The sequence below is a fragment of the Misgurnus anguillicaudatus genome, chromosome 23, assembly GCF_027580225.2.
Source record: "Misgurnus anguillicaudatus chromosome 23, ASM2758022v2, whole genome shotgun sequence".
Classification (NCBI taxonomy): domain Eukaryota; kingdom Metazoa; phylum Chordata; class Actinopteri; order Cypriniformes; family Cobitidae; genus Misgurnus; species Misgurnus anguillicaudatus.
In genome coordinates this window covers 2,642,067-2,714,155 of record NC_073359.2, presented here as the reverse complement: position 1 = coordinate 2,714,155, position 72,089 = coordinate 2,642,067, and the positions used below count along the sequence as shown (strand labels likewise).

Sequence of the window (72,089 nt, the reverse complement as noted above, 5' to 3'; positions counted from 1 at the left end):
GTGCAGATGCATTTCTGTCACTGAAGTTAGCCTTTTTATTAGCCATCATAGTTCAACAGGTGCCCGCAAGTCGGCTTCATCTGTTTTAACTGTGAGGGCTGTGAATTACTCTAGTTCTGAGGATCTAGATGTAATTAATGTTTATACATAAAACACAAATGAGCTCCACACGAAATTAAAACTATTTTAAATGGAGACTATTCACTACTCGGTTTAGTGACAAACATTTATTTCCAAACTGCCCAGTGGCTTCAGTTCTGGAATTTTTACAAAATCGGTTTTCATCCGGTTTATATCCATTTACTACCAGAGTATAGGCTGCGGCTATCTCTGTTTTTATGCTCTTATTACTAAGGGCTCTATCTGTAGTTGTTTCGAAAGCCCTTCTCATGGCCTCTTTCGAACACATTTGACGCATGTACAGATACATTTCTGTCACTGAAGTTAGCCTTTTTATTATCCATCATTTCTCTGAGGAGAGTGAGTGACTTCTTATTCATGCCTGGAGTTCGCTTCAGACAAATTAAGGCTATTCTAAATTATTCACTACTTGGTGTGTTGAAAAATTTTTTAGTTCCAAACTGCCCAGTGGCTTCAGTCTGGAATTTTTACAATACCGGTCTTTTATCCGGTTTATACCCAGAGTATATGCTGAGGCTATCTCTGGTTTCACACTCATATCCCTGAGGGCTCTAGGGGTAGTAGTAGTCTCAAAAGGGCACCTTATGGCCTCTTTCGAATCCATTGACTCATGTACAGATTAATATCTGTCACTGAGGTTAGCCTTTTTATTAGCCATCACTTCTTTGAGGAGAGTGAGTGTCTTACAGGCTTATCAGCTTATTATTATTCATGCTTGGAGTTCGTTCCAGATGAATAAAGGCTATTTTAAATTATTCATTACTTGGTGTAGTGACGACATATTTAGTTCCAAACTGCCCAGTGGCTTCAGTTCTGGAATTTTTACAATACCGGTTTTTTATCTGGTTTATACCCAGAGTATATGCTGAGGCTATCTCTGGTTTCACACTCATATCCCTGAGGGCTCTATGGGTAGTAGCATCACTTCTCTGAGGAGAGTGAGTGACTAACAAGCTTATCAGCTGCTTCTTCATGCCTGGAGTTTCGCTCCAGGCGACATTTAAGGCTGTTTTAAATGGAGATTATTCACTACTCTGTGTAGTGACAAACATTTACTTCCAAACTGCCCATTGGCTTCAGTTCTGGAATTTTTACAATACCGGTTTTCATCCGGTTTATATCCATTTACTATCAGAGTATATGCTGCGGCTATCTCTGCCTTCACGCCTTGTTGCGTGGTATATTTAGGATGAGGCCTCCGGCTCAAATCAGAGTTCCAGTATGGGACCTGGCAGTAGTTCTGAAAGGGTTCTTTATGGCACCTTTCGAACCCATTGACTTGTGTACAGTTAAGTTTCTGTCACTGGAGTTAGCCTTTTTGTTAGCCATCACTTCTCCGAGGAGGGTGGGCAACTTCCAAGCTTATCAGCTTCTTCTCTACCCTGGAGTTTATGGCGTCTTATCTGGCCCCTTTGTCAGGGACCTCCATGCTTTGTGGTGTGCTGGGATAATCTCCCCCACACATTTTTATGAGGTATTATGTTTTTAGACCTCCCTTTTCTACCGGGATCTCAGGTCTTTATGTCTTAAGTTGTGCGTAGACACCTTCACACTTACAGACAGTCACAATTAATTATGGCGTAGTGGGTATCTCGTTCCCCATAATGTCATTACATGACACAGCGTCAAGTATCCCTTAAAAGGGAACGTCAGGTTACGACTGTAACCGTGGTTCCCTGAGATAGGGAACGAGACGCTGTGTCCCTTTGCCATAACTCCTTGTGCCTGTAGCATTCGCTTCAATTTTAACAGAAGCTGTTTGACCTATATTATTTCCGCCTATTTATAGCCTCGCGTTGCCACGTCACTCTTGACGTCATCCGCCGGCGTCTATATATAGACCTAGTTGACACAATATTCACGCGCGTCACGCTGCATAGCGTTCCCCATAATGTCATTACATGACACAGCGTCTCGTTCCCTATCTCAGGGAACCACGGTTACAGTCGTAACCTGACGTTTTCTACCATAGTAAACTCGAATGGTGTCTAAATATCACAGTGGCTAAACGCATACACGGTGCGCACATCACCTACGCTGAGCATAGCTGCGTCTGGTCGTAGTTTCAGGTGGTGCAACAGGCGTACATATTTTTCACAATGTCGGATGTAGCTAAGCCCGACGTAGGACTTTACACCCAACTTCTTAACGTCTGGCTGGTGCAACCGGCCCCTGGTTATATGCGCATGATTAAACACGAGTCTTTATGGTGAGAAAACAAAGTTTTTTTGCGTTTTTTTTTTTAAGTGGGATTGGGGGTGCCCCTACCCGATTGGAATATGGAAGGGGGTGCGTTTGGGAACCCCTGAGTTAAGCCAATACAGCCGAGTCAACTGCCTCTAGTGGACAAAAACAACACTGCACCAAATATACAAGAGTCTCTCTGTGGTGTACAGATCAAAAGGATTTCCAAAGTGAATTCACTAAATAACACAAAACAAAGTCATGTTTAATTTAAAGGGGTCACATCAACTTGAAAATTCTACATAGTTGAACTTTCAGAGTTTATTAAAATAATGTTCCCAAAACTGTCACTGGGCCAGTAGGCTACCCTTTGTAAAGACCCCATTTAGGTACAGATATGTGATGTCAGTATGTACCTCGAGGTATTAATACGAACTCTTTATGTGCACACGTGTACTTTTTAAAAGGGTACCGCCCCAGTGACAGCTAGAGATCATTTATAACATTTGTTTCTGACAGTGTATGGATTATATTATTACTGGGAAACATGAAGACATGATGCACTGCTGTAAATCTACCACATAAAGACTTCAAGTTTATCCCAGGAGAGGGCGACACACAACAGAGTCTAATGTACTACAACATACACAAAACAATGAGTCTATAAGAAGCTTTTACAATATTTGTGTGTTCTCCTTTAATAGCGTTCAGTCTACCTCTGTGTCCCGCCCACTTCTGTGATTGACAGCTTACACGCTGCTGTTATTACTGCAGTTTCACTACAGATACAGCTTGTCAAACTGTCTTTTAAGCACATTGTGTATTTATTTATGTCAAACAATCTCACAGACACAACGTTAACCACTAAATGAAGCATATAAATGAATCACAGGTGAACACAGACATATTATTCTCAGCTAGTCTGTACAAACACTGCAATAGCTTAATGTAAAACACTTCAGTACATGTGCTTGATGGTTTAAAAAGTGATAAACCAAACTCCTGGACTTGCTGACCAAAGGCAATGAAGCTTTGCAACTGATAAGTATTCTAACTTTGCCATCTCATCGTGTTTAAAATGTTAGGTTTCTTCAACCCATCTAAAGGTAATGAAGCTGTTGAGACTCACTTCTGAGTCTTCATCAACAGAAACACCAGCAACACAAACACTGCCATGTCAACCAAAGATATGACCCTCTACAATACTGGCCAACATTTACCCATTACACATTTATGTTTTCAAGGTTCATCTGTCCATGTAAGGTTCATCTGTCCTTGGGTCTTTTCCTTGCATTATTCCCTCACATCATAGGGAGGTGGAGTTAAGACACAAGGACAGGAAACAATGATACACAAATAAGAACGTCTCGGTTACGGATGTAACCCTCGTTCCCTGAAGGAGGGAACGGAGACGTCACGTCGTGACCGACGAATTGGGAACTCGCTTAGAGAGACCAATCTGCTTCGTATACTACTAAAACGCCAATGAACTTGGCATTGAGATATTTGCATAATGCTGGCGCCGCCCCGCCAGGTGCGTATATAAGGCGCACGTGCAAATAGGGAAATCAGCTTCTGTTCGCTGAGAAAGCTGGAAGGTGACCGGCCTAAACAGCAGGTGGCAGCACCTGTGGCGACGGGACGTGACGTCTCCGTTCCCTCCTTCAGGGAACGAGGGTTACATCCGTAACCGAGACGTTCCCTTTCAGTCGGTCACTACGACGTCACGTCGTGACCGACGAATTGGGAAACCCTACTAAAACGCCACTAGGGGCTGACCTCTTCCAGTGTCTGCAAAAAGCCCTCCGGTTCCACTTAAGGATAGGAGAATTAGGTTTTAAGGCAGAAGGCCGGGCACTAGATGTTCCTTTAACCCACAGTAGTGCCAGCGACTGGGAAGCGCCCTATCTGAGCGGTATAGGGACGCTGCGGAAGCCACCGCCCCGTTAAGGGCTATTGGTGGGCGAAAGTCAACCGTAGTTGAGGTAAAAATAACAGCCGTGGCTGTGTAAGCAAAGCAGTGCTCTGCTAAGGGAAACGTGGGCTGGTAGGATTAACCCCACGGAATAATACTCACAAAGGAACCCGTTGGGACACAATGTGGGGCCCTGGCCAAACACGTAGGTTCGTAAGAATACAGCTAGTGAAAGGCTGACAGCCAATGCTCCGCAACAAAGGCTGTCAAGGCAGTGGAGAGAGCAAATCAAACCATTACGCATTTTTGCTCTGTTAGCCTTCCATACTGAAACTCAATTTGGAGCCTCAGTCGGAGGCTGCAAGCCGACTTGCGAGTCTGCCCTCCGTGTCCTCCCTGGTGAGGACAGAACACGAGAGGATACAGGCTCGATACGAACATTGTAAAATCTAATGAACGTATTAGGTGTCGCCCAACCAGCAGCTCTACAGATGTCTGTTAGCAAGGAACCACGAGCTAATGCCCAAGATGAGGCAACACTCCGAGTGGAGTGCGCTCTCAAATTAAAGGGCAAGGAATGCCCTGCAAATTATAAACCAGGGCGATAGTATCAACTATCCAATGAGACATCCTCTGCTTAGTGACAGCTTTCCCTTTCTGCTGGCCACCATAACAAACAAAGAGCTGGTCTGAGGTCCTGAAGCTTTGCGTGCGGACCACGTAGAATCGCAGTGCGCGTACGGGGCACAACAAAGCCTCGGTTGGGTTTGCCTGCTCCAAAGGCAACGCTTGCAAGCTCACCACCTTATCTCTGAAGGGAGTGGTGGGAACTTTGGGCACGTAGCCTGGTCTGGGTCTTCAGTGAGACAGCAGGACCAAACTAAAGGCACGAATCGTCAACAGAGAATGTATGTAAATCTCCTACTCTCTTCATGGAGGCCAATGCTAGCAGGGTCAGAGTTTTCATTGATAAAAACTTCAGACTCTCAAACTGCAAAGGCTAAATCGGAGACCTGAAGGCTTCAGCACCATGGACAGGTCTCAGGAAAAAAGAGGGAGGGCGCGAGGGGTTTAGCCTGCGAGCGCCTCTTTAAAATGTAATAATTAAATATGCTGGCCAACTGATCTGCCGTAGATAAGTGAGTGATGAGCAGAAATAGCGGCGATATCAATTTTAATGGCGGAGGGACAGCCTACCATCTAACCCATGTTAAAGATATAAAGCATAATGTTAAAGGGCATTCTCTGGGTCCTCGCGTTGCGAAGAGCACCGGGTGACGAAAAGGTTTCATTAAGCGCGTAAGCCCGTCCTGTGGACGGTGCTCGAACCGCGTCGATGGTGTTAGATACCGCTTGCGATAAATCACCTAAACCTTGCGCGCGCTCAACGACCGTACATGGATATCCACAGGTCGGGGCGCAAGTGCCAAATGTGCCCCTTCCTAAGAAAGAAAGTCCTTCCTCAGGGGAATCCGCCAGGGAGGGCTGTCGCGAGGAGCATTAACTATGAAAACCAATTCTTGGTCGTCCAGTATGGACGATTAATAAAAGGCTCTCCTCGTCCTGCCTGACTTTGCACAGTGTCTGCGCAATAAAGCTCACTGGAAGGAATGCGTATTTACGCACCCCCCGCGGTCAGCTGTGTGCCAACGCATCCACGCCGAGGCTGCCCTCGGTTAGTGAATAAAATAGGCGACCGTGGGTATCGTCCGGCGACGCAAACAGATCTATCTACGCACAACCGAACTTCTTCCAAATTAGCTGGACCGTCTGGGGGTGGAGTCGCCATTCGCCGGGGGCGCAGCATGGAAGCGCGTACCGCTGTATTGAGCGATCCCGGGATGTAAATGGCACGAAGGGACCTCAGATGCTTCTGACTCCAAAGGAGGAGATGACGAGCGAGATGCGACAGGTGACGAGAGCGCAAAACCGCCTTAACGGTAAATAACGCAACAGTCGCAAAGTTATCGGTGTCGACAAATACATCCTTCCCTCGCATCTCCATAGCGGAGCGTACAAGTCCCAGATATACAGCGCACCGCTCGCGGCAGTTGGGGTGCTATGCACACCCCAGACTGCAGGCCCGTCATACGTGGCTGAAAATCCCGTGCTTAGGGCATCGCATGCTACAGAATGCCAGGAGACCCCTCAGAGGCATATCTTGCTATCTGAAATGCTGGGTCTACTACGGGGAAATTTAAATGACACGCAGGTGTAGTGTTTACACAATGTATGCCGGTGCACCACGCTCTCCTCGAGACTCGATCGTAAAGCCAACGCTGAAGCGGTCTCATATGACGCAGCTCGAGCAGTGTCACGGCTGCAGCATGCTGTCATATGTCCAGGAGCTTCTGAAATTGTATCAGAGGGACCGCGTACTTCCCTCGAATTAAACCGAGGCAAGTCAGAACTGACTAGTTGCGCGCTCTTGTAAAACACGCCAATTAGTTGATCGAGTCTAATTCCATACTGAGAAAAAGGATCCTCTGCACGGGGCAAAGTTGCTCTTTCCCAGTCGACCTGATGACTTAAACGAGCGAGATGCCGAAGCATTAACTCTTTGTGTTCGCGCACGTCTGCCAAGAACGGGCTATTATAAGTCAACGTAAATAAAGCAGAATGCGAACAACGCTCTCTCTCTGATATTTTAATGCCGTGACTAGCACTTTCATGGAGACACGGAGAGAGAGAGACAGCTCGAATGGTGTACTTAATATTAATATGCCCACCCCATGACGCAGAGCGAAAAAACGCTCTAAGGCGAGGGGAGATGGACACAAAAGTACACGTCTTACAGGTCTAAAGCTGCAACCGATCTGAATATTGAAATACGAGCCTCGGCGTTATCATCCAAAAAAAGACCACCTTCGTAGAGCCGGGCGTAAATCAAATCGATCGTAACCCACCGCATATTTTGGGTACTATGAGATAAAGGCTGGAAAACCCTATCATCATATCAACATCTCGGTAAGAGGGACCGGCTCGATAATCCTTCGCCAGCAGGACATCGACTTATGCACGCAGTACATGTGCATCGGATACTTTCACTATAGTGAAACGAAAGCCCGAGAATTTTGGGGTTGTGCCGGTAATTGTATTTCGTAACCGAGGCGGATCGTGCGTAAAACCCAACAAAACGGGCTGGGAACTGAAGCCAAGCACCCAGGCACCGTACGAGGAGAATTAACGACACTACCGGTGTACCCGCGGCGGGGCAGCGAGGCGGGACAGGCGGGACTGCCGGTGCGTCTGCCGTGACAGCATAAGCATCTACAGTATGTGTGTGTGTGTGACACTGACCTGAGCCCGCTGAGGGAAACGGTCGTCCGGTCTCCTCAGCTGAGGACGCAGACTCCGACGGGTTTGCTGGTGGTCCGGTCTCCTGAGTGGAGGGCTCGGACTCCTCAGAACACCCGCTGGCGATAGAGGAGAGGTAGGGTGAGCTGGTGTGTGCCCGCTCACGGCTCTCTCGATCCTCTGGAGACCTGAAGAGGGAAGAGGAATGCACTCTGTGTGTGGTTAGTGGGCACCGGCTAAACAGCCGGTGGAACATATGCAAACCAAGAATTTTCCACCCGACCCTCTATCGGGGGAAGGAGCGAATCACCGTCTCCTGAAGAGTGATCCTCTGCCAATCCAGGTCGCCCGCTTACTGGCCACTTAAACTCCCGATCTCACGGGAAGCGGCTAAGCGGGCGGGGCGAGCTGCTGACGACCGGTTCCCCCGCGCTGCCGAGATGGGGTCCGAAGAGGGGAACGGAGGTGGTCGCCGCAGGACGCCGACGGCGAGAGGCAGACTGAGGAACCGGCGTGGTGGTTTTTACCAGGGGCAGCTCTCCTTCGCCGGGGCATGACCACAGAGATCGCCTCAGTCTGCGCAGCGGAGCTGTACGACTCCACGGCCTCGCCGAAGAGGCCGGTCTGTGAGACAGGAGCATTCAAGAAGTTGTTCTCGCCTGCGTCCGTCAGCCAGACACAGCCAAAGGTGGCGATCTTGAACCACTGTCGTGAACATCGCACGACTGAAGGTCGCGGCCTCCCTCGTAAATCCTTGGTGAACCCGTAGCAACGTTATTGCGTGCAGGGCTGAAGCCGCCTCTCCGCATGCCTGACGGACAGCGCCCGTAACCGGACGACTATCTACAAACACGGGAGGGAAGGGTGGGGTGGTCCCTCCTGGAACGCCGCTGCATCGCAACCCCCCGCTCCACTGGTGGGTCCCGGCCCTTTGCGGCTCCTTGGGTGTGGGTGGTGTGGGGTGAAAGCTGACGCTGAACGACCGGATGGCCGCAAACCACGTCAGCTCTTCGTGCCGTCGGGAAGAAAGGCACAGGAGCAGAGGACCGAGAGGCCCGAGCAGCTCCGAAATACCAATCACGTGGGCGGTACGGTTCGGGCGGAGAGGGGTTAACACCTCCAACTCTACCGTTACCGCCGCTCGAGCGGGCACGGCCGCCATCTCCGGAACGACTCCACTTCGGAGGAAAATTGGACACCCCTCTGATGCTGCAGAAGTGAACGGGACCAGAAGGAGGTCCAATGGATTCGGCAGACATCGTAGAACACTTCAGCAACCGTTCCCAGAAGAGCAGATAGTAGCTTCTCAGTCAGATAAAGCCGGCTTTCGAAGCGAAAAAGCTGATTTCCCTATTTGCACGTGCGCCTTATATACGCACCTGGCGGGGCGGCGCCAGCATTATGCAAATATCTCAATGCCAAGTTCATTGGCGTTTTAGTAGTATACGAAGCAGATTGGTCTCTCTAAGCGAGTTCCCAATTCGTCGGTCACGACGTGACGTCGTAGTGACCGACTGAAAGGGAACTGAGAGACTGTGAGGAGCGAGCAGTAAATGAAAACCCAAATTGAATCTCTAGTGGACTGATAACAGAATGATTTCAGTGAATTGGGAATCAAATCCACTCATACATACTGAGTTTTTTTGTGCCCTAAAGGGGAGCCCGTGAGGACCTGTGCACGTCCCTTGCATTTAACAAAGTTATTGTAAGAGATTTATAAATAATATTTTCTCTGTAATTTAAAGAAAACATCAATTCAAAACTAACTTCATAAGCTGGCTATAACCTCTACTAAGGTAAACATGAAGTAAATGAAGTCAAAATCTGTTGTTAAACAGCAATATAATGTTTAGTTTGACAAGCTGAAGTCAACAATTATCATTTCCTGAAAGTTTAACTCACTCACATTTACTAAAAAACAAGAAATAGACACACTATTCTCAGAAGGGTGCTGGCAGGAACTGAGATTTTTCTTCACAATGACAGGAACTGAGATCAGCAGATCATTTAATAAGTGTGAAAACATACAACTAAAAACCACTAATGCATGGACAGAGAACTGCACAACAACGTGTTTTTATGCATGTTTTTATTGTTTTATTATATGCAACTTGAAAATAAAATATTTTAATTTTAATTATTGTTAGTTAAAAACAGTTGTGTTACTGATTTTACTGTAAAGAGGCAGATCTGAATAAGAGATGAATGAATTTTGTGTCACAGTCAAACTAACATTGTGTTTTTATCAGCAATAAGAAAAGTTCTTGTTTAATGTTTTGTAGCTGGTATATGTGAGTTTCTACAAAGAGAAATCATGAACTTCAGACTCTCATCACTGATCCTGCTCTTACACATTCAAGGTATGAAACACAGTTTTGTGTTATACTGAAATACTTCAATTCATTATATATTTGTTAAAAGTATGTCAGATTTTAAACTAGTTTAGTCTAATTTAATTTACATCGCTGTACTCCAAAGGCTGGATTCTCCGTTTGGATCAGTCTCTAAAATGTTAAAGTGAGTTTGTATATTTAAAACTGAACATAGAGATTTGTGTTTGAGAACAAAATTGATGAATCTGAGTTAATATCCTTACAGGACTGTCTGAATCTCTCATCTCGCTCTGTCATTTTAATGAAGTTAAATACAGATAAGCTAGAAATATTATTAACATTACGGTTTCTTCTTCAAGGGTTCCTAACATTGGATAACTTTAATGTAACCTGTAATAAACAGAATATTTGTGCTGTGATGGGGGCATGGGTGACAGTGAGGTGCTCTTACTCAAACATCAACATCAAAACTGGGTTCTGGTTCAGTCAGAAACAGAGAACAAACTGGAGAAACAAAGATGAACCTGAAGATTTGACTTTAGATTCAGATTACTCGGGACGAGTGAATCAAGAGATCACTAAAGATTACTCGTATGTCATGATAACAGATCTGATAGAGGGAGACAGTGGAGAATATCAGCTCATGGTCATTATGAAGGATGGAGTTAAACATCTCAGCTCAGTCACAGTCAATCTAACAGTTTCAGGTACATTTACATTCTCATCAGTCCAGTTAAACTCTTTTCATTTCTCATCTAATGTAAGGTTTTCATTATTTAGTTTTACAGGTGAAGATGAATCCTGGACCTAGAGGACTGCGAGTAAAACTGAGCTGTGATTCCTCCTGCCCTTTAATATCTGAAAACAGATACCGCTGGTTCAAGAATGGACAATATTTAACAATTGGCAAAAGCATATTTGTGTCATCCAGAGGAAACACTGACAGTTATTTCTGCTCTGTGTCTTTTTCATCACCCTCTTCATCTTTGTGTGAGTCTGACATTTATAAAATATTTAAATTAAAATGGAAGAACAAACTTTGCAGTTATCTTGTTGATTCATATACAGTATGAGTGTGTTTGTAATTGATTGTGAATGTTACAGCAGTTTTTTGTGACTCTTTCAGGTCTTTCTAACAGTAGCTGTTGGGGTGTGACTTACACCTCTACAGAAGTTTGTGCTTTAGTGGGATCAACAGTAGATATTCACTCTTCATACTCACATCCCACTGGATATACAGTAAATAAAACATACTGGCATTTGGAATACAGTCATTTGGATCTGCATGAGAATCATCGGTTTTCTGGTCGTGTGGAGTATCTGGGAAACACACTGAGAATAAAAAATGCCAGCATGAGTGACACTGGAAGATATCAGTTCAGGGTCATCACTAACACATCAGATGTAGTTTCTGGTTCTCCTGGAGTCTATCTTACTGTTACAGGTAACTGCTCATAATAAACTCTTTGTAGTCCAGCACTCATTATACTGAAGCATTATAGCTCGAGTAGGAGTCTGAAATTAACATGACTGATTTGAGGTTTAGACCATGTTTTATCAATTGAGCTTAATCAAAAATATGAGGCCCAACTTGGAAAATTAGTTGATGTGAACTCTGTCATATGAAATTTCAGATACACGGGTGAGAAGCAGTCCAGACCCTGTGATAGATGGAGAAAAAGTGATATTAAGCTGTTCAACCAAATGCCCTCTGGATAGGAAATATACTTACATCTGGTATAAGAATGGACAACAGGTAACAGATGGATTGACATTATTAAACAAGCTGTACCTGGACTCAATCAACAGTGAGGAGCTACAAGAGTATTCCTGTACTGTAAGAGGTAACACAACATCTCATCATACTGTCACGGCCGGGGGCGGACCCGAATAAACTAAAGGTCACACCCCTCTCAGTTCTTCCACCTCGAGGAGGTTCCCAAGACCACCCCAATGACCAGACAGACCAGTGTACTATAATTAAAATAAACTTTATTAAATATTTAAAAAGGGAAAAGGGGGAAGGGAAAAAGGGAAATTTAAAACTAATGTGGCTCTTCTTTGCCTCCCGGGCCACTTGGGGAAAAGACTGGGGACCGGGGCTCTGGCCCAGCAATCCGTGGCGCGCTCCGCTTCTCCTGGAGGCAGAATCAAACACCGTCAGACCAGGGTAAGTACTCCTTTGCTACTCACAGTACTGGGGGATCCTCGTTCCCACACAGAGCTTCACTGATGCAGGTAGGTAGTTGCTATAAGCACAGCACAGGTTTATTTCACAGGTTGCATTACTCACAGTGCCGGGGGATCCTCGTTCCCACACAGAGCTTCACTGGTTCAGGTAGGTAGTTGCTATGAGCACAGAACAGGTTTATTTCACAGGTTACGTTACTCACAGTGCCGGGGGATCCTCGTTCCCACACAAAGCTTCACTGGTTTCAGGTAGGTAGTTGCTATAAGCACAGAACAGGTTTATTTCACAGGTTACGCTACTCACAGTGCCGGGGGATCCTCGTTCCCACACAGAGCTTCACTGGTTCAGGTAGGTAGTTGCTATATACAGTGGATTTCGCTACAGTGTCAGTGTACCGTATTCCTTCACCCCTCCAGTTTGGCTGTCCGGGCGTCGTAGGGACTAGTGGGTCCGATGACCGGAGCCGAACGCTTCCCAAACTCCCCCTCCTTCTTCCACGACCGGGGTCACGAGCTGGGGCGAACTTTCGTCGGGGCTCCGTTCACCACACGCTTCTGTTGAAGAGGTCAGTACACACACCGTTACGACCCACAATCCGCACGGTACACACTTGATACTACTCACTGTGTTTTACCACTGTCTGTTCTGTGTACAAACGAAGCTCTCGTTGTCACACCCCGGGCACAGGGCTTGGTTTTCTCTCTCTCTGTAGGACTCAGGCCACAACGGATGTCGTCATCTCGTGACTCGTCGGAGGCTCGGCAGTTTGAACGCTACACGCACAGCATACACACAGCAAGTAAAGCGTAAACACCATCAATCAGTGAAACTCACCCACAGCACTCTTATACAATTTCACGTGAATTTTAGATCGTCCTTGCCACCTGACTACGGCGACCTCGAGCGGATGGTTGGGCAACAACTGGATCACAAATGAGGGAGAGATGTGTGATATTCACAGGCCCAGGGTGTTGGTTATCACTCCCCTGGCTCACCTGCACTTCCTTTTTCCCACAGGGCCACTGGCTTACTGGTGAAACGGTGCTTCGTCCGTGCTTCCGGTCAACCCGCGGCTCACCCACGCTTTCCTCTCCAGTGGGGCCAGGGACCTCAAGAAACACAAAAAGCACACACCAGGACAACTCTTCATACAAGTTATGTACAGATAAGTACCGCAGCGGTTACTCACGCTTTGTTGCCAATAACCTCTGTTCACTGCGCTCTTGATGGCTCTGTGTCCACTCTTTCTCACTGAAACTCCACAATATTCCTTCGTCAGCTGATTGTCTCTTCCTCTCTTCCCCAGGAGAGCGATCCGACCAGCGTGGTCCGTCTGCAAAGCAGCAACACAGCGTACACAAAGTATACCACCAGCACCCGGTGTAGTGTCCCTTTAATTCCACAGCCCCGTCCTTTTCGCCTCTTCTGGCAGCCGCACTCTTCCCTTACACCATAAGTGAATCGCGGGTCAACGGCGTCCTTTCGGCTCCTCCAGGGACGGGGCGTGTGGTTGCGTTGCCTAAGGCATAAAGGGACTCCCACCCGAAAACAACCCCTCTTTGTGCTTCCTTGGCCCTTTTTATGTGGCTTGCCTTCACCCTCACCTCCAATCACAGGTTGCTCCATTTAATTTGCCACACCTGCTGCTCATTCCCTTGTAATCAGCGTTGGCAGGGAAACCAGGAAGCAAAACTGATTAAGAATCGGGCCCGGGCGGAAACCATCTCCAGGCGGAACCTTTCTCCGCCACTTTTGGTTCCGCCCAAGTATAGTCACCCGGTGACAATACATCTGACTTTACTGTTACACTGTAAAAAGTTACCTGTTGGATCTTTTTAAAAAATAACTTCTGTTGGTAATACCTAAAACATTAAGTTGTTTCTTATTGTGAAATTCAAGTGAAATTTTAAGTAGTTTTAGTTACCAACTGAAGTAACTCTTTAAAGCTACAGTCGGAAACTCTGGAGGATTGAGATGATTTTGAATGTTTTCAATTTTTATGCCCCTTCCACACTACCACCGAGCAACCTCATATCGAGCTCGTCCTCATCAGTGCGTGTTTAAGCATACTTAGATTACTTACATAACACTCAGAAATACAATAAATGGTTTATAAAGCACAATTACCTGTCAAGAAGAAATATGGCAAGCTCTGCATCCAGCTTGAACCCTTTAAAAGCTCATAGATCCCTTCACCCTTCAAATGCTGGTCCGATATTGATCCTAGTTTTATTTCTGGCACGGTCGCTGTCTATCTTAATTTCCTTCTTTTCCTTGGTTGTTTTCTTTTAATTGGTTGTTCTCCTAGCTCTGGTTGTTAGCCAAGGAATCGGAAGTTTGTTAGTGAATGTTCTCTCCGCCATCATGCTGCGTTCAATCCAACACACCTGTGAACTTCAGGCATATTCATGTGATATTAGACTTGTTCAACTTCAAGCAGCGCCACAAGAACCGACAGCCAGATGACGTCAAAGTACCGCGAGAGCGAGACGAAATTAGACTGTATGATTTCTCTAATCATTTTCGTGGTACTTTTGCGTCATCCGGCTGTCGGTTCTTGTGGCGCTTCATGAAGTCAAACAAGCCTAATGTAACACATGCAAGGGGGGAGGGGGGATCTGTGGTCGTGTGCAGGAACCGTGATTGACAGGCAGATTTTACACAGCCCTGCACTGATTGGACCAGATGAATCAAGAGCTGTGGATTTTTGCCAACCAAATAACAGGCTCTAGGTGGAGGTAGAAGCGTGTTTTTTTTTTATGAATATGAATATGATCAAAAAAATCTTGCCGACTGCAGCTTTAAGTTGATCTCACTTTTCACTTGTCACAGTGTAAATGATAAAATAGATAGTTTCAGTCCTTGATGCTGATTGGTTTATTCTCAGCTATGACATCATCACTGAGCTACTTTCAGTCTCACTGTGCAGCACTTATAGCTGATCATTAATATTGAAGTGAGATGCTACAAAATTACAGACATGTTCAAGTACAAACACAAATCTTGGTTAGTTATTGCCTAATAAGTCAAATAAGTCACTGGCGCAGCTTCTGCAGGTTTCAAAGTCAGGTGCAGATATGCCGCGTTGTTTTGTGTATCATCATTACTGGGGAAACCCCTTAAAAAGAAGATAAAGAAACCCAATCAAGGTGGAATTATTATTTTTGAATGCAGGCTGTACTTTAAATGTACTAACACAACCAAAAGTGAAAGTGTTTTAGCGCTGCCAGTGGCACTGAACGTCATAGCGCATCACTCAGAAGTTTTGTGTTATTTTGAAAATATGCACACAGCTGTCATGATGGTTATTTGTTGAGTAGCGCTGTGATAACGACTGCAGTGAGACTGAAATCTGAGAATCACAGAAAAGTCAAATTCTGAATCTTCTGCCTTTTCTGAATATAACTGAGTTTGTGTCTTTTTTTCTGATCCAATGGACAAAACAAATACTTAAATACATAAAACTGTATGATACTGATTAAAACAAGGCTATGCTTTCTGAAGGTTTGCTACTGTAAATGTTTTAATAAAGCTTTTTGGTACCTGCCTTTTTGAGATATTTTTTCACATATTATATTTGTATTAAGACATTCATAATCATCAGATAAATGTTATCTTTTGAATATATTTCTCTGTTTTCTGTTTTGACTGCAGTATGTGGTAACACTTTCTATGAAGTCTGTGTTTATAATGCATTATTGCAGGTGTATTCCCTTATAATAAACATTATTATACTGTATGTTGTATTCTCTAATAAATAATCAGTATAACAGTTACAATACATTATTTGTGGTTGTACCATTTATGAGTATGATGATTTATAACACATGACGAACTCCATATTGTTATCTTGTATTATAAGTACACGTTGTCATGTATTTTAAATGTCATATATTTACATTGTATAATTGTCACTTGACCTAAAGCAGGAAATAAACCATAAGTCTTCTCATAAACATCCACAATGTGTTACACACAAATAACTGAAACAAACAGAAAGCTACAGATTGGGCTTTAATGTTCTTTAAAAGGAAAACCTCTCAGAAATGTCCAACATATGTTTGTTACCAGCCTTACTCCTCTATAGTGGGTCAATATTTATTAAAATGGCACTCATAATACTGGCAAAGGCTTTAGTGGAGCTTTTGTAGAGCATCAATGATCAGTGTACTGGTAATGTCTTGTAAACTCAACTATATCTTTAGTCAAACCTGGCCAGAAAAAAATGTTTACTAATTCTGTGACACATTTTGAGTCGTCCCAGATGACCTGCCCAAAGTTTAGTTTGTCCCATTTTAAACCTGTCCTCCATACACTAAAAGAAAGAACTATTTGCTGATTTCGATACAGAAGATTATTATGACAAAAAGTATCTAAAATAAAAGCCTATAATATTAATATATACTCTTCTATAAATTATATAAAATTTTATAAATGATATAAATTATAGACTATAATACAATACACTAATGGTCAGATTTCATTTTTTTATCTCTTTCTATGTGTTTGTCACTGTAAGACTCTAGTGCTGCAAATGTTTGTGTGCAGATCAGCAGAATTGCTGGAGTGATGTCACAACTCTCTTTATGACATCATCACCTAGCAACAGTCTCTCAGCAGTGACATCAGTGATGCAGTGATGTCATATACAGTGACATATTAATGACAGTTCAGTGTAAATAATCTAATGTTCAAATAGATGAATTATTCATTGAAGTATTGAGTTTATCATTCAACAGTCTTGTGTCAGTGTCAGATCAACTGTAACATCACAATGTATAAATCCTGTAAAAACTTTGCTATAGTGCATCTTTATGTAGATGATACTGTGATCTACTTTCATCTTCACTATAAGTCAGGCTGTTATTCAACTCAATGCTGTTTTTAGTTAGGTTAGGATTTTATTACAGGTCCGTGCTTTAATCTTGCAGTTAGGAAAGCATTTGTTCAGTTTATTTTAAATGTTTTGGCTGCAGCAGTGTGGACTTCGGAGCGTAAAAATGACAGATGGGACACCCTACGGACTCGTAGACTGAGCGAGCGTGCACAATTTAAGGCCACGAGACCGAAAGCCCACATAAGGTGCGCTATTAGGGACAGGACCTTAGTGGAGTAATGTTGAAGTTTTATGTGTTGTAGCTGTTGGGGTGTGACTTACACCTCTACAGAAGTTTGTGCTTTAGTGGGATCAACAGTAGATATACACTCTTCATACTCTTCATACTTTGCTGGTCGTGTGGAGTATGAAACATATGCAGATTATTGGCTCAGTTAATAAGGAAATAAAGGAACAGGTTTATAAAAATATGAAACATAATCTGTCCTGTGAATGGAGTTGAGACTGTTGCTCAAGAATAAGAGCACTAGCAGTAAAAAGATGAAGATTAATGATTAGATTTTTTTCTGCTGAAAACATAAAAGATGAAGTAAAGATAAGAGACATCTTTTACAGGCAGTGGCGTCTATATGCTTGTTGTATCTCACAGTAAGTTTGTTTCTGCAATATGAAAATGAGAGTTATGTGATTCCCATTACAAATCCAGACAATAACCAACTTACAACGTTCACTGCTTGTGTTTGTCTGAATCGTAATCTAACATTTTTTTCTTATTTAGTTTTTTTAGTAAGATCACAGACTGAAGTTGCAGTAGTGTATAAATTACATTGTTTTAAATCCCTCCTGTCAGCACTCTGCCATAAGAGTCTTGTTTTATATTTATGTTTTATAGTGATGGCAGGCAGGGGCGCAATGAACAGTTTCAAGGGGGGTATGCAAGACAGAATTTTGGGCCCCTTCCTTTAGATGATTGTTTGATCTTCAAACCATAATGTGTAGCTATATAAAATTACTCGAGTGCGTTTATTTAATTTTACAGGTCGCATTTGCAACTAAAAGTAAATCCATGAAGCAAAAAATAAATACATTTATTCGAAAAACGAATAGCCTACCATTTTAATCTGGAAAGGCAGAAAACATCCACGTAGCTGATTTTAAATAGATCACTAAAAGAATAATAGTGCATGGAGATGCATTTCTGAACCTATGGAAATCTATGGAAGGCGCTTTGAAAGTCGCGGCAGTCGAGTTTTCTGCGCAGTTTTAGAAGCGGAATGTGTACAATTAGGTTTAGCCTAAAATAGTTCATTCTTCAGGGTTCATATTGATGATCTTATAGTCCATTTAAAAATTTTCTTAGGAACTGACTGTATTCGTCAGAAAAACACTATCTTTATGTCGCTGTTCTCTCTGTGTGTGGTATGTGTTCCGTCCTCCGCTCATGACAAAAAGGGCGGCTGGCAAAAGTATTAAAAAATATTACGTTGATCTTTAGTGTGCGCTTCTCCCGCACACGCCCTTCACCAGTAACACAGAAATTGCAGAAAGCACAATCGGCTAAAGTTTTAAATATTACGTTGATTTTTAAAAGTCAAAAGCATGCGGCAATCAAATGTGCTGCTGATGAACATGGACATGCAAATTTAATTTCTGTGCACTGAAGGCTGTTTTTTGAAAAGCGATTAAAGTGATATACTTCATAATAAGATTTTGCACATCCAACAACAGCTATATCATTACAAAGATAATACTGCATGTTTTGGCATTTGGTAGCATATTGCAGTAGTTTATATTTGTTACGTAATGAGATGCACGGTGTTCTTTTTTAATGTTCTTTTTCTTTAATATTCACAACACTTATCAACAAAACATTGATTAAAATTAAGACACAAATTATATTAAACGAAATTCAATTTAAGCAAATATTTGAAGCCAACAAAACTTAATTTAAACTCGAAAATTATGTCTTATGACTCACTCCATCTGTACCGTCATATTAGCCTTCAATCCATTACAATATATGGCGTTTAAAATTACAGTCTAATCTAATTAAATTGAAACAATTAAGAACATTACAACAATATTTAAGCACAACAATACTCAAACATAAATATAAAACAGACATTCTCTATTAGGATACATGTTAAAAACAATCTGATATAGCGTTTATAATAGCTGCACTAAGTTTACTATTTTGGGCGAAACCTCCGTTGCAAACCTGAATAAAAATAAATCACTTTCACTTTGAAAATGATGCGCTGTCACATTAAATTCAGCTCTTACTGATTTAAAATTTAACTCAATGATGGCTTAGATTATTCTCCTATTTCATGTTTAGGGTTGTTTATTTAGAAAATAATATTTTTAACTACGCCTATTAAGTTATTGTCCGTCTTAGAAATGCAATAGTTGTTAGCGGTCGCTATGCTAATATTTCCTTAAATAAAGCCCGTGCTGTCCTTTTGTATTAACACAAATATTTTTCATTTTTCATAAAACATACAGTTTGAGGATCAACATGAACGCTTTTTAGTGGCATGTGAGATCTTACCTTGAAATGGCAAACTGTAGGGCTGTCGATTATTTGTGGTAACTTTGCATAGCAAACCCACCAAACTGATCCCAAACCAAAATGTTGCCTACCCACCCAAATCCATACCCGCACAATCAAATGAAAAACCACCAGAACCGCCAAATATGTAATTGCATCTACTAGGTCATGTTTGCACGCTGTTTTTTAAAAGTGTCTCAATTGTACTTAACACAAAGTCATTTACAGTAATTTTATATTAATTTACTTTACATTTTACTACAGTGTTAATAACTAAACATGTACAATTAAAAAAACGGAAAAGTGCTGACGGTGGGGCCCCCTAGCGTACTCATGGGCCCATATGCCTGGCATACTCTGAACCCCCCCTAACGGCGCCCCTGATGGCAGGGTTCTGACAGTCTCTTGTTCCATGTGGAGGCTCATGGCCTTGTATATTGGGTCATGTTCCTCTGGTGTCTTGTCCTAGTCCCCGCCCCCTTGTTCTCCTTGTTAATTATTCATTATCAGTTCATCCCATTCACCTGTGTTGCCCTCATTATCTTGTTTAGTTTTCCCCAATTTAATCTCCTCTTGTCTCTTATCTTGTGCTGGTTCATTGTGTACAGATGTGTTGTACTTTGTTGAGTTCATGTTTGATTTCAGTCTTGTTTTATATCAAAGTCTAGTCGGTATGTCATGTTAGTAGTTTTGAGTGAGGTATATGAGGTAGAAAATGGTACTCCTCAAGGGAGTATTATTAGTCCATTGTTGTTTTCAGTAATGATAAATGACATATTTAAAAATGTAGAAAGAAATATTGGAGTAGCTTTATTTGCAGATGATGGAGCAATGTGGAAAAGGGGGAGAAATGTCTATCACAGTGTGAGTAAGATGCAACAAGCAGTGGATATAGTGCATAAATGGGCAATTGAGTGGGGATTTAGGATATCAGTTGAAAAAAACTAAGGTTATTTTCTTTACTAGGAAGAAAATAAATCAGGAGCTTAAGATTCAAATAGCTGGTAAGGAATTGGAAAGAGTAGAGGTTTTTAAATATCTTGGAATGTGGTTTGATAAAAGAATGACATGGGCAATACATATTCAGAAGATGGTAGAAAAATGTAAAAAGGTATTGAATGTAATGAGGTGTTTGAGTGGGGTGGAATGGGGTGCAACTAGGAGTGCTATGCAAACAATATATATTGGACTTATTAGGTCAGTTTTTGACTATGGGTGTATTGTATATGGATCTGCTGCGAAGACTATTTTAAATAAACTAAATAGAATACAGAATCAAGGTCTAAGATTATGTTGTGGAGCTTTGAAAACTACTCCAGTGACAGCCATCCAAGTAGAGATGGGGGAGATGCCATTAGACCTTAGAAGGGACCAACTCAGTCTGGTGTTCTGGGCAAATCTTAGAGGTCATAGGGAAGACCATTTAAGTCAAGCTACACTGGTAGAGAGTCAAGAGAGACAGAATGGTATGAAAAGCAGTTTTGGATGGACTGTTAAACAGAAAGCATATGAGATGGAAATAGCCTCATTGGATATAAGTCCTACAGTGGTAATTTCGAGAACTCCTATATAGACTCTTGAAGATCTTTCCATTGATCTTAATCTTTTGGAAGAAGCTCAGAAGGAGGATATAGATAGTAATGTGGTTCAGAGGTATTTAAGAGAAAGATATGGAGATAGAATAATAATTTACACAGATGGGTCAAAAAGGGAGTCAAGAGTGGGGGTGGCGTTTGTTATTCCAAAGTTAAAAATTGCATCCCAAAAAAGAATTAATGATAATTTAGCAGTCTATACAGCAGAGTTAGTTGCTATTGTATTGGCGCTTTCTTGGGCTGAAAGCAATAAGCCAAGAAGTTTGGTAATTGCTTCTGACTCAGCTTCAGCTTTGATAAGTATTCAGAACATTAATTCACAATCTAGGCAAGACATTGTTATAAAAATTGTCCAAATGGCAAGTAAATTAATAAAAGGTGGAGTCAAAGTTGGATGTGTATGGATCCCTGCACATAAAGGAGTAGTAGGGAACGAGTTGGCTGATAAGAATGCCAAAGACGCAACTGAATTGGAGAATATAAATGTAAGTATTAATTACAGTAAAGCTGAAGTTAAATCAATCATAAAATGAAAGATAAAGGAGAAGTGGCAAGTCCTGTGGGATAATGGTCATTCCGGTAGGAAATTATATAGTATCCAAAAAAGAGTGGGGGTGAGTAGAAGTACTTGCAGAAATATAAGTGAAGAAAATATAATTTCAAGAATGAGATTTGGGCACACAGGATTAAATAGTACATTAGTTTTAATGAAAAAACATGATAATGGGAGGTGTATTGTATGTAACACACAGGATACCATAGGACATGCTATTGAGGTATGTACTAAATATAGTAATGAGAGGCAGCATTTAATCCATCAGCTAGAAGATGAAGAGATACCGTTGAAAATAAATGAAATATTGCAAAGGAAATCTAGTGATTTATGTTTTAAGTTTTTATTTTTTAGGAAAACTGGTTTAATAAGGATAATTTAAGTGTAGGAACAATAGTATTCAGACCCACACTCCATTTCAGAAGGTGGCAGTAATGCAACCAGACGTTGTTTGCCAACTGCCATAAAATAAGAAGAAGAAGAAGAAGAATGTCATGTTAGTATTTTGTATATCATGTTTAGTGTTGAGTTTCCCCCTCGTGGGTTTTTGTTTTCTGTGTTTCATGTTAATAAATGTTCACTTTCCCCGACATCGTCTGCGCTTGGGTTCTCTTGTTCATTGTCAAATCCTCACACATCCTATAAGGAATTTGCAAGCAAAGGATAGATCTGAGAGGGGCTTGAAAATATTTTTCTGTACAAAGGGAGGCTGGTGGAACAAGTTTTTTTGTCTTATACCATGTTATGTTAAGCAGTTCAAAATAAAATAAATCATTTTTTATATGTCCAACTTAATTCTATATACTTAATATTACTGTCGTGCAATTCAAATGAAACCTTTCAGGCAATGTTGGGGCATGTGGGGCTCCAGTTTCTTGGACTTTTTTTAGGGCCCCCAAAATGGTAAACATGTCACTGTTTACAGGACTCTCCAACAAATAACAGCTACACGTAAAGATAAGAATAGTTGTCAGATTATGTAAAATTCAAGCATGTTATAAAATTATTTCCTTCTTCTTATGCTATGAAAAGTGTCAAAAAGTGAAGGAGAGTCTTTCTTTAACATCCGCTTGAGTACGATAATCAGATCATTAAATGATCTACCACAACTTCAGATATTGACACAACTTTACAAACCGATTAAAGTCAGAGATCTCCACGAGCACGTATGTATACACATTTATTTGTATTGAATCTTTGAAATATTACAAAAAACAAGCATTTTAGTTGTGTTTTATTCTACTGTAATAACTGTCTGATGAATTGAGCGTCACAATGATGTTTTGTTTTTTCTCAGGAATAAGAAAAGAGTTTTGGGTCTTATGTGACTTTCTACAAAACTACATCATGAACTTCAGACTCTCATCATTGATCCTGCTGTTACACATTCAAGGTATGAACACTTTTGAGTAAACATCAGTTTTGTGGTTATTGGACATTTGGGAAAAACATTAGTGTTGTTTACTGCATTAAAACAGTGATATAAGTCAAGAGTCAGTACAAACCTTAATTATTCAAACAAGAAAATGTAGAAGCTGCCACTTGGGCGATACCCTTTCAAAAGTAAACTGTATCTCTACATAAACAGTGCGTATCTCAAAGGTACATATTGATACATCTGATGTATGTAAATAGTTCATATTAGGACATGATGTTTTATAAACAAGGTTTGGGAGGAGCTGATCAGTCAATGAACACAGCTGGCTCTCGATTATTGAGCAATGAACACGGCTGGTTATCAATCACTAATCAACACAACAACTTAGTACCAGCTCTATAAATAATCAAGACCCCTCATTTATTTCGCGCTTGTAAGGGTAAAGACAAAGAGAACAACAACTCGCTGGCTGTTGTTAATGTTGGCGAAGTAGTGCAGGCTGGACCCTCAAACGTTGATCCACCTATGGCGGATGATAGTATAGCGGAGGAAAGAGCAGTAGAAAACCTGCCCGTGAATGAAAGTGTGGCGATTCGGATAAGTGAGAGCGTAACTAATGAAAGTTGCTCGAATATCGAAGCCTCCAAAACTATTAACTGGTGTTAATACAGATACAGTGATAGTGACTTTACTGTTTCACAGCCTAATTTGCATTGGAATAACCCTGAAATGGTGACAGAGACGGAACAAACTATGTTTAAAGTTCCTTCTAAAAGGAAAAAATCTGGAGATTCCCAAAATGTCAGAGCTAAAAAAGCGGATGTAGAGGATGTGTTTGATGAAGATGAAATGGAAAGTGGCAATGAATCTTCTGATTCTAGCATCAGTTTGTCTCAGATTAGTTTTTCTAACTACACTTATGAAGTTGATGAGATCAAACTCTTTCTTAGGGCTACCAAAAACAAGAGAGGTGTGTGTGTAAAGCAGTTTTTTCCTGACTTAAAACAGTTTGTGGATAAGACTAGACACTTTATGTCAGAAGGGTTGTTTACAAACAGAGAGATTTATAGACTCAAGAAAATAGTGACGAAGCTCACTTCTGACAATGTTAATAAAGGTAGTGATAAAGCCTAATAGAGCATTTTTAGATGTGATGTTTGTGTACAGAGTGTTGCTTTTTTCTTCCTGTTTTTTTCTTTTTCTTTAACTATCGGGGAAGTAAATATTGCAACAGTAAATGTTAATGGAGCAAGGGAAATGGAAAAGATGGCAGAACTGTTTCAAGTGATTAAGCAAAGAAAAATTGATGTTGCCATGTTGCAAGAGACACACAGTGATTCAAGTCACAACACCACACATAAGTGAAGGAGGAGCTCTTCTTTTTACTAAGAGTTTTACTCCACACTCGAATCAGATTTATGAGATAATCAAGGGTAGGCTTTTAAGTTAACAAGCAACTTTTGGAAAGAATTTTTACCCAAACTTAATATTGGGTGGTGATTTTAACTGCACAATGTCAGATTTGGGTAGAAATCATGTCGAACGGTTTTATGTTTTTAAACATCACTGTAGTATTATAAAAAAGTGTATAATTACTCCATTAAGTTTTTCGGATCACAGCATGGTACAGTGTGTTGTTTTTTTAAACTACATTAAGCCAAGGAGTGCATACTGGCAACTTAATACTAATTTGTTGGGAGATAAATATTTTCCAGGACACCTCAGGAAACCTCTGCCGCCATCCTGCTCAAGAGTTTTGCACAGCTCCCCAAGCATAACAAAAATGTGTTTAAATGTTAGGTTTTCTGTTACTAGCCATTTTACATGCTTTTTGTGATTTTGCCTTTCATTTCCCCTTTTAAGGAAATGTTCAACCTTCAATGGATATTTTCTGAATCTTTTCTTTCATTACATTAATACTAAAAGGTTTTGAAATATGGACACAATTTCTAAAAGCCATAGATATCTAATGGTTTATAGGTTGTCATGATTTTTGTGGATTTATAATAGGATATTATTGTTATGAATATATAAATATTAATATGCATTATTATGGGTTCAGTGACAAAATTACTGTCACTACATCATTTCTACAATCAGATGGCCTTGAAATATGATAACTGAGCTTACCAACAATATATAGTTTGTTAAGATGTTTTTTTTAAAATAGGATATTTGCTATTTGCTGACATCTGCTGCTCAAACACGTGTTAACACTTCCATGACATAATGTTATGAAAATAACCATCATATTATATATATACAGTACTTTATGTAGCAAACTTACATTGATTTCAGCACTGTGTTTTATTTCTTACCTGACAGAGCTCTTATTTGTGTGTTAAATGTTTATTGATATTCATATTTGCCATGTAGGCCTTGTTCTTGACATTTCAGTTAAATTTTCATGTTAATCTGTTTTATCTTGTATAAAGTGTACACTAAAATTACTAAAGTTAAATGATGTGTTATCAGCAGTGTTGGGAGTAACGCATTACAAAATATAATATATTACAGTAATATATTAGTTTTTGCAGTAACGCAGTAATATAACGCATTACTCGTAAAATTTTGGTAATATTTTACTCGTTACAGTCTTAGTAACGAGCGCGTTACAACAATGCATTTCAAAATTAGACCGTGTTATTTTAAATTTTTATTTTTGACCAATGCGCGCGACCAGCATCCACACATGAAAAAGCTGTGTAAATGTCTGCGTCCCAAACCGCATACTTCCATACTATATAGTGGGCGAAAAGCACTGCTTCTCGTACTCTTTGCCTACTATATAGTATGGAAGTAGGCGGTTTGAGACGCAGCGTATGTCTATTTCCACGTGCTGTATGCAACAAGTTCTTTAACTTTGTATTTGAAATGCGATTTGGACGCGGTGCGCGTCAAATATAGAGATGTTTCTTAAAGAGCCGAATCTGGGAAGTCCGCGGCTGTATTATAAGCATTGACTAAAGTGGTCGCAATCAGGTCCGGTAGCGCCGCACACGCATAATTTTGCGAATAAGAGCACTAAGTAAGAGCAACAGAAAGTTTCTATCGGTCTCCTGTGCTGCTTGAACCTCAGAAGTAAAGAGACTTTTACATGTTGCCAGTAAAATCCATATCACACCAGCAATGACAAGGTAAGCTTTGCTATGATTACAGTCCATATACATAATAGATTGCTAGGCTATTCCTATGCTATCTACAGTTTTATTACAAACAGCAACCTAAACTACAACATAACATTAGTGAAGACTTAAACATGGTTATCTAAATAGTACATTTAAACATCACTGTTTAAAGTTTTTACCAGCCTTTGTATGGGAACCTATAGGCTATTCATTGTTTGTCAAAAAGCAGTGCTCCTCTGTTTGTCTGTTTTATTAAGCAATGATATGTTAGCCTACATGTAATCCTATTGGACTGAAATGAGCTGTATTCCTTGAGGCCTGATCCTCCAATAGGACTTTTTGATAAGTTGTGTCAACCCAGTGCATGCCAGGTTTGTGCTGTGAATCTGAATTAAAAGTGATCAAAAGAATAGAAATGAAAAGAGGTTGCGTGTCTTGCCATGTTATTAGGCTATAGGTTGCATTATAGTGGGCTCTTTTACCAGATCATTTGTCTATGTTTATGATTATGACAGTAATTGTTACTGTATTTTGCCATAAGTCTTCACTTTGCCTATTCAAAGCTCGAGGGCCAACACATAACTTCTAGATTTATAAGCAGCAACAAACTACATTTTAACATTTTATAATGCCACGTCATACTTCTGTTCTTTTGATGAAAGTAACGCAAAAGTAGTGTAACTCATTACAGTTCAGAGACAGTAATATTGTAATGTAACTAATTACTTTCAAATGACAGTAATTTGTAATATATAATGTATTACACTTTGGAAGTAACTTGCCCAACACTGGTTATCAGTCTTGGAACAAGACTTTCTGTAAATATGACTAAAGTACTACCGCATGTGAATTTGCACATTTATTTCTTCACAATGGAGGATGACGGCTCCACTGAGGCCCTTTCCCAAATGGCACACCCTGGACTTGTGGACTTCCTCAGAGTGCACACTTTGATGACATCATGTAGTGCAGACTTTAGGGACCCTTGTAAACAACGGTGCACTAGAGTTGTATTTCAGGACAGACTCGAGCATCACGTTGAAAATAAGAAGAGAAGTTGCCCATCACTCTTCCCATCCGTCGTCTGATTGGTCTGATTGCTCTTTCGCAAGGACTTCTGGGTAGGTAAAGTGTGTGAAGCCTGCAGCAGTGTGGACTTTGGAGCATAAAATTGACAGATGGTACACCCGACGGATTCGTAGACTATAAGGGAGCATGCACAATTTAAGGCCACGAGACCGAAAGTCCACAAGAAGTGCGTTATTTGGGACAGGACCTTACTGGAGTAATATTAAAGTTTTATGTCTTGTAGCTGTTGGGGTGTGAATTATACCTCTAGAAGAGTTTGATCTTTAGTGAGATCAACAGTAGATATTCACTCTTCATACTCACATCCCACTGGATATACAGTAGAGAAAACATACTGGCATTTGTCAAATATTAATGCTTGGAAACTAAAGAATCTGCATGAGGTTCATCAGTTTGCTGGTCGTGTGGAGTATAAAACATATGCAGATTATTTGCTCAGTTTATTAGTAATGAAAGGAACAGGTTTATAAGAATATAAAACATAATCTGTCGTGTCAATCGAGTTGAGACTGTTTCTCAAGAATAAGAGCACTAGCAGTAAAAAGATGAAGATTAATGATTAGATTTATTTCTGCTGAAAACATAAAAGATGAAGTAAAGATAAGAGACATCTTTTACAGGACTCAGCAATAATTAACAGCTATAAATTAACTTTTAATATAATAATATGTAATAGTTGTCAAAATATGTAAAGTCCAAGCATGTTATGAAATGCTTTCCTTCTTCTTATGCTATAAAAACTGTCAAAAAGAGTTTCTTTAACATCCGCTTGAGTACGAGAAAATGAGATAATATCATTAAATGATCTACTACAACTTCAACTGCTCATAATAATGCTGTATTTATACATTTATAAGGACTAAAGTGATGCTATTGATCATAAGAACTTTTACCATTTGTGTTTTATTTATCTTTTGTTAAACAATAATTGGATATTTTGAAATGAACTGATGTTGATGTTGTGAATTTTACACTTGTTTTTGAGGTTGTCTCTGATATGATGTGTTTTGCTTACAAGTCTAATCTAGCATTAAACTGAAGCTGGTATAAACTGGTTTTCTGGGCAGAGATGTCTATCACGGAGTCTCATCCTGTTTAAGTGGGTGGTTTGTGGCAAAGCCGATCAAGTTTTTATGCACGACACTCATTTTTAATCTGTCTTTAGAATTTAAAAAAATATATTTGTGTTATGTATCCATCGTCTGATTGGTCTGACTGCTCTTTCGCAAGGGCTTCTGGGTTGGTAAAGTGCGCAAAGCCTGCTGCAGACAGCATCAAGGGGGCGCTGATGAGCACACTTCGAATTCTAAAAATTACAGATGTGACACCCTACGAACTCGTAGACTAAGTGAGCGCACACAATTTGCTAAATATGTTAATCAATTTAACATTTTTGTTAACAAGTTTTACAATTTCAGAGAAACAATTACATTCAGTTTCCCTAAAAGTTCAATGTAAATATAAAAATGTGCAGATTATTTCTGTCTCAGTTTATTAGTAATGAAAGGAACAGGTTTATAAAAATATAAAACATAATCTGTCCTGTGAATGGAGTTGAGACTGTTTCTCAAGAATAAGAGCGCTAGCAGTAAAAAGATGAAGATTAATGATTAGATTTTTTTTTGCTGGAGACATAAAAGATGAAGTAAAGATAAGAGACATCTTTTACAGGCAGTGGCGTCTATATGCTTGTTGTGTCTCACAGTAAGTTTAAATCGTAATCTAATGCTTTACCTTTTTTTCTTATTAAGTTTCTTTAGTAAGATCAGACTGAAGTTGCAGTAGTGTATAAATTACATCGTTTTAAATACATCCTATAAGGAATTTGCAAGCAAAGGATAGATCTGAGAGGGGCTTGAAAATAGTTTTCTGTACAAAAGGAGGCCGATGGAAAAACTTTGGGAACCACTTGCTTAAGATTAAACCAAGACCTTTATTTTTAAAGGGAATAATTCTGTATCGGCACTATTTTTTTAAACCAAGACTTTCTGTCTTATACTGTACCAAACTGTAAAAAAATTGTGTTATGTTAGGAAGTTCAAAATAAAATAAATGTTTTTATATGTCCAACTTAATTCTATATACTCAATATTACTGTCGTGCAATTCAAATGAAACCCTTCAGGCAATGTTGGGTCATGGGGGGGCTCCAGTTTCTTGGACTTTCTTTAGCGCCCCCAAAATGGTAAACATGTCACTGTTTACAGGACTCTCCAACAAATACCAGCTACACGTAAAGATAAGAATATTTGTCAGATTATGTAAAATTCAGGCATGTTATGAAATGCTTTCCTTCTTCTTATGCTATGAAAAGTGTTTAAAAGTGAAGGAGAGTCTTTCTTTAACATCCGCTTGAGTACGATAATCAGATCATTAAATGATCTACCACAACTTCAGATATTGACACAACTTTACAAACCGGTTAAAGTCAGAGATCTCCACGAGCACGTATGTATACACGTGTATATGTATTGAATCTTTGAAATGTTACGAAAAACAAGCATGTTAGTTTTATTTTACTGTAATAACTGTCTGATGAATTGAGCGTCACAATGATGTTTTGTTTTCTTTCAGGAATAAGAAAAGAGTTTTGGGTCTTATGTGACTTTCTACAAAACTGCATCATGAACTTCAGACTTTCATCATTGATCCTGCTGTTACACATTCAAGGTATGAACACTTTTGAGTAGATGACAGTTTTGTGCTTGTTGAACATTTGGGAAAAGCATCAGTGTTGTTTACTGCATTAAGACAGTGATATAAGACAAGAGTCAGTACAAACCTTAATTATTCAAACAAGAAAATGTACAGCTGTCACCGGGGCAGTGCCCTTTCAAAAGTAAACTTTTTTTCCGTGAACAGTCCATATAAGTATCTCAAAGGTACATATTAATACATCTGAGGTATGTAAATACTTATTAGGACATAATATTTCTGACAGTGTAAGTAGAGATAACAACACTGAAATAAAAGTTGAATTGGTTAAACTATAAATGCATGAAATGGTAATTAATACAACTAACTGTTTCAAACATGTATGAGATATTACCTGATAGTATAGAGAACAGAGTAAGAAAGAGAGACACCACTAGATACGTCTGTTTGTAATCGTATTGAAAAGCCTTCATGTAGTCGGAGCTGATGGTGTAGTGGGCAGCGCTCCAACATGTGGTGCTTTTGCACTTTTGGTGACCCGAGTTTGATTCTTAGCTCGTGGTCATTTGCTGATCTCATACCCTTCTATCATCCCTGTACTTTCCTGCCCTCCCCTAACCTCACTATTGAAAAAAGACAAAACTGGCCAAAAAATCTAACAAATAAAAGCCTTCATGTAAACACCTAAATCAATACGATTGAGGTTGATCGGATGCAAATTTGTATCGTATTGAAGGGGTTGGTGTTCTTACACATGTGTACTCTGCTAGTCTAGTAAGTTATTGTCAAGTTTACTGTTAAGCATTCAAGTAGTTCCTGTCATAGTTTTGTGTAGTCTTATTCTGTTTATCATCTGTCTTTGTTGGTGCCTTTAGGTGTTTTAGGAGCAAATTGTGTTTTCTTTTGTACCCAATAAACCTTGTACTGTATCTGTACATGCAAAGCCTGCATCTGAGTTCTCTCTCTCTCTCTCTCTCTCTCTCTCTCTCTCTCTCTCTCTCTCTCTCTCTCTCTCTCTCTTTCTCTCTCTCTCTCTAGAACAGAGTAATACATTCCTATATTTTCTCTTCTATCAGGGATTCCCAGCCCAGTCTCCTGAAAATGCGTATAAATAGCACGAAGTGTAAAACTCGTGCAATAAATACGCCAAATTCCACTTTGGCGTGCATATGATACGCAAGTCCTTCCCATTCACTTAAACGGGGCATCTTTTTTTGTCGTTTTATTTATTGGTTTCTCAATTTTTTTTGCTATCTTTCTACCATTTTCGCTTGGGTTTAGGGTTAGAACAACTTTTTGTTATTTAAAAATGACATCCTAACCCAAACCCCAACTCTAACCCCAACTCCAAGCGACCATGGCTTAAATATGGACAAAAACATAGAGAAACCTGTATATTAAATAACCTTATTAAGCAAATCTGAAATCTAACCCTAAACCCAAGCGAAAATGGTTTAAAAAACAGAAAAAAATTGAGAAACCAATAAATAAAACGACAAAAAAAGATGCCCCGTTTAAGTGAATGGGAAGGACTTGCATATCATATGCACGCCAAAGTGGAATTTGGCGTATGTATTGCATGAGTTTTACACTTCGTGCTATTTATACGCAACCTCAGGAGACTGGGTAGGGATTCCTGGTTGTGATTTATATCAGCAACTCATTTGGAGAGTAATGTAATTACTTAGTTAATGCTGTTGGGTCAGTTTCCCAGACAGGATTTAGGTTAATTCAGGACTAGGCTTTAGTTATATTAAGACATTTAAGTAACTTTTACAAACATACCTTACACAAAAAAAATACTGGTGTGCATCTTGAAATAAAACATTGGCACTGATAAGTTGATAGATAGTTAGTAACATTTTACAATAAAGTTGAATTTGTTAATATTATATATACATCAGCTAACTTCAGTAGCCTCTGCGAAGTCGGAGCACCTAGGGATCTCGCGGTTGTCGCAGTCCCCACACTCAGGAGAGTGTGCCTCATCGCGGTGCAGGGGTGTACCCAGGGAAACGCGAAGTACATCTGCAATCCCTGGGGCCAATAGGTGCACGTGAAGCCCCTGGGTTAATCACCCATAGGTGGATAACTATGATTACCAAAACCTCAGTGAAAAGGTCTCAACCTGCTAGAGGACTAACTCAGGGCGGGAAGAGGCGTGTAAATAGTTTTGATGACACTTCTGTGGGAGGACAACCTATGACGTGTCAGCGACCAAAGCTTTTGTCCCCCAAATACCGTACTAACATTGCAACATGGAATGTTAGAACCCTTTTCCAAGTTGGAAGAATTCATCAAGTAGCTGCAGAAATGAAGAGACTAAAGATAGAAATTGTTGGGTTAAGCGAAACTAGGTGGCTTGGAAGCGGTAAAACAACCCTGCAGAGTGGAGAAACCATCATTTACTCTGGCCTCCCAGAAGATCACCCAACACATGTAAGAGGAGTAGGAATCATCATGTCAAAGACAAGTGCACAGAGTCTGAAGCAATGGGAACCCATCTCAGAGAGAATCATCATGGCAAGGTTTACATCCTTCTGTCAAGACACAACCATCATACAGGCATATGCCCCTACCAATGATGCAAGTGAAGCAGATAAGGAACTGTTCTATGAACAACTGCAAGCAACCATGGCCAAACGCAAGAAGAGGGACACCACCATCCTCATGGGTGACATGAATGCTAAAGTGGGATCAGCAGATAGTGGTAATGAGAGAGTGATGGGGAGGCATGGTGTTGGAACAATGAACCACAACGGAGAGCTCTTTGTCGACTTCTGTGCCATTAACGACCTGGTAATAGGCGGCACCTTGTTTCCACACAAAGAGAGCCACAAAGTGACCTGGCGATCACCTGATGGATCTGTTGGGAACCAGATAGACCACATAGCCATTTCTAGAAGATGGCGTGGAACCCTACAAGACTGCAGAATAAAGAGAAGCGCTGATGTTGGCTCAGACCACCATCTACTCTTGGCCACCTGCAGGATACGCCTCGCAGCCTGTAGGAAGAAAATATGGAAGACAACAAAGTTTAATGTAGAGAAGCTGAAAAACCCGGATACAAAACAAGAGTTCTTATTCACCTTGGCAAACCGCTATGATGCTCTACGTTACAACTCAGATGAAGAAGAGGAGAAAGGTGATGATGAAGGAATTGAAACGGAATGGTCTATCATCAAAAAAGCATACACAAGTACATGTGAAGATGTTCTGGGAAAGATTAAGAGAGAGAAGAAGAAGTGGATGAGTCAAGACACATGGGAGAAAGTGGAGGAAAGACGCAACCTGAAAGCAAATATAGACAACAGCAGAACCAGGAATCAGAAGGCTATTACCATGAAGCTCTATAATGAAGCATGACATGAAAACCCTTTACAAAATTACAAAAACCTTGCGTGGCAGAAGGAGACAAATAAACAAGCCGGTAAAAGACAAAGAGGGCAAATTGCTTGCAACAAAGGAACAACAAATGGAACGCTGGAGAGAACACTTCAAAGAAATCCTCAACCGTTTACCGCCATAAAGCTATTAGATCACTCAAGAACGGTAAAGCTGCAGGACCTGATGGGATACCCCCAGAAGCTTGGAAAGAGGCAGGCAGTCTGTCTGTTGAAGCCCTCCACCCTCTCCTAAATAGAATATGGAAAGAAGAAAAGATACCGATAGACTGGAGGAAAGGTACCATCATAAAATTACCAAAGAAAGGAGACCTGAGCCAGTGTAAGAACTGGCGTGGCATAATGCTCCTCTCAGTTGCCAGCAAGGTACTCTGCAAAATAATCCTTAACCGGATAACAAACGCCATGGAATCCAAATTTAGAGACAACCAAGCAGGCTTCCACCCAAACAGATCATGTAGTGACCAGATTGGAACCCTGAGAATTATAGTGGAACAATCTACAGAACTTAACTCGCAATTGTATGTTATTTTTGTTGACTATGAGAAAGCTTTCGATTCAGTCGACAGGACCATACTGTGGAAATCCTGGCCCACTACGGAATCCACATAAAGATTATCAACATGATTCAAGTTTTCTATACTAACTTTCAAGCACAAGTATCCCATGAAGGAGACTTGAGAGAGCCCTTCAACATGTCCACTGGAGTGCGACAGGGGTGCCTTCTAAGCCCGTTGCTGTTCATAACCGCACTCGACTGGGTGATGAGGGAGACCACTAAAGAAGGAAGGACAGGGATACAGTGGACATTGAGGGACATGTTAGATGACCTAGATTTCGCAGACGATCTCGCCCTCCTGAGCCATAGCATCAGCCAGATGAAAGAGAAAATGCAGAAATTAAAGCGCATCTCGAGCCAAGTGGGGCTGGTAATAAATGCAACAAAAACAAAAGAGATAAGGGTCAAAACAACTGGGAAGGCCAAACCTGTGTGCTGCAGAGGAATAGAGCTGGAGACAGTGAAGGAATTTACGTACCTGGGGAGTGTCATTAGCAATGATGGAGGGGCAACCAAGGACGTCGAGGCTCGAATAGGAAAAGCAAAGGCTGCCTTTGCCCAGCTAAAACCAGTCTGGAGGGCCAGGAGCATCTCCCTCAAAACCAAGCTGCGGATACTTGAATCAAGTGTGAAATCCATCCTACTGTACGGATGTGAAACATGGGGCCTGACACAACTTAATATCAAGAAACTCCAAACTTTCATTAACTCAAGACTATGCTTCATCCTTGGAATCTGGTGGCCCAGGAAGATTAGTAACCAAGACCTACTGGAGAAAGTAGGCCAGGAACCAGTGGAAATCACCATCAGAAGAAGAAAGTGGCGATGGATAGGCCACAATTTAAGGAAGCCGCCTGCATCCATTACGAGAGCCGCTCTGGAGTGGAACCCTCAAGGGAAGAGAAGGAGGGGAAGACCGCGGCTGTCTTGGAGGAGAGGGGTCATCAAAGACCTGACTAGAGCCAACACCTCATGGCAGGAGGTGAAGAAGACCACACATGACCGGAAACGTTGGAGACACTTCACAGAGGCCCTATGCTCCCGAAGGGGCGAAGAGGATTAACCGTAACTTCAGTAGGTCAGATTAAAAAGAAAAATGTATAAATAAACTCAGGTTATTTCAGATTAATTTACATCATTGTTCTCTAGTCCAGGATTTTACATTAAATTTACATTTACATTATACTGTGTTACGAATGTCAATAATATTTTATATTTATTTTCAGTGTCCCTAACATTGGATAACTTTAATGTAACCTGTGATGAACAGAATATTTGTGCTGTGAGGGGGAGACGGGAGACAGTGAGGTGCTTTTACTCAAACATCAACATCAAAACTGGGTTCTGGTTCAGTCAGAAACAGAGAACAAACTGGAGAAACAAAGATGAACCTGAAGATTTGACTTTAGATTCAGATTACTCAGGACGAGTGAATCAAGAGATCACTAAAGATTACTCACAACTCATAATATATGATCCAAGAGAGAGAGACAGTGGAGAATATCAGCTCATGTTCATTACGAAGGATGGAGTTAAACATCTCAGCTCAGTCACAGTCAATCTAACAGTTTCAGGTACATTTACATTCTCATCAGTCCAGTTAAACTCTTTGCATTTCTCATCTAATGTAAGGTTTTCATTATTTAGTTTTACAGGTGAAGATGAATCCTGAATCTACAGGACAGCAAGTAAAACTGATCTGTGATTCCTCCTGCCCTTTAACATATGAATATAATTACTACTGGTCCAAGAATGGACAACCTTTAACAATTTACCAAAACATATCTGTATCATCCAGTGAAAACACTGACAGTTATTCCTGCTTTGAGTATTTTTCAGATCCTTCTTCATCTGTGTGTGAGTCTGACATTTATAAAATATTTAAATTAAAATGGAAGAACAAACTTTGCAGTTTTCTTGTTGATTCATATACAGTATGAGTGTGTTTGTAATTGATTGTGAATGTTACAGCAGTATTTTGTGACTCTTTCAGGTCTTTCTAACAGTAGCTGTTGGGGTGTAACTTACACCTCTAGAAGTGTTTGTGCTTTAATGGGATCAACAGTAAATATTCCCTCTTCATACTCACATCCCACTGGATATACAGTAAAGGAAACATACTGGGATTACCGTGATTATTGGGAATTCAGAGATCTGCGTGATGTTCAGTTTTCTGGTCGTGTGGAGTATCTGGGAAACACACTGAGAATTAAAGACGTCAGCATGAGAGACACTGGATTATATCAGTTCAGCATCATCACTAACACATCAGATAAAGTTTCTGGTTATCCTGGAGTCACTCTTACTGTTACAGGTAACTGCTCATAATAAACTCTCTGTAAAGCTGCTTTCACTGATCAGATTTCTGAATATATTTATGCTACAGATTTAGGGTCCTTACAATTGTTCTAATCTTTGGTTAAACACTGAGTACATTACATGTTAAAGATTAAAATATCAATGCTATCAAACATTTGAGTTAAACATCTAAAATTGTATCTCGTCTGAACACTGTATGATGTTTATGTTGTGAATGTTACACTTGTTTTTGAGGTTGTTCATCTTGAAAATAATATGATGTGTTTTGGTCATCTGCTGTATCTCAATGGCTTCATTGCTGTGGAATCTTAACTCACTTAACCAGCATTACCAGTTGAACTATGCAGTTTACCAGCTTGTAAGCATGGTTGACCAGATGCTGGTAAATAGTGTAAATGTGTTGGTCAAGCAGCCAGGCAAGCAGCAAACCAGCACTTACCAGTCTAATCCAGTATTAAAACTGAAGCTGGTATAAACTGGTTTTATGACTTAAGACACATTCTGTCTAAGTGTGCGATTTATGACAAACTTGCAAAGTTGATCAAGACTTTATGTTGATATTGAGGACACTCATCACAGAAGTCTTCAGATTTAAAACAAATACACTAATCAACATTTGACGTTGATCAAAAAAGTTAATAAAAGATGCTCTTAGATAAAAATGTTTTTAATCACTTCAAATGTTGACTGTATATTTATGTTGAACTTGTGTGTTTGACAGATGCTTTTATTCAAAGCATTTTAAGCTGTGTTCACTTTATATATTTTATCTGTATGTGTGTGTTTGACTGCATTATCTTGCCATTGTTCACATCATACTGAATTGAACTGAATCAAACATTTCAGGCATAACTTAAAAAGTAGTTGATGTGAACTCTGTTATATTAAATCTCAGATACACGACTGAGAAGCAGCCCAGACCCTGTGATAGATGGAGAAAAAGTGATATTAAGCTGTTTAACCAAATGCACTCTGGATAACAAACATACTTACATCTGGTATAAGAATGGACAACAGGTAACAGATGGATTGAGATTATTAAACAAGCTGTACCTGGACTCAATCAACAGTGAGGAGCTACAAGAGTATTCCTGTACTGTAAGAGGTAACACAACATCTCATCATACATCTGATGAAATTATATAAGAGAGAGTTTCAATCCTTGATGCTGATTGGTTTATACTCAGCTATGACATCATCACTGAGGTACTTTCACTGTGCAGCACTTATAGATGATCATTAATATTGTAGCAGTTATAGTTTATATGTCAAACACTCAGTATATCTCATAATGAAAGAAACATTTGTGTCATTATTATTTTCATTTTATAGAAATTTGATTTATTAAAAGATTTCATACATTTGTCTCTGTGTCAGTCTGTAAGTCACGGGTTAAAGGTCATTGCTCTTCAGTTGTGATGATATTCATAATGTAGCACATCCTCTCATACCTGAATTCAGATGATCTATCTGATAGATTTACTGTATTGATTTTAACATCATGAGTCTTTGTCATTTAAGATGAAGAGTAAAGTTATGTTCTGAATTTCCTCGGCTTTGTCTTTGTTCAGATTCAATGGACAGAAACAATGAAACAACTGACAGAAACAATGAAGAAATGGACAGTTCAGTGTTTGTTCCTCTGTTGGTGTTTCTGCCTCAGTTTCTCATTATAGGAGCTGTATGGATCTGGTAAGTAAACATATCAAGTAAAACTCAAAACTGCATAACATACAGTGAATATTCTGATATGAATTCAGATTGTAAGAGTGTGAATTTTGACCCTACAGGTTTTTCATCAGAATGAATAAATTGAACTCATCTAAAAACAAAACTGATGACAAACAAATAGAGGTGAGAAAATCTGTATATCTGTATGTTAAATAAACTAATGGTCAGATTTTATAACATTATCTCTTTCTGTGTGTTTGTCATTGTTAGATGTTGCAGGTCTGTGAGTAGATCAGCTGTCTGTCCATCAGAACTACTGGAGTGATGTCACAACTCTCTTTATGACATCATCACCTAGCAACAGTCTCTCAGCAGTGACATCAGTGATGCAGTGATGTCATATACAGTGACATATTAATGACAGTTCAGTGTAAATAATCTAATGTTCAAATAGATGAATTATTCATTGAAGTATTGAGTTTATCATTCAACAGTCTTGTGTCAGTGTTAGATCAACTGTAACATCACAATGTATAAATCCTGTAAAAACTTTGCTATAGTTTTACTCTTCAGTGCACGTATGCCGAGTTCAGACTGTATGATTTTCAAACTAGTCGGGTCACCCGTGGATTCACACTGCGTGATTATCTGGGGAAGGGTTCAGTCGCTGCTGTTTCAGACTGCATGATGGATTGGCGACAAGGGTTTTCATACTGCATGACTTTACCGTAAGAAGAATCGCCGATAACTTTTTCCCGGTCCGCAAACTACGTCTCACAACCAAACGCACGCGAGAAGTGACGCGAAGGAAACAACGCGAGGTCACGCGTGCAAGACCGGAGTTCTCACGTGAGACTGGGATTATTATTAAAAATGGTCACCCGCAAGAAGTTTAATATACAAATTGCATGTGCGCTCATTTGCAGCAGAAAGAAGAAGAAATAAAAATTATGAAGAAGGAAACGTTTTGAGAGACTCCTCCCCGAACTTCCAGCTGTCCTGTATTTGCTCTCTCATTGGATGTAGGTCATCGCCGATGTTTTTGTCAGTCAAAACACATTTCACACGGCATAATTTTGAATCGCCGACCGGTCCAGATATTTAGCATGCCAAATATCTCACGGGTGTCGGCGACTCGTCGGCGATCCTCTCAGAACGCGTCTTTTATAATTCACACTGTGTGATTGTCACTCGCGTGCACGAGCATCGATTTGCCTGTGATTTCGGGCATTTGTCGGCGATATCTCAAAACCTGTCGCCGAGTCAAAATCAGCGCTAAAATCGTGCAGTCTGAACTCGGCATTAGGTTTCATTCAGGACTCAGTAGAAAATTTACAAGATTGAAACAATAAATTGTCCATGTTGATTTGGGATTTTTAGTGTTTTTGACAAACTATAGGCCGATGAATGGAGAAGATGAAACGAAGCTGAGTTTTGGCTATTTGTTGATAGGAAGACTTTCATGTATTTCACATCTTTATTTATTGTGCTGTTCATTTACACTGAACCGTTTACTCCTAACAAAATGTGATTTTGTAACTATATTATAAATGTTTCATAAGTAAATTTTTTATATATAATTTGACCTGTAATATCACTGCTTTATTTTTTTTAATTCACCATTAAGGTATATTTATTTACCGTAATTTCTTCTTTATTTTCATGTTTTTAATGAAATAGTAAAATTTTAAGTCTAATGGTGGGTGGTGATGGCGCAGTGTGAGAGATCCAGGTTCGAATCCACTGTGACACACCATTGTGTCCCTGAGCAAGACACTTAACCCCTAGTTGCTCCAGAGCCGTGTGACCTCTGACACATTCCGCAATTGTAAGTCGCTTTGGATAAAAGCGTCAGCTAAATGAATAAATAAGTATGTAATTCACTGTAAAGATTAAAATTTTTGCATTAAACCAGTCTGGTGAAAATGTTCTGCCATCTACTGGAAAAAAACCACCTAAATAACATGAACTTTCAGCTAAGTGAATACTGTCATATAAGGCCTGCATTACAATTAATTTATTATTTACTTGTCTTTGCATGTTAAGAGAAGTATTATAATATAGAAAGCAATGACACTCAACAGCTTTAAGTAAGATTATTGAATTTTTTTTTTTATGTAAATTAAATTAAAAACTATATTAAACAACAATATAGTTGAAAGCATAACAAAAATAATCTGAGATTTTGATGGCATTGTGAGCAGCAGTATTTAGCAGCATCAGATCACAGCGTACAACATCAAGACGATTTCTCCAGATCTGCAGACACAACACTTCCATATCCATTCATCTTTTTAAGACTGAGTTGGTCAGCGATAGCCAGGGGCTCTTTTTCAATTTCACGTCTATTTTTTAAGGCAAACATCTGACTGATCTCCACAAAAGTTTTGTTCTTTGTCTCAGGGACAACACAGTAGACATAGAGCGCCACGCCAACACACACACCACAAAACACCAGATAACAGAAAGCACCAGCTGACATCTGGAAAAACATTGAACAATATATCAAATAAATATGAAATAAATTAAATAATCTCATTTGTATCTCATATGTAAATATATCATATGTTCATGTTCTCTGAGGAAGTCTTACCTGTAGGAATGGAAATACAAAGCCCACAGTGAAGTTTGATATCCAGTTAAGAAATCCTCCAACAATGTAGGCAGCAGGTCGATGAGACTGTTTAAAGAGCTCTCCTGTCAACAGGAACGGGACACCGGCTGCACACAAGATGTATTTGGTTATTAATTGTATTGAAAAGTGAGTTATAAAAGACTTTATTATTATGTGTTGCACCTCATATTCATTTTAAAGCAGGACATTCATCTTTAAATAGCAGAGACCTGTAATACTAATCTGCCTCTAGGTGGCACTAGTTGCTCAATTTAATACATTAAACTTTTAATTAGAGATCTTTTGGGGTTTGACAAAGTAATGAAAACACCCAAACTGTGCAATTATCTCTTGTTTGTCTTTTCTTTGTTTAAACATGAAGTTATATATAAAGTTATATTAAGCAGAGTTTATTTTTTGAGCTCATAAATCAGTAAAATGTGTCGCTTGTCTGACCATATAGAGGAAATTCTGTGAGCCCATTTAGTGCAATATCTGTAAACATAACAGCTTCATTAAGACAGCTCAAACTTGATCTTTTAGACATTTTACGACTACTCTTCAGAGATAAATCCAGTAAATGAGCAAGCAAACAATGTGTAATGATGAGACCCAATGTGACGTCCTCACCAGGCCCTATACAGAATCCAGCAATAATCCCAACCACACAGATCACACTGATATAATGCATGAAGGACACGTGAGTCTGACAACAGAAAAACACAAACACAAGTCACTATAAATCTGAAATTATAATAATGATTACAATTAAAGTAAAGACAACTTAAAAGTAAAAGTAAATAGTGTATAACCAACAAAGAGTTCAGAAATCATCAGAATTACCTGTAACTGAAGTGAAAAAGTAATTCCAGCACAGCAAATGCACATAAAGCTAAAACCACCAATCATTAGCGGCCTCCTGCCAACACACTCAATAGTGAAGCACTGACGATTCAGAAAAACACTGTTAGACGCTTTCAACTCAAGGAGTTTATGTTCATACAATGAAAAAAACAGACATTTAGACGTTTCTGTGGAGTTGTGAAAGCAGTTGGGCACAAAATGCTTATAAAGCAAAATCTGTTGCAATAAAAGTTATAAAGTTATACATTTTTATGACTTGTCATGTAATTATTTATTTATTTATTAACTTTGGTATTACTCTTCTATATATTATACCTGCAAACAATATCAGATTTTACTGTAGAAACACAATCTGAAGAGTATAAATTGAGTTTCTGCATATATTGTCAGCCTATAGTTAAATAAATCATGCCCAAGAGCACCGCTTACTCGTGATTAAATCATGATAATGCATGAGATCTTAAACTGTTTTAACATTCAATGTAATCTTACACCTATGAGTCCAGCGATGACTTCTATCTCCTGTGCCTACTGTTGTATACTGGATCTGATGAGCAGGAATGCCGGCATTCTCAAAGATTGAATTGGTGTAGAACCAGATCTAAAAATAGAGAAGTCAAATCAGTCCTGTTTTTATCTATGACAACATTATTGTCTTTTTCACACAACATTCAAACCGCATCAATTCCCGACAGCTGCATTCCCGCATTGACCACAATGATGGTGATAAGTTGCCAGCGCACAGACGAATCCTTGAAGAGCTGTAATACTGAGACCGTCTTCACTGAGGTCAAAGTTCGCTGCTCTTCCTGCATCTCCTCCACCTCAGCCTGGATGTTACACTTAACACGATACCACTTCAATGCTACGTCAAGCAAGACAGAAAAGCATCATAACACAAAAGAATCAGACGACAAGATCACATGATATCATATAATGACAGAGAATCAAAACACATGATACTTATTGATCTGCTTATTCACCAGGAACAAGGAGCATCTTTAACAAACAGAAGACACAAAGACAGGGTTGGTACAAAATAACACAATGTGTACAGACAAAGCTTACACGTATTTAAGACAAGAACCAATTAAAAATAACAACAAACAAACACAAGAACAAGACGAAACAAGGTACTAAAACCACAGAAGACACAGACCAGGAGGTCACAATCTTTGAATATAAAAGTCTTCACCTGTGATTGTGGCATGAATGTTCTGCTTTTCTATCAAAAGATATCTTGGACTCTCTGGGAACCATGACAAGAAGACGAGCTGTATGAATGTGGGCAATATGACAAGAGAGAGTAACAGAGGCCAGAACTCTTCCTGTGTGGAGACACCAGATCAAAAATACAACAACACTTTACAATAAAGTTCATATTAGTAAATACATCAACTAAAAATGAACAGCAGTTGTTAAAGTAAAGGATTGAGGACTTTCAATCAAGACTCACCTTGCCTAAGATCTCATGAAGCCCCAGAACCTGAGCAATAAATACACCCAAACAGATGAAAATGCTGGGCATGAGTCCCAGGAATCCACGGAGATTCTTTGGAGCAATTTCTCCAAGAAACATGGGCACAACGCTGAGAGATATCACTACAACAGAGGACACATCAGTAAAGCAGATAAATGCATGAAGAGACACCACAACTGTAAGATTACTAATAGCATGAGAAATGCGAGGCAAAAGATTGTTTTTTAGCAAAAGATTGTACATTTTTTAGGACATCGCTTTACCTGAATGTATTCCTGTAATGAAGCGACCGATAATAATCATTTCTGGTGAGCCACATAACCGACTGAAGCCCATCAACCCTCCACCTACAAACACCAGAACTGTGCTGCGTATCAGCGTCCCTTTCCTACAAATTAGACAGACACACAAAGTTGCTTTGAATAAAAGTGTCTTCCTATTACATGCATGTAAATATATTTTGTACACATTTGAAATGTAAATGTTTATTGGAAGAAATTAGTTTTAAATAACTGTGATGAAGAGCATATTTTTAAGATTACACTATTAGATTTTTTATCTTTCATTACAAAATATTGGTAAATAAATTTATTCTGGTATCTGAAGCTTCGTTTTCTACCTTCCAAATGTGGTAAACTGTGTTCCTACTGTGAGAGAGCCCAGCAAGCCTCCAATAGCAAATATAGACACAGTGATTGAATAGAAAAGCGTAAGATGCTCTTCATCCACTCCTGACCCATAACGTCTCACAATGGTTTGGTTATAAAAGTCCTTAATGTACTAATAAAGAACAAGAAGAATGAAAAACATCATCATTTATACTGAGGAGTTTTTCCTCAGTATTTGAGGCTGAGTCCCATTACACAAAACAGTATTAGTTTCACTCGTATTATTCATATTTAGGTCACTTACTAGCGCAGGAGAATTAAGCACAGCCAGATTATAACCATAAAGCAGAGAGCTTCCCAATGACGAGAGCAACGCTACTGCCAACAGGGACAAGGTAAGATGCTGTTAAAAAAGTGACAAATAATAATTCAACACTTAAAATAACATTCATTAAAGAGATTTTATCTAACAATTAAAACAATATTTTATTATCACCACACTAATCACTCCTATAGGGCTTTCTTTCTTGTACTAAACCAAATCTTTTTTTATCTTCTTAAACTTGAGAGGACATAAAGACTTCTGAATGCAAACAAATAGGTTTGATGAAAAACATTACATATTCCTTAATATTTCTTATATTTAATAAAACATAAAACAGTCTATTGCTGTTTAAGAGACAAACCTCTCAAGAGAAAAGTATACATTAAACCTAAATTAAAGCTACATAACCTTGTACATGTCCTGTTAGGATCTTTCAAAACCTCATCTGCCATTTGTAGGACTGAATGTAAATAAAACTAAAACAGCAAGCGGGTGTCGTGTATTACATTAAACGTTTAGCTAGAAAAATCCCATTCCTGATTATTTGGGGAAGAAGGTGCGCTGTCTATGGTGGAGCTTTGCCCATTTAACACTGATGAGGGAGAGATCCTGACTTATGAAGAGTTTAAAATGTTAAACGCACTGTCACATGCTAACACTCGCATGATTTAACACTTTATTCACATTATATCCACTTGAACGAATGCTTGAGTACTATTCAAGATATGAGTGTTTGTTTGACGTTTAATTGATATAACATTTGTACAGGAATAAAGTAATATAATAAAATAATCAAGATTAAGGAAAAATGAATATCATTTATGAAACAAGAAAAAAAAACTATTTAATATTTATTTTTTTAAGAGCTGCAAGGACCAGATGACTTTAATGTCCTGATATATAAAACCATGATGTTTTCACATTTATTGTTTTATGACTGCAAACTCTTTCAAATCACTAAACCATTAGTTATGTGTATAACAGAACAATAAGTGCTCTTTATTCTGTCATCTTTGCATCATGCTCAGGGAGATACTTTTAAATCGGTTCATGTTATGAGTAGAAATTAAGTAGAAATTAAGGGCAATAAATAGTCATATTCATTTTCAATGTACAAACATCAGTATTGAGAAAAAAGGGTCTTGAATGTCACAGATGCATGTTTATACATTAATCTCAATGTGCATCAAGTACACTAAATAAACTGTTAGCATGTCATGTATGATTTGTTTTGTTTTATATTTGAAGAAAGTGATTTTAATAGAGAAAGACTGGAGTGAGTTGTGTCCATGTGCTGTTTTTAGGTTAAATAGTTTAGGTCATATTACTCTCAGTGTTGAGTTGATATAACACAAGTAAAAACAAAACAGAAATAGATATGCAGTGATCAGTATATTAAATCATTAATTTATTAAATCTCTCAAGGTAAAATTAAAGAGCCACACAGATCCAAAATCGAAACTAACCAATATTGCAGTGTGTCGTGTAGCTGTCCATCAATGTAAACAACGTGTAAAGTAGTTGAACCAAAAAGTGCACGATTAATAAAGTTATTGGCTTCTAAAGCAGGGAGTCGACTCTGAATCGCTGAAACGAGTCGTTATAGGGAGTGAGTCTTCTTCCTGATATTATCCACATCACACAAACTTATCCACGTCACATGAGATACTAATCTCCGCCTACAGCCTTGCCTGCGGGAGAAACGAAAACTATGACCCGCCCACAGCTAGCTAGTGTGTGAGTGTTAACATCAGCTCACGCTGTGTTTTCAGTTTGTGTTGTTTTTACTACCAAAGGAGACTTTTTCAAGGAGGGATATTCTAAACGTGTCTGGCTGTGAAGAATCAGTGGTTAAAATTAATTTTTAGACGTTTGGCAATGAAAGATGGTTCAGTACCCACTTTATTTGGAACAACATGCGTCTCCTAACCACAACCTGTAAGTATGATTATAGCTACTGTCACAGGTGATGTTTTGTGAGGGCGGAACCAAAAGTGTGGAAGACGGGTTCCGCCCGTCGATGGTTCCGCCCGGACGCTTCACTTAGAACACCGGAATTTCCGGGGTTTCCCGAAACCAAAATTAGGCCTAATCACGTTCAGGTGGGAATAATTGACACAGCGGTTGCTGGTAGGCTGACGAGGAGAAGAGTCAGGGTATAAAAAGACCTTTGAAGACATCAAACGGGGTGCTTGTGGTGTACTTTGTATACGCTGTGTTGCTGCTTTGCAGACGGACCACGCTGGCTGGATCACTCTCCTGGGGAAGAGAGAAAGGGACAGTCAGTTGCCGAAGGAATATTGAGATGTTTTCATTAGAGAAAGAGCGGACACAGAGCCATCGAGAGTGCAGCTAATAGCAGTTGTTGACAACGAAGTGTGAGTAACAGCTGTGGTACTTATCTGTGCAATACTTGTACGAAGAGTTGTTTGGTGTGTTCCTTTGTGTTTTTGAGGTCCCTGGCCCCACTGGAGAGGAAAGCGTGGGCGAGCCGCGGGTTGACCGGAAGCACGGACGAAGCACTTGGTAGGAAGCACCGTTCTCTAATAGAACAGTGGCCCTGTGGGAGAAAGGAAGCGCAGGTGAGCCAGAGGAGTGATAAACAACACGCCGGGCCTGTGAATAACACACATCTCACTCTCATTGGTGGACCAGCTATCGCCCAACTATCCTCTCGAGGTAGTCGTAGCCAGGTGGCAAGGGCGATCTTAAAACCACGTGAAGTTGTATAAGAGTGCTGTGGGTGAGTTTCAATGATTAATGGTGTTTACGCTTTACTTGCTGTGTGTATGCTGTGCTTGTAGCGTTCAAACTGCCTTGCCTCAGACGAGTCGCGAGACAACGACATCCGTTGTGGCCTGGGTCCTAAGGAGAGCGAGAAAATTGAGCCCTGAGCCTGGGGTGTGTCAACGAGAGCTTCGTTCGTCCCTAGAGCAGACAGTGGCGAAACCCAGTGAGTATTACCAAGAGTGTACCGTGCGGACTGTGGGTTGTAGCGGTGTGTGTACTGACCTCTCCAACAGAAGCTCGTGGTGAGCGGAGCCTCGACGAAAGTTCGCACCAACTCGTGACCCCGGTCGTGGAAGAAGGAGGGGGAGTTTGGGAAGCGTTCGGCTCCGTGCCATCGGACCCACCAGTCCCTACGACGCCCGGACAGCTTGAGTGGATGGGCGAAGGAATACGGTGCACCAACGCTGTAGCGAAAATCCACTGTCTGCAAGTACAGCTCTGTGTGGACGAAGATCCCCAGTGCTGTGAGTAACATAACCTGTGAAGTGAAACTGTTCTGTGCTTATAGCAATTACCTACCTGTGCAAGTGAAGCTCTGTGTGAACGAAGACCCCCAGTGCTGTGAGTAACATAACCTGTGAAATGAAACTGTTCTGTGCTTGTAGCAATTACCTACCTGTGCAAGTAAAGCTCCGTGTGAACGAAGATCCCCAGTGCTGTGAGTAACATAACTTTTGAAGTGAAACTGTTCTGTGCTTATAGCAATTACCTACCTGTGCAAGTGAAGCTCTGTGTGAATGAAGATCCCCAGTGCTGTGAGTAACATAACCTGTGGAGTGAAACTGTTCTGTGCTTATAGCAATTACCTACCTGTGCAAGTGAAGCTCTGTGTGAACGAAGACCCCCAGTGCTGTGAGTAACATAACCTGTGAAGTGAAACTGTTCTGTGCTTATAGCAATTACCTACCTGTGCAAGTGAAGCTCTGTGTGAACGAAGACCCCCAGTGCTGTGAGTAACATAACCTGTGAAATGAAACTGTTCTGTGCTTGTAGCAATTACCTACCTGTGCAAGTAAAGCTCTGTGTGAACGAAGATCCCCAGTGCTGTGAGTAACATAACTTGTGAAGTGAAACTGTTCTGTGCTTATAGCAATTACCTACCTGTGCAAGTGAAGCTCTGTGTGAACGAAGACCCCCAGTGCTGTGAGTAACATAACCTGTGGAGTGAAACTGTTCTGTGCTTGTAGCAATTACCTACCTGTGCAAGTGAAGCTCTGTGTGAACGAAAACCCCCAGTGCTGTGAGTAACATAACCTGTGAAATGAAACTGTTCTGTGCTTGTAGCAATTACCTACCTGTGCAAGTAAAGCTCTGTGTGAACGAAGATCCCCAGTGCTGTGAGTAACATAACCTGTGAAGTGAAACTGCTCTGTGCTTATAGCAATTACCTACCTGTGCAAGTGAAGCTCTGTGTGAACGAAGATCCCCAGTGCTGGGAGTAACATAACCTGTGCAGTGAAACTGTTCTGTGTTTATAGCAATCACCTACCTGTGCAAGTGAAGCTCTGTGTGAACGAAGATCCCCAGTGCTGCGAGTAACATAACCTGTGGAGTGAAACTGTTCTGTGGTAATAGCAAGTACTTACCTGTGCAAGTGGAGTTCTGGGTGAACGAAGATCCTCCAGTACCGTGAGTAACGTATCCTGTGGAGTGAACTTGACCTGTGTCATAACCATCACTTACCTGGTCGGTTGAGGGTCCCGGGTGAACGAACAGCGCTAGACGACAAAGTACCTTACCTCTGTCTGACCTTTATTTTGATTCTGCCTCCAGGAGAAGCGGAGCGCGCCACGGATTTGTGGACCAGAGCCCCAAAGGAGCCCCTGTCCCCAGTCTTTCCCCCAAGTGGCCCTGGAGGCGAAGAAGAGACACTTTAGTTTTAAATTGCCCTTTCCCCTTTCCCCTTTCCTTTTAAATATTTAATAAAGTTCATTTTAACTGTAGTTTACTCGTCTGTCTGGTCATTGGGGTGGTCTTGGGAAACTCCTCGAGGTGGAAGAGTTGAGAGGGGCGTGACCTTTGGTTTATTCGGGTCCGCCCCCGGCCGTGACACTACATACTTGCTTAAATGAGTGTAAAATGTCTATAGTCGTTTTTATTGCTTGGATTAATGATGAATGATATCGTTGTTTAAACTCTAACTTATATATTGTCAGAGCCACGATAGCAAGCAGTTCTGCTATGACCCGGTTAGTTTACATAAATGCTTAAATTAGTGTAAAATTGTTAGTTTCAATCGTCGTTTGGATTAATGATGAATGATGTTGTGTGTTTAAACTGTTAATTTACTGTCAGAGAGTCACGTTAGCAAACGGCTATTGCATGCTTATTTACGGTTTTGCTATGACCCGGTTAGTTTAGATAAATGCTTATCATCATCATAGCCTGTCACCCCCGAAGGGGTATGGGCCGCCAACAACAGCTCTCCAGAGTCCTCTATCCTGGGCCATCCTCTCTATCTGGTTCCAGGTGTAGCCCATCCTTCTGATGTCAGCCTCGAGGTCACGCCGCCAAGTGTTTCTTGGGCGGCCTCTTCTCCGTTTTCCCTGTGGGATCCACCTCAGTACCTGCCTGGTGACATGGGTTGGGGGTTTGCGCAAAGTATGCCCTATCCAGCCCCATCTCCTCTGCCAGATTTCCTCTTCAGCAGGAAGTTGGCAGGTTTTGTCCCAAAGATTTGCATTGCTGATGGTGTTAGGCCAGCGGATCTGAAGAATCCTTCTGAGACAACTGTTGATGAAGGACTGGACTTTCCTGGTGGTAGGTTTGGTCGTCCTCCAGGTCTCTGCTCCATACATTAAAACTGACTTTACATTAGAGTTGAAAAGTCTTATCTTGGTAAATAAGATAAATGCTTAAATGAGTGTAAAATGTTAGTTTCAATCGTCGTTTTTATTGCTTGGATTAATGATGAATGATGTGTATTGATGTTGACAATGTCTTCTCAGTAAATCATGTTAGCACGAGGTCAATACATGTTGCACTGTTGTTGGTCTACTCTGTGCCACCGATCTGTGGTCTGTGAGACTGATCTGTGATCTGTGCATTGTGTGCAAAGACACTCTGTCAGTTGACCAATCAGAGCAGAGTAGGCTACTGAAAGGTGGGGTTTAGGCAGGCTGAGTCGTTGAATGGCTTCACACGAATCGTTTGGGGATCTCTGAGAAATGGGGTAATTTTACATTTATATTTTGAGAAAGTTACAGTGTTTTTTGAACTTGCATGCATTTAAACCTGTTGTCCGGGACTTATAAATAGTGATAGGATGCTTAAAATTGTCATCTTACTGGCACTTTAACTCCACTGAATGCTAGTTATTCCTTATTAAACAAAGAATGAAGAGAGTCTTTGAACTTCAGTCAATTCGTTTTTTCGTTTATAAACCAAAAACAGAAGTCACGTGGTCTATTCATTTTGTGAAAGCGAAAATAAAATCGGTAACACTTTCAAAATAAAAGTCACTATAGTTAGGTGATTGTAGACTAAAACTGAACTATATTTAATGTATTTAGTACAACTAAAGTAGCACTGGGTGTAAAAAAACACTTTAACTAACTGAAATAAAAATTAAACATTTGTAAGAGAATTGGTGACTTCAGATTAAGTGCACTCATTTTATATGTAGTTTAGGATAGCAGGTAGCCTATTTATTTATACGTTTCTATTATTTAATTCACATTTTAGTTTTGTAACATTATTTATAGCCCTTCTTGCTTTGTGGAAGCTGAACCAGCAGAGGTCACTCTATCCCCTTCTGTTTGAAGGGTGTGCAGAACTTCACCTGCCTTCCAGCTCCAGCACTATAGCTGCTAAAAACTCTCAGTTTTTTTATTCTATTACATTGACTACGCCAAAAGATAAGATATTAGATACACAAATGACTAGATTCACTGTTTAGAGTTACGTGAAGTGCAGCATTGAGGACATCTGCTGTTACCCGCTGTGTAAATGCATCAAGAACAGCATATTTACACATTCAATGACATTTAAACAAAAGTTTTTATTACAGGAAATATGTAATATGACATTGAAGTAAGTGATTGCGTGAGTACCGCACGCGTGAGAGAATTAGCATAAAGTTATAGTAAATGTAGCTAGTTATAATGTGAACGTGCCTAAGACTTTTCTCAGTAAGAACTGAGAAACAAAATAGAAAAATGTAGCCTATCAATTACTAGTTTTCTTTTTTCATTTTATAAATGGAAACGATAAATGAAAATACAACTGGTTGATCGTTTTCCGTTTTTGTTTTTAAAACGGATATGGAATGGACGGAAGATACCCAGGGGCACGTTCAAGCTCACACAGGTGCGCAACGTTTTGCTAAGGTTTCCGGGTTGAACCACATGTTTCCTGGAAACAGTGTGCAACAGGTTTTAGATGCGTTTTCTCTTGTTTGGTGTGTGTCAGAAATGTCGGCCCAATCAGCGGCAAGATGTATAAAACCACGCGGTAGTAAAGAGACAGATCACTCAATGGGTTCAAGTTGGAATGTTGCCTTTCATTCTGGACGGTAAGGTCAGTGACTGTAACATCGAGGGTATTTTACAGTATTTAACACACATTTAATGATTTCATCAGATTTTAAAAAGAACACAAAGAATGGCCTCTCAGCTACCGTAGTTGCAACTCTTGCGTCATCACAACAGAGTGTTCAACACATCACTGTTTCTGTTAAATAAACGTTGTGCAACGTTTTGTCGGGGCAGATTTTCCCCTGACCCTGCAGGCACCATCTCGTGATCATCCACCATCTAGACTTTTGTAAATAGTTACTAAGGTAAAATTAAAACAGCTTTTATAATGTTTAGTTTGACAATTAAGCTGAAGATGACAATTAAAAATTTCCTAAAGGGTTAGCTCACTGACCATTTAATACCTAGATATAGATACACTTTTCTGGGGAGGTTGCTAGCTAGTAATATCTTTTCACAATGGCTATGTTTACATGCACAAAATTTGTCAATCCGACTAAATTTAATACGATTGAAGGTTACGACAATACAGTTTGCATGCACCCTAAACATTGCAATCTGATTTAAATGTTCGTTTACATGTACATTATAGAATCCGAACCGAACGTCTGCGCAAGCAAAGGCAGGGTTGCCAGACTCACGTTTCAAAACCATCCGACTGGACGTTCAAAACTAGCTCAAAACCATCACAATGACTATTCACAGCCTAAATACCAATAACTTATCAACGAAATCATTTAATCTTTAACCCGCAGAAGAAAAAAACAACTGGTGGAAATAGTTTAAACATTATCCCAAATCCAAACTCGAAAAAAGCAAAGGACTTGGCAACGCTACGCTTGCGACAGCATCTCTCGTTGGAGTTCACGCTTTACTCTGTATAAAAGTCAAAACTGAGTTGGAGTTGTTCTTAAGAAGTTTTCCGATATAGGTAATGAAAACACACTTTTCAAAAGTCACAACGCTATTTTATTGCTTTAAGCAGCCTAATGTTTTAAAATTATAAACAAACGCTGCAGAATTTAGTGCGCGTGACCCCATTAATGCTGTTGTTGTTGCGTGTTTCTGTGACGAGATTCATAAATATAATACGTGAACTTGGAGCGCAAATGTTCTGCGCATGTGCACAACGTATTTTTGCATCCGATTGAAAAAAGTCACAGTCAAACTAACATTGTGTTTTTTATCAGCAATAAGAAAAGTTCTTGTTTAATGTTTTGTAGCTGATATATGTGAGTTTCTACACAGAGAAATCATGAACTTCAGACTCTCATCACTGATCCTGCTGTTACACATTCAAGGTATGAAACACAGTTTTGTTGTTGTACTGAAATACTTCAATTCATTATATATTTGTTAAAAGTATGTCAGATTTTAAACTAGTTTAGTCTAATTTAATTTACATCGCTGTATTCCAAAGGCTGGATTCTCCTTTTGGATCAGTCTCTAAAATGTTTAAAGTGAGTTTGTATATTTAAAACTGAACATAGATTTGTGTTTGAGAACAAAATTGATGAATCTGAGTTAATATCCTTATATGACTGTCTGAATCTCTCATCTCACTCTGTAATTTTAATGAAGTTAAATACAGATAAGCTAGAAATATTATTTACGTTACGGTTTCTTCTTCAAGGGTTCCTAACATTGGATAAGTTTACTGTAACCTGTGATGAACAGAATATTTGTGCTGTGAAGGGAGGACTGGTGTCAGTGAGGTGCGATTACTCAAACATCAACATCACAACTGGGTTCTGGTTCAGTCAGAAACAGAGAACAAACTGGAGAAACAAAGATGAACCTGAAGATTTGACTTTAGATTCAGATTACTCAGGACGAGTGAGTCAGAGGATCACTAAAGATTACTCGTATGTCATGATAACAGATCTGATAGAAGGAGACAGTGGAGAATATCAGCTCATGTTCATTATGAAGGATGGAGTTAAACATCTCAGCTCAGTCACAGTCAATCTAACAGTTTCAGGTACATTTACATTCTCATCAGTCCAGTTCAACTCTTTTCATTTCTCATCTAATGTAAGGTTTTCATTATTTAGTTTTACAGGTGAAGATGAATCCTGGACCTAGAGGACTGCGAGTAAAACTGAGCTGTGATTCCTCCTGCCCTTTAATATCTGAAAACAGATACCGCTGGTTCAAGAATGGACAATATTTAAAAATTGGCCAAAGCATATTTGTGTCATCCAGAGGAAACACCGACAGTTATTTCTGCTCTGTGTCTTTTTCATCACCCTCTTCATCTTTGTGTGAGTCTGACATTTATAAAATATTTAAATTAAAATGGAAGAACAAACTTTGCAGTTTTCTTGTTGATTCATATACAGTATGAGTGTGTTTGTAATTGATTGTGAATGTTACAGCAGTATTTTGTGACTCTTTCAGGTCTTTCTAACAGTAGCTGTTGGGGTGTGAATTACACCTCTACAGAAGTTTGTGCTTTAGTGGGATCAACAGTAGATATTCACTCTTCATACTCACATCCCACTGGATATACAGTAGAGAAAACATACTGGCATTTGGAAGACAGTCATTTGGATCTGCTTGAGGATCATAAGTTTTCTGGTCGTGTGGAGTATCTGGGAAACACACTGAGAATAAAAAATGCCAGCATGAGTGACACTGGAAGATATCAGTTCAGGGTCATCACTAACACATCAGATGTAGTTTCTGGTTCTCCTGGAGTCTATCTTACTGTTACAGGTAACTGCTCATAATAAACTCTCTGTAGTGCAGCACTCATTATACTGAAGCATTATAGCTCGAGTAGGAGTCTGAAATTAACATGACTGATTTGAGGTTTAGTTAATTCTTTATCAATTGAGCTTAATCAAAAATATGAGGCCCAACTTGGAAAATTAGTTGATGTGAACTCTGTCATATGAAATCTCAGGTACACGAGTGATAAGCAGTCCAGACCCTGTGATAGATGGAGAAAAAGTGATATTAAGCTGTTCAACCAAATGCCCTCTGGATAGGAAATATACTTACATCTGGTATAAGAATGGACAACAGGTAACAGATGGATTGACATTATTAAACAAGCTGTACCTGGACTCAATCAACAGTGAGGAGCTACAAGAGTATTCATGTACTGTAAGAGGTAACACAACATCTCATCATACATCTGACTTTACTGTTACACTGTAAAAAGTAAACAGTTGGATCAACTTAAAAAAATAACTTCTGTTGGTAATACCTAAAACATTAAGTTGTTTCTTATTGTGAAATTCAAGTGAAATTTTAAGTAGTTTTAGTTACCAACTGAAGTAACTCTTTAAAGCTACAGTCGGAAACTCTGGAGGATTGAGATGATTTTGAATGTTTTCAATTTTTATGCCCCTTCCACACTACCACTGAGCAACATCATATCAAGCTCGTCCTCATCAGTGCGTGTTTAAGCATACTTAGATTACTTACATAACACTCAGAAATACAATAAATGGTTGATAAAGCACAATTACCTGTCAAGAAGAAATATGGCAAGCTCTGCCTTTTAAAGCTCATAGATCCCTCCACCTTTCAACTGCTGGTCCGATATTGATCCTAGTTTTATTACAGGCACAGTCGCTTTCTATCTTCGTTTCCTTCTTTTCCTTGGTTGTTTTCTTTTCATTGGTTGTTCTGCTAGCTCTGGTTGTTAGCCAAGGAATCGGAAGTTTGTTAGTGAATGTTATCTCCGCCAACATGCTGCGTTCAATCCAACACACATGTGAACTTCAGGCATATTCATGTGATATTAGACTTGTTCAATTTCAAGCAGCGCCACAAGAACCGACAGCCAGATGACGTCAAAGTACCACGAGAGCAAGACGAAATTAGACTTTGTATGATTTCTCTCATCGTTTTCGCGGTACTTTCGCGTCATTTGACTGTCGGTTCTTGTGGTGCTTCATGAAGTCAAACAGGCCTAATGTAACACACGCAGGGGGGGAGGGGGGATCTGTGGCGTGTGCAGGAACTGTGATTGACAAGTAGATTTTACACAGCCCTGCACTGATTGGACCAGATGAAGAGCTGTGGATTTTTGCCAACCAAATAACAGGCTCTAGGTGGAGGTAGAAGCGTGGTTTTTTTTAATGAATATGAATATGATCAAAAAAATCTTGCCGACTGCAGCTTTAAGTTGATCTCACTTTTCACTTGTCACAGTGTAAATGATAAAATAGATAGTTTCAGTCCTTGATGCGGATTGTTTTATTCTCAGCTATGACATCATCGCTGAGCTACTTTCAGTCTCACTGTGCAGCACTCATAGCTGATCATTAATATTGAAGTGAGATGCTACAAAATTACAGAAATGTTCAAGTACAAACACAAATCTTGGTTAGTTATTGCCTAATAAGTCAAATAAGTCACTGGCGCAGCTTCTGCAGGTTTCAAAGTCAGGTGCAGATATGCCGCGTTGTTTTGTGTACCATCATTACTGGAGAAACCCCTAAAAAAGAAGATAAAGAAACCCAATCAAGGTGGAATTACTATTTTCTAACGCAATCTGTACTTTAAATGTACTAACACAACCAAAAGTGAAAGTGTTTTAGCGCTGCCAGTGGCACTGAACGACATAGCGCATCACTCAGAACTTTTGTGTTATTTGAAAATATGCACACAGCTGTCATGATGGTTATTTGCTGAGTAGCGCTGTGATAACGGCTGCAGTGAGACTGAAATCTGAGAATCACAGAAAAGTCAAATTCTGAATGTTCTGTCTTTTCTGAATATAACTGAGTTTGTGTCTTTTTTTCAGATACGATGGACAAAACAAATGCTTAAATACATAAAACTGTATGATACTGATTAAAACAAGGCTTGGCTTTCTGAAGGTTTGCTACTGTAAATGTTTTAATAAAGCTTTTTGGTACCTGCCTTTCAGAGATATTTATCCACATATTATAGTTGCATTAAGACATTCATAATAGTCAGATAAATGTTATCTTTTGAATATATTTCTCTGTTTTCTGTTTTGACTGCAGTATGTGGTAACACTTTCTATGAAGTCTGTGTTTATAATGCATTATTGCAGGTATATTCCCTTATAATAAACATTATTATACTGTATGTTGTATTCGCTAATAAATAATCAGTATAAAAGTTTCAATACATTATTTGTGGTTGTACCATTTATGAGTATGATGATTTATAACACATGACGAACTCCATATTGTTATCTTGTAATATAAGTACACGTTGTCATGTATTTTAAATTTCATATATTTACATTGTATAATTGTCACTTGACCTAAAGCAGTAAATAAACCATAAGTCTTCTCATAAACATCCACAATGCTTTACACACAAATAACTGAAACAATCAGAAAGCTACAGATTGGGCTTTAATGTTCTTTAAAGTGAAAACGTGTCAGAAATCTCCAACATGTTTGTTACCAGCCTTACTCCACTATAGTGGGTCAATATTTATACCCAATCATTATAATACTGGCAAAGGCTTTAGTGGAGCTTTTGTAGAGCATCAATGATCAGTGTACTGGCGATGTCTTGTAAACTCAACTATATCTTTAGTCAAACCTGTCCAGAAAAAAATGTTTACTAATTCCGTGACACATTTTGAGTCGTCCCAGATGAGCTGCCCAAAGTTTAGTTTGTCCCATTTTTAAACCTGTCCTCCATACACTATAAGAAAGAACTATTTGCTGATTTCGATACAGAAGATTATTATGACAAAAAGTATCTAAAATAAAAGCCTATAATATTAATGTATACTCTTCTATAAATTATATAAAATTTTATAAATGATATAAATTATAGACTATAATACAATACACTAATGGTCAGATTTCATTTTTTATCTCTTTTTGTGTGTTTGTCACTGTAAGACTCTATTGCTGCAAATGTTTGTGTGCAGATCAGCAGAATTGCTGGAGTGATGTCACAACTCTCTTTATGACATCATCACCTAGCAACAGTCTCTCAGCAGTGACATCAGTGATGCAGTGATGTCATATACAGTGATATATTAATGACAGCTCAGTGTAAATAATCTAATGTTCAAATAGATGAATTATTCATTGAAGTATTGAGTTTATTATTCAACAGTCTTGTGTCAGTGTCAGATCAACTGTAACATCACAATACATAAATCCTGTAAAAACTTTGCTATAGTGCATCTTTATGTAGATGATACTGTGATCTACTTTCATCTTCACTATAAATCAGGCTGTTATTCAACTCAATGCTGCTTTAGTTAGGTTAGGATTTTATTACAGGGCTGTGCTTTAATCTTGCGGTTAGGAAAGCATTTGTTCAGTTTATTTTAAAATGTTTTGGCTGCAGCAGTGTGGACTTCGGAGCGTAAAAATGACAGATGGGACACCCTACAGACTCATAGACTGAGCGAGCGTGCACAATTTAAGGCCACGAGACCGAAAGCCCACATAAGGTGCGCTATTAGGGACAGGACCTTACTGGACTAATGTTGAAGTTTTATGTGTTGTAGCTGTTGGGGTGTGACTTACACCTCTGAAGTTTGTGCTTTAGTGGGATCAACAGTAGATATTCACTCTTCATACTCTTCATACTTTGCTGGTCGTATGGAGTATGAAACATATGCAGATTATTGGCTCAGTTAATAAGGAACTAAAGGAACAGGTTTATAAAAATATAAAACATAATCTGTCATGTGAATGGAGTTGAGACTGTTGCTCAAGAATAAGAGCACTAGCAGTAAAAAGATGAAGATTAATGATTAGATTTTTTTCTGCTGGAGACATAAAAGATGAAGTAAAGATAAGATCTTTTACAGGCAGTGGCGTCTATATGCTTGTTGTATCTCACAGTAAGTTTGTTTCTGCAATATGAAAATGAGAGTTATGTGATTCCCATTACAAATCCAGACAATAACCAACTTACAACGTTCACTGCTTGTGTTTGTCTGAATCGTAATCTAACCTTTTTTTCTTATTTAATTTTTTTAGTAAGATCACAGACTGAAGTTGCAGTAGTGTATAAATTACATTGTTTTAAATCCATCCTGTCAGGACTCTGCCATAAGAGTCTTGTTATATATTTATGTTTTATCGTGATGGCAGGGTTCTGACAGTCTCTTGTTCCATGTGGAGGCTCATGGCCTTGTATATTGGGTCATGTTCCTCTGGTGTCTAGTAGTGCCCGCCCCCTTGTTCTCCTTGTTAATTATTCATTATCAGTTCATCCCATTCACCTGTGTTGCCCTCGTTAGTTTGTTTAGTTTTTCCCAATTTAATCTCCTCTTGTCTCTTATCTTGTGCTGGTTCATTGTGTACAGATGTGTTGTACTTTGTTGAGTTCATGTTTGATTTCAGTCTTGTTTTATATCAAAGTCTAGTCGGTATGTCATGTTAGTATTTTGTATATCATGTTTAGTGTTGAGTTGCCCCCTCGTGGGTTTTTGTTTTCTGTGTTTCATGTTAATAAATGTTCACTTTCCCCGACATCGTCTGCGCTTGGGTTCTCTTGTTCATTGTCAAATCCTCACACATCCTATAAGGAATTTGCAAGCAAAGGATAGATCTGAGAGGGGCTTGAAAATATTTTTCTGTACAAAGGGAGGCCGGTGGAACAAGTTTTTTTGTCTTATACCATGTTATGTTAAGCAGTTCAAAATAAAATAAATCATTTTTTATATGTCCAACTTAATTCTACATACTCAATATTACTGTCGTGCAATTCAAATGAAAACCCTTCAGGCAATGTTGTGGCATGTGGGGCTCCAGTTTCTTGGACTTTTTTAGGGCCCCCAAAATGGTGAACACGTCACTGTTTACAGGACTCTCCAACAAATAACAGCTACAAGTAAAGATAAGAATAGTTCTCAGATTATGTAAAATTCAATCATGTTATGAAATGCTTTCCTTCTTCTTATGCTATGAAAAGTGTCAAAAAGTGAAGGAGAGTCTTTCTTTAACATCCGCTTGAGTACGATAATCAGATCATTAAATAATCTACCACAACTTCAGATATTGACACAACTTTACAAACCGGTTGAAGTCAGAGATCTCCACGAGCACGTATGTATACACATGTATATGTATTAAATCTTTGAAATATTACGAAAAACAAGCATGTTAGTTTTATTTTACTGTAATAACTGTCTGATGAATTGAGCGTCACAATGATGTTTGTTTTCTCTCAGGAATAAGAAAAGAGTTTTGGGTCTTATGTGACTTTCTACAAAACTACATCATGAACTTCAGACTCTCATCATTGATCCTGCTGTTACACATTCAAGGTATGAACACTATTGAGTAGATGACAGTTTTGTGCTTGTTGGACATTTGGGAAAAGCATCAGTGTTGTTTACTGCATTAAAACAGTGATATAAGTCAATAGTCAGTCCAACCCTTAATTATTCAAAAAAGAAAATGTAGAAGCTGCCACTTGGGCGATACCCTTTCAAAAGTAAACTCTATCTCTACATAAACAGTGCGTATCTCAAAGGTACATATTGATACATCTGATGTATGTAAATAGTTCATATTAGGACATGATGTTTTATAAACAAGGTTTGGGAGGAGCTGATCAGTCAATGAACACAGCTGGCTCTCGATCATTGAGCAATGAACACGGCTGGTTATCAATCACTTATCAACACAACAACTTAGTACCAGCTCTATAAATAATCAAGACCCCTCATTTATTTCGCGCTTGTCCGGGTAAAGACAAAGAGAACAACAACTCGCTGGCTGTTGTTAATGTTGGCGAAGTAGTGCAGGCTGGACCCTCAAACGTTGATCCACCTATGGCGGATGATAGTGTAGCGGAGGAAAGAGCAGTAGAAAACCTGCCCGTGAATGAAAGTGTGGTGATTCGGATAAGTAAGAGCGTAACTAATGAAAGTTGCTCGAATATCGAAGCCTCCAAAACTATTAACTGGTGTTAATACAGATACAGTGATAGTGACTTTACTGTTTCACAGCCTAATTTGCATTGGAATAACCCTGAAATGGTGACAGAGACGGAACAAACTATGTTTAAAGTTCCTTCTAAAAGGAAAAAATCTGGTGATTCCCAAAATGTCAGAGCTAAAAAAGCGGATGTAGAGGATATGTGTTTGATGAAGACGAAATGGAAAGTGGCAATGAATCTTCTGATTCTAGCATCAGTCTGTCTCAGATTGATTTTTCTAACTACACTTAAGAATATGATGAGATCAAACTCTTTCTTAGGGCTACCAATAACAAGAGCGGGGTGTGTGTAAAGCAGTTTTTCCTGACTTAAAGCAGTTGTGGATAAGACACTTTATGTCAGAAAGGTTGTTTACAAACAAAAAGATTTAAAGACTCAAGAAAATAGTGACGAAGCTCACTTCTGACAATGTTAATGAAGGTAGTGATAAAGCCTAATAGTGCATGTGATGTTTGTGTACAGAGTGTTGCTTTTTTCTTCTTGTTTTTTTCTTTTTCTTTAACTATCGGGGAAGTAAATATTGCAACAGTAAATGTTAATGGAGCAAGGGAAATGGAAAAGAGGGCAGAACTGTTTCAAGTAATTAAGCAAAGAAAAATGTATGTTGCCATGTTGCAAGAGACACACAGTGATTCAAGTCACAACACCACACATAAGTGGAGGAGGAGCTATTCTTTTTACTAAGAGTTTTACTCCACACTCATATCAGATTTATGAGATAATCAAGGGTAGGCTTTTAAATGTAAGAGCAACTTTTGGAAATAATTTTTACCCAAACTTAATATTGGGTGGTGATTTTAACTGCACAATGTCAGATTTGGGTAGAAATCATGTCGAACGGTTTTATGTTCAATGAGTGCATACTGGCAACTTAATACTAATACTTGTTGGGTGATAAATATTTTCCAGGACACCTCACGAAACCTCTGCCGCCATCCTGCTCTTGAGTTTTGCACAGCTCCCCAAACATAACAAAAAAATGTATTTAAATGTTAGGTTTTCTGTTACTAGCCATTTTACATGCTTTTTGTGATTTTTGCCTTTCATTTCCCTTTTTAAGGAAATGTTCAACCTTCAATGGTTATTTTCTGAATCTTTTGCTCCTCCTGTCAGCCACTGCTTACTGAAAAATAAAAGACTTCATTCTTTAAAAGAGTTTCAGACTCTATATAAATACATTATACTGAAGAGGCTGCTAGCAAGTGCCATTTGCATTTAGAAAAAGGAAGCAACTGAGATTATGGGATCATCTATCAAGAGTTAAAACTGACAGACATTAACAAACCACTGCTGTATGGACAGATATCTGCACAATAGTATTTTACCAACAAAACCTCATATGTCACAAATAATAATAAATTACTTTCATTACATTAATGCTAAAAGGTTTTGAAATATGGACAAAATTTCTTAAAGCCATAGATATCTAATGGTTTATAGGTTGTCATGATTTTTGTGGATTTATAATAGGATATTATTGTTATGAATATATAATTATTAATATGCATTATTATGGGTTCAGTGACAAAATGACTGTCACTACATCATTTCTACAATCAGATGGCCTTGAAATATGATAACTGAGCTTACCAACAATATATAGTTTGTTAAGATGTTTTTTTAAATAGGATATTTGCTATTTGCTGACATCTGCTGGTCAAACACGTGTTAACACTTCCATGACATAATGTTATGAAAATAACCATCATATTATATATATACAGTACTTTATGTAGCAAACTTACATTTATTTCAGCACTGTGTTTTATTTCTTACCTGACAGAGCTCTTATTTGTGTGTTAAATGTTTATTGATATTCATATTTGCCATGTAGGCCTATTTGTTCTTGACATTTCAGTTAAATTTTCATGTTAATCTGTTTTATCTTGTATAAAGTGTACACTGAAATTACTAAAGTTAAATGATGTGTTATCAGTCTTGGAACAAGATTTATTTCTTCACAATGGAGGATGACGGCTCCACTGAGGCCCTTTCCCAAATGACACGGACTTGTGGATTTCCTCAGAGTCCACACTTTGATGACATCATGTAGTGCAGACTTTAGGGACCCTTGTAAACAACGGTGCACTAGAGTCGTATTTCGGGACAGACTCGAGCATCACGTTGAAAATAAGAAGAGAAGTTGCCCATCACTCCTCCCATCCGTTGTCTGATTGGTCTGATTGCTCTTTCGCAAGGACTTCTGGGTAGGTAAAGTGTGTGAAGCCTGCAGCAGTGTGGACTTTGGAGCATAAAATGACAGATGGGACACCCAACGGATTCGTAGACTATTAGGGAGCATGCACAATTTAAGGCCACGAGACCGAAAGTCCACATGAAGTGTGCTATTTGGGACAGGACCTTACTGGAGTAATATTGAAGTTTTACAGTTGTGTTCAAAATTATTCAACCCCCCAATGCTGTTAAGGGTTTTAGGGAATTTAGTGTACATTTGTAATTGTATTCAGAATGAAATCCTACAATGACTTCTTAAAGAACCATATGCAACTAAAATGACATCAATTGGTTATGTAATATAGTAGTAAATGTTTCTTTTGTGAATTCTTCATTGACACAATTATTCAACCCCTTAAAGAACTACCACTCTGAAGAACAGAGGTTCATTGAAGTGTTTTCAATCAGGTATTGAAAACACCTATGGATGTCAGGGAACAGCAATAAAGCCTAATAAGCACCAATTAGGCAGCTTTAAAATGACTGTGATACTCAACTCCTTCTAAACATTTACTGGTGTGGTTACAAACATGGTGAAGTCAAAAGAATGGTCCAGGAAGACAAGAGAAGAGGTGATTAATCTTCACAGGAAGGGCAATGGCTATAAGAAGATTGCAAAGATGTTAAACATACCAAGAGACACCATAGGAAGCATCATTCGCAAATTCAAGGCAAAGGGCACTGTTGAAACGCTTCCTGGTCGTGGCAGAAAAAAGATGCTAACTGCGATTGCTGTGCGCTATCTGAAGCGTAGAGTGGAAAAAAGTCCCCGTGTGACTGCTGAGGAACTGAGAAAAGATTTGTCAGATGTGGGTACTGAAGTTTCTGCTCAGACAATACGGCGCACCCTGCGTACTGAAGGCCTCCATGCCAGAACTCCCAGGCGCACCCCCTTGCTGTCTCCAAAGAATAAGAAGAGTCGACTGCAGTATGCCAAAAGTCATGTGGACAAACCACAGAAGTTTTGGGATAGTGTTCTGTGGAAAATAAGAACTGTTTGGGCCCATGGATCAACACTATGTTTGGAGGAGGAAAAACAAGGCCTATGAAGAAAAGAACACCTTGCCTACTTTGAAGCATGGTGGGGGGTCAATCATGCTTTGGGGCTGTTTTGCTTCTGCAGGTACAGGGAAACTTCAGCGTGTGCAAGGTACCATGAATTCTCTTCAGTAACAGGAGATATTGGATGACAATGTGTTGCAGTCCGTCACAAACCTGAGGCTTGGGAGACGTTGGACCTTTCAACAGGACAAGGATCCCAAGCATACCTCCAAATCCACTAGAGCATGGTTGCAGAAAAAAGGCTGGAACATTTTGAAGTGGCCATCGCAGTCACCAGACTTAAATCCGATTGAGAACCTCTGGTGGGACTTAAAGAAAGCAGTTGCAGTGCACAAGCCTAAGAATGTGACTGAACTGGAGGCTTTTGCCCATGATGAATGGGCGAAGATACCCGTAGATCGCTGCAAGACACTTGTGTCAAGCTATGCTTCACGTTTAAAAGCTGTTTTAACTGTAAAAGGATGTTGTACTAAGTACTAAGATTGAATGTCACTTGGGGGTTGAATAAAACTGATAATGATGTGAGCACAGAAAAGACATTTGTGGTTATTTCATTATAAATGTTATGTTTTATTTGTCTGACCTACACATGCCTCTTTGATGTAATTGTAAGCAGGATGACTGAATGATCAAAATCAATGTCAAACCGGCCAAAACAATCAATTTCAGTTGGGGTTGAATAATTTTGAACACAACTGTATGTCTTGTAGCTGTTGGGGTGTGACTTACACCTCTAGAAGAGTTTGTGCTTTAGTGGGATCAACAGTAAATATTCACTCTTCATACTCACATCCCACTGGATATACAGTAGAGGAAACATACTGGGATTTGTCAAACATCAATGCTTGGAAACTAAAGAATCTGCATGAGGTTCATCAGTTTGCTGGTCGTGTGGAGTATAAAACATATGCAGATTATTTGCTCAGTTATTAGTAATGAAAGAAACAGGTTTATAAAAATATAAAACATAATCTGTCCTGTGAATCGAGTTGAGACTGTTTCTCAAGAATAAGAGCACTAGCAGTAAAAAGATGAAGATTAATGATTAGATTTATTTCTGCTGGAGACATAAAAGATGAAATAAAGATAAGAGACATCTTTTACAGGACTCAGCAATAATTAACAGCTATAAATTCACTTGTAATATAATAATATGTAATAGTTGTCAAAATATGTAAAGTCCAAGCATGTTATGAAATGCTTTCCTTCTTCTTATGCTATAAAAAGTGTCAAAAAGAGTTTCTTTAACATCCGCTTGAGTACGAGAAAATGAGATAAAATCATTAAATGATCTACTACAACTTCAACTGCTCATAATAATGCTGTATTTACACATTTATAAGGACTAAAGTGATGCTATTGATCATAAGAACTTTTACCATTTGTGTTTTATTTATCTTTTGTTAAACAATAATTAAATAACATTTTAAAAACTGAAAAAGGAAATTAAAAAGCCGTGTCATGAAGTGATGTTTATGTTGTGAATTTTACACTTGTTTTTGAGGTTGTCTCTGATATGATGTGTTTTGCTTACAAGGCTAATCTAGTATTAAACTGAAGCTGGTATAAACTGGTTTTCTGGGCAGAGATGTCTATCACACAGTCTCATCCTGTTTAAGTGGGTGGTTTGTGGCAAAGCCGATCAAGTTTTTATGCACGACACTCATTTTTAATCTGTCTTCAGAATTAAAAAAATATATATATATGTGTTATGTATTCATCGTCTGATTGGTCTGACTGCTCTTTCGCAAGGGCTTCTGGGTTGGTAAAGTGTGCAAAGCCTGCTGCAGACAGCATTAAGGTGGAAAAGGGGGCACTGATGAGCACACTTCGAAGCGTAAAAATTACAGATGTGACACCCTACGAACTCGTAGACTAAGCGAGCACGCACAATTTTCTAAATATGTTACTATCAGCTCCATTTAACATTTTTGTTAACAAGTTTTACAATTTCAAAGAAACAATTACATTCAGTTTCCCCAAAAGTTCAATGTAAATATAAAAATGTGCAGATTATTTCTGTATCAGTTTATTAGTAATGAAAGGAACAAGTTTATAAAAATATAAAACATAATCTGTCCTGTGAATCGAGTTGAGACTGTTTCTCAAGAATAAGAGCGCTAGCAGTAAAAAGATGAAGATTAATGATTAGATTTTTTTTTGCTGGAGACATAAAAGATGAAGTAAAGATAAGAGACATCTTTTACAGGCAGTGGCGTCTATATGCTTGTTGTATCTCAGAGTAAGTTTGTTTCTGCAATATAAAAATGAGAGTTATGTGATTCTCGTTATAAATCCAGACAATAACCAATTTACAACGTCTATTGCTGGTGTTTGTTAGTTCAGTTTGTTAGATCAGTCTGAATCATAATCTAATGCTTCACCTTTTTTTCTTATTAAGTTTCTTTAGTAAGATCAGACTGAAGTTGCAGTAGTGTATAAATTACATCGTTTTAAATACATCCTATAAGGAATTTTCAAGCAAAGGATAGATCTGAGAGGGGCTTGAAAATATTTTTCTGTACAAAAGGAGGCTCGTGGAAAAACTTTGGGAACTACTAGCTTAAGGTTAAACCAAGACCTTTATTTTTTAAAGAGAATAATTCTGTATCATGTTGAAAAGGACAATGGGCACTATTTCTATTTTTTAAACCAAGATTTTTTTGTCTTATACCATGTTATGTTAAGCAGTCCAAAATAAAATAAATCTGTTTTTATATGTCTAACTTAATTCTATATACTTAATATTACTGTCGTGCAATTGAAATGAAACCCTTCAGGTAATGTTGGGGCATGTGGGGCTTCAGTTTCTTGGACTTTCTTTAGGGCCCCCAAAATGGTAAACACGTCACTGTTTACAGGACTCTCTAACAAATAACAGCTACACGTAAAGATAAGAATAGTTGTCAGATTATGTAAAATTTAAGCATGTTATGAAATGGTTTCCTTCTTATGCTATGAAAAGTGTTTAAAAGTGAAGGAGAGTCTTTCTTTAACATCCGCTTGAGTACGAAAATCAGATCATTAAATGATCTACCACAACTTCAGATATTGACACAACTTTACAAACCGGTTAAAGTCAGAGATCTCCACGAGCACGTATGTATTCACATGTATATGTATTGAATCTTTGAAATGTTAAAAAAAACAATCATGTTAGTTGTGTTTTATTTTACTGTAATAACTGTCTGATGAATTGAGCGTCACAATGATGTTTTGTTTTCTCTCAGGAATAAGAAAAGAGTTTTGGGTCTTATGTGACTTTCTACAAAACTACATCATGAACTTCAGACTCTCATCATTGATCCTGCTGTTACACATTCAAGGTATGAACACTTTTGAGTAGATGACAGTTTTGTGGTTGTTGGACATTTGGGAAAAGCATCAGTGTTGTTTACTGCATTAAGACAGTGATATAAGACAAGAGTCAGTACAAACCTTAAATATTCAAACAAGAAAATGTAAAGCTGTCACCGGGGCAGTGCCCTTTAAAAAGTAAACTTTATTTTTACCTAAACAGTGCATATAAGTATCTCAAAGGTACATATTAATACATCTGATGTATGTAAATACTTATTAGGACATAATATTTCTGACAGTGTAAGTAAAGACAAGCTGGAGATAACAACACTGAAATAAAACTTGAATTGGTTAAACTATAAATGCATGAAATGGTAAATAATACAATTAACTGTTTCAAACGTGTATGAGATATGACCTGATAGTATAGAGAACAGAGTAAGAAAGAAAGAGAGACACCACTAGATACGTCCGTTTGTAATCGTATTGAGAAGCCTTCATGTAGTCGGAGCTGATGGTGTAGTGGGCAGCGCTCCAACATGTGGTGCTTTTGCACTTTTGGTGACCCGAGTTTGATTCCCGGCTCGTGGTCATTTGCTGATCCCATACCCTTCTATCATCCCTGTACTTTCCTGTCCTCCCCTAAAATCACTATTGAATAAAGACAAAAACTGGCCAAAAATATAACAAATAAAAGTCTTCAGGTAAACACATAAATCAATACGATTGAGGTTGATCGGATGCAAATTTGTATCGTATTGAAGGGGTTGGTGTTCTTACACATGTGTACTCTGCTAGTCTAGTAAATTATCGTCAAGTTTACTGTTAAGCATTCATGTAGTTCCTGTCATAGTTTTGTGTAGTCTTATTCTGTTTATCATCTGTCTTTGTTGGTGCCTTTAGGTGTTTTAGCCTCTTAAACCCTGAGGACCCAGTCCCGGGTACAAAATTTCGTATTTTGACTCAAATAAAATATTCTTTTAATCTTTAATGGTCCATCATGGACCCCAGTAACACATATGAGATACTGTTTGAAAGCTTAGACTCTCTACTTTCTCCAGATATGCATCACTTTGAGAAATCTTTTACTGTAAGAAAGTTATTTACACTTAATTTACACTATCACCCCCCCCATAATTTTTTATATGATTTAATATTCACATATTTCATATTTTTCAAATATGACAAACATGGGCAAGTCTTATATCAAATGAAAGCTCTCATTCTCAGGAATAAGGCTACAGCGTTATTTTTGTTCTATTATCAACACATATCCAACAATAGTTGAATGAATAATAAGGTAAAAAATCGTCTTTTGTAAACATATGGGAAAATTGAGTGTGGACTGCCTCAGATAGCACATATAGCCACAAATGATACACCATCTTTTCTCTTAGGTCCTACTCTAAAAAATGAGTCCATTCACAGCATTTTCTTAGGTTGTGTGCATGAATAATCCCTTGTTATTTATTATATGTCCAAAACAAAAAATTAATATTTATATGAAAAATGTATTTTCGGACACTTCAGTAAAATGAAAATAACTTTTGAATGCGACATGCTAAAGAGATCATTCTTTTTTTGGGTGTTTACTGTCTGCTGCTGGTAACAACCAGAACTGTCTGCAGTCTGCTAGAGCACCCAGAACCAGAGTTATACACTATCAAAGGCAGTATTTACAACATATAAAAAGAAAATTTGGTGTTTCATCATATGAAAAACAACATAAATAACACTATTTGTCACAAACAGCAGCTTTTTATGTTACTTCAAAGGGTTTTCTTTAAAATGATATAAAGCAATTGCATTTATTCCACTGTATGTGGTTATGGGAGCACTTCAAATGTTTTTAGGCAGAAATTGTATACAAAAAGGGTATTATTCCTCCCATCAGTTGGAGTAAAATAACTTTTGCATAGATTATGATAGAGAAAAAAATCTTTTTTCCTCTGTAAGCTGGCAATTGCTGGAATCAAACAAAACTGTCTGCAGGGAGCTGAGGCACTCAGGGCCAGAGTTATACACTTTTAAATAAAAACTTTAGAAAAAAAACATCAAAAAGCGCCTATTTATTTTTGTGTTTATTAGAGGACTGACATCACATACAACCAGGTTTAGCACTTTCAACAGTGTTTTATGTAATTTCAAAGGGTTTCCTGTAAAATGATACCAAACATTTGTATGTAAACCTCTGCATGTGGGTATGGGAAGCTTTTGAAATTGGGTAGGCCAAATCCAGGCGAAAATCCCCAAAATAGCTTCAGGGTGGAAGAAGTTAGGCACCAATTGGGTTTTCTTTTGTACCCAATAAACCTTTCACTGTATCTGTACATGTACATGCAAAGCCTGCATCTGGGTCTCTCTCTCTCTTTCTCTTTCTCTTTCTCTCTCTCTCTCTCTCTCTCTCTCTCTCTCTCTCTCTCTCTCTCTCTCTCTCAGAGTAATACATTTCTATAGTGTGGCGGAGTGGAAAAGCTCTGTGTGTATAGTGTGTATATTTGTATGTTACCTACCTCAAGTAATTGGAGGTGTGTGTGTTAGTAATTAACCCTGCAACTATAAAGCCAAAGCTTGTGTCATGCGGAGGGGGTCATAGTTCGTGTGGTCACGTGAGAGAACCCGAAAGCATGTTGGAAATGAAGGCGTCTGTGAGTTCCATGTGCGAGTTTACCATGTTTCCCTGATGCACCCGTGCATGCTGTCTTTGTGGAGTTTACAAAGTATACCCTCAGTGTCTAAAGTTGGGAAAATCCATCGCTGCTGTTCTCACGCAGTCCTTCCTACCTGCTCTCTTCGGGTCAGTGAGTTAAACATTTTGGCCCAAAACATTCTCTTACACCACAGTGTGCACACATCCTCACAAACGCATACATATATTTATTTATTTATTTATTTAACACAGTTACTGAGCCTTTGTATTTTGATTTTTGTCCTTAGGTTTTTCTTGTAGGATTAAGTTACCTGTGTGATCAACAAACTGGGCTTGTTTGTTGTTTTTGTTTTGTTATTTCTCTGAATTGGCGTTTATTGCTGATGTCAATGGGGAAAGCTTCAAAGTGTGAATTGTGTGTTAAGTTTACTTGACTGTTATGTTGTTTTGAAGTCATCTATTAATAAAAATTGTGAAAAGGAAAATTTGAAACGATCTGTGTTTTTGGTTTATGTATGTAACCAGTGGTATATTTGAGTTATCCTGGGTTTAATTTATTTCCCTGGTGTAGTGGACAGTAGCTCCGCCTCTCGCCCAGCGAGACCCGGGTTCGATTCTTGCCTCAGGCACTTAAAATTAATTTTTGTTAATTTTGTGTTTTTTGAACTGCCACCGTTACAGAAGTGGCGCCCAAACAGGGACCTATGTTACATTTAACCTGAAGGAGCCTTGAAAGACTTTAAACGTTTGAATGCATTGAAATTTGAATATGAACATTTGAACTGAAATTAAGTAATTGTGATGAACTGATGTGAGATTGATTCACTTTTGTGAATGAACTGTTTGACTCTGAATCAGGGAATTAATTGTTTATGAAATGTTTAAACTGTAAATGAATATGAATAGGTTGAACAATCAGTGACTGTGTTGACTTGAAGTGATTTGCATAATTTGAATCTGGTTTATGAACATTTTGAACCTTTTGTTTAGACAATGAATTGATTAACCAATGAATGTGAACTGTTTAATCTTCAAAAAAAAATTTCAAATGTGTGAATTTTGGATTATTTATTTGGTCACAAAAGGAACATTGATGTTGAATGCTGTTAAATTGAAATGGAATTTTGACAATCTTTTGACCAATTATATTCATTGAAGAGGTTGAGTTGTTGACTGAATATATTTGCATATATATGTATTTTCTAGTGTATTGACCATGCATGGTTAATCTACAGCAGTTTTTGATAACCCTGTTTTTTTTTTAACCCCAATATTTGTTTTCCCCAAAAAATAACCCTTTCATTCAGATTTTTTATTTTATTTTACACACACACACACACACACACACACACTCACACTCAAATTGTAGAGATGGCCACTACCCCTCCCCCACAATCCACATTTGTGGATATAGAAGACTTTGATGCTCCTAGCATTTCCACTCCAAACTGGCCTTATTCTTTACGACAACCCCCTATCCCCAGAGATCAATCTCATGGTTCTGTCTTATATGGCCATACAACTACACAAAGCAGTGTCTATCCTGAAACACACATGTATGTGAAATCCCCTACTTTACCAGCTCCAGAACAACCTCTAACTTGGGCCACGGGAAATGATCATATGCAACTTTGTACATCAACTGAGATCACTTCACCCTCATTATCTTCAGTGGTCCAACAGGATCTGCCTGGAGTCCTTCCAACCCCTGGGAGAGAAATACCCCAACGTTTCACAGCTCAGTTTCAGAGTAACTGGGACCAATTGATGCAATCAATGGACAGACAGGAGGAAACTGTGAAAGAACTTACTCAAGCCATGAAGACTTCCTCTGCACACCACAAGATTCAGATCACAGAACTTGCTGCTCAAGTGGAGACAAATAAGCAACAAGTCATTACACTTCTGACAGCTGATAAACAGCAAGAGACGTCTCAAATTGATCAACTACTTAAGGCTGTGAAATTAATGATTTCAGAGGAATTGCATGACCGAGAATCGCTTATTATCAATGAAATTCGATTCATGGTAGAACAGCTTCAGGTGGAGGTCCAGCAGGATTTAAAAGGAATGAAGGATACATTTCTGAAAAGCTTTGATCAACTAACTTCAAAAATGGAACAATGTGCAATTCAAGCAGACAAGTGTCTCACTGGTGTGGCAGATCTGAATGAGAAATTTCAAGCTTCACATGAAGAAACTGTGGAAACTGTGTCAACTCAAACCACTCAAGTTCCTGATACTAGCCATTCATTACCTCCATCAACAGAAATTGTTCCAAATATATTACATAACCCCATAATTAAGAGTGACCACATCAGGTTAACCTTCCCCACTTTTGGACGACCAATGGATGATGTTGATCCTTTATTATACTTAACCAAGTGTCATGATTTTCTAGCTCTCCATCCTTTGTCTGACGCAGATCTCATGGCTACCTTCCGCACAGTGTTGCATGGCACTGCACGAGACTGGTGGGAGGTCAGTCGTTCTAGCATAGCAACATGGAAGGAGTTTGAAACCGCATTTCGTTCTGCTTTTCTATCCGAAGACTACGAGGACGAGTTGGCTGAACTAGTCCGCACTAAAATACAGGGTGAGAAAGAAACAATTAGAGACTTTGCATTCACGTACCGAGCACTATGTAAAAGATGGAAAGCAGATTTTACAGAAAATGAGATTGTTAAAATGATCTTGAAGAATATTAAACCTTACCTTGCAAGCCAGTTACGAGGACGAGTGAATACAGTTGAGGATTTGGTCAGGCTGGGTCACCAACTAGAGAGAGACCATGAGCAACAGCTTCGTTACGAAGGTCGTTTAGAACACAAACAAGTCAAATCACTACCTAACCGTCAGACTGAGAAACCTCCAGTTCTATGTTGGAGATGCAATGGACAACATTCCCCAGGAAACTGCCCAATGTATGTACCCCCAGCATCCCAACAATCATCTGGTCAGCAATATAACC

General features: G+C 39.0%; 2 protein-coding genes, 1 long non-coding RNA gene and 1 pseudogene across 5 annotated transcripts; 3 read left to right on the top strand and 1 right to left on the bottom strand.

The window, feature by feature from the left end:
- The first annotated feature begins 9,759 nt into the window (after nt 1-9,759).
- LOC129453670 (uncharacterized) lies at nt 9,760-15,842 on the top strand. The gene is made up of 6 exons (XM_073861634.1): nt 9,760-9,897; nt 10,230-10,577; nt 10,651-10,860; nt 10,997-11,314; nt 11,505-11,714; nt 15,490-15,842. Exons 1-6 carry the CDS (start codon nt 9,852-9,854, stop codon nt 15,513-15,515), a joined length of 1,158 nt encoding a protein of 385 aa, XP_073717735.1. The 5' UTR covers nt 9,760-9,851; the 3' UTR covers nt 15,516-15,842.
- Nucleotides 15,843-29,499: 13,657 nt separating this feature from the next.
- On the top strand, nt 29,500-56,245 carry LOC129453063 (sialoadhesin). 3 transcript variants are annotated; one of them, XM_073861631.1, is made up of 7 exons: nt 50,957-50,993; nt 52,179-52,256; nt 52,589-52,936; nt 53,010-53,219; nt 53,356-53,673; nt 53,864-54,073; nt 55,718-56,245. In XM_073861631.1, the coding sequence occupies exons 1-7, from the start codon at nt 50,972-50,974 to the stop codon at nt 55,741-55,743; spliced, it is 1,212 nt and encodes a 403-aa protein (XP_073717732.1). In that variant the 5' UTR covers nt 50,957-50,971; the 3' UTR covers nt 55,744-56,245. The 3 variants fall into 3 exon arrangements, with proteins under 3 accessions (XP_073717731.1, XP_073717732.1, XP_073717733.1); XM_073861632.1 differs by lacking the exon at nt 50,957-50,993 and adding an exon at nt 51,179-51,260; XM_073861630.1 differs by lacking the exons at nt 50,957-50,993; nt 52,179-52,256 and adding an exon at nt 29,500-29,861.
- Nucleotides 39,967-49,278, bottom strand: LOC141349254 (solute carrier family 2, facilitated glucose transporter member 5-like; annotated as a pseudogene).
- Nucleotides 56,246-59,091: 2,846 nt separating the features above from the next.
- On the top strand, nt 59,092-61,026 carry LOC141359343 (uncharacterized). Its single transcript, XR_012365786.1, has 2 exons — nt 59,092-59,194; nt 60,781-61,026. It is a non-coding gene; the product is annotated as an uncharacterized lncRNA (long non-coding RNA).
- The last annotated feature ends 11,063 nt before the right edge of the window (nt 61,027-72,089 follow it).

Excerpts from the sequence above, each read along its gene's own strand:
- LOC129453063 (XM_073861630.1), top strand. The coding sequence starts at position 29,744 with ATGATGTTTTGTTTTCTTTCAGGAATAAGAAAAGAGTTTTGGGTCTTA. Across the intron at positions 29,862-52,588 it reads CCTGCTGTTACACATTCAAG|GGTTCCTAACATTGGATAAG; the intron begins GTATGAACACTT and ends TTCTTCTTCAAG. Across the intron at positions 54,074-55,717 it reads GTATTCATGTACTGTAAGAG|ATACGATGGACAAAACAAAT; the intron begins GTAACACAACAT and ends TCTTTTTTTCAG.
- LOC129453670 (XM_073861634.1), top strand. The coding sequence starts at position 9,852 with ATGAACTTCAGACTCTCATCACTGATCCTGCTCTTACACATTCAAG. Across the intron at positions 10,578-10,650 it reads AGTCAATCTAACAGTTTCAG|TTTTACAGGTGAAGATGAAT; the intron begins GTACATTTACAT and ends TTCATTATTTAG. Across the intron at positions 11,315-11,504 it reads AGTCTATCTTACTGTTACAG|ATACACGGGTGAGAAGCAGT; the intron begins GTAACTGCTCAT and ends ATGAAATTTCAG.